General features: G+C 38.1%; 7 protein-coding genes across 8 annotated transcripts; 1 reads left to right on the top strand and 6 right to left on the bottom strand.

The window, feature by feature from the left end:
- The first annotated feature begins 18,924 nt into the window (after window positions 1–18,924).
- On the top strand, window positions 18,925–23,746 carry LOC131298924 (ferredoxin-thioredoxin reductase catalytic chain, chloroplastic). 2 transcript variants are annotated; one of them, XM_058324429.1, is made up of 6 exons: window positions 18,925–19,144; window positions 19,411–19,529; window positions 22,141–22,190; window positions 22,306–22,377; window positions 23,132–23,192; window positions 23,595–23,746. In XM_058324429.1, the coding sequence occupies exons 2-6, from the start codon at window positions 19,467–19,469 to the stop codon at window positions 23,637–23,639; spliced, it is 291 nt and encodes a 96-aa protein (XP_058180412.1). In that variant the 5' UTR covers window positions 18,925–19,144; window positions 19,411–19,466; the 3' UTR covers window positions 23,640–23,746. The 2 variants fall into 2 exon arrangements, 1 of the variants encoding a protein (XP_058180412.1); XR_009190574.1 differs by lacking the exons at window positions 18,925–19,144; window positions 19,411–19,529; window positions 23,132–23,192; window positions 23,595–23,746 and adding an exon at window positions 21,009–22,014 and having other exon boundaries at window positions 22,306–22,636.
- Window positions 23,747–24,414: 668 nt separating this feature from the next.
- On the bottom strand, window positions 24,415–25,635 carry LOC131298923 (zinc finger AN1 domain-containing stress-associated protein 12). The gene is made up of 2 exons (XM_058324428.1): window positions 25,308–25,635; window positions 24,415–25,022 (listed from the first exon to the last, which is right to left on the bottom strand). Exons 1-2 carry the CDS (start codon window positions 25,410–25,412, stop codon window positions 24,546–24,548), a joined length of 582 nt encoding a protein of 193 aa, XP_058180411.1. The 5' UTR covers window positions 25,413–25,635; the 3' UTR covers window positions 24,415–24,545.
- Window positions 25,636–29,043: 3,408 nt separating this feature from the next.
- Window positions 29,044–30,505, bottom strand: LOC131298922 (gibberellin-regulated protein 13-like). Its single transcript, XM_058324427.1, has 3 exons — window positions 30,433–30,505; window positions 29,751–29,952; window positions 29,044–29,478 (listed from the first exon to the last, which is right to left on the bottom strand). Exons 1-3 carry the CDS (start codon window positions 30,487–30,489, stop codon window positions 29,291–29,293), a joined length of 447 nt encoding a protein of 148 aa, XP_058180410.1. The 5' UTR covers window positions 30,490–30,505; the 3' UTR covers window positions 29,044–29,290.
- A 2,924-nt stretch (window positions 30,506–33,429) lies between these two features.
- Window positions 33,430–35,193, bottom strand: LOC131298921 (gibberellin-regulated protein 7-like). The gene is made up of 3 exons (XM_058324426.1): window positions 34,908–35,193; window positions 34,750–34,816; window positions 33,430–34,011 (listed from the first exon to the last, which is right to left on the bottom strand). The coding sequence occupies exons 1-3, from the start codon at window positions 34,968–34,970 to the stop codon at window positions 33,830–33,832; spliced, it is 312 nt and encodes a 103-aa protein (XP_058180409.1). The 5' UTR covers window positions 34,971–35,193; the 3' UTR covers window positions 33,430–33,829.
- Window positions 35,194–39,334: 4,141 nt separating this feature from the next.
- On the bottom strand, window positions 39,335–42,208 carry LOC131298920 (beta-glucuronosyltransferase GlcAT14A-like). Its single transcript, XM_058324425.1, has 2 exons — window positions 42,008–42,208; window positions 39,335–40,437 (listed from the first exon to the last, which is right to left on the bottom strand). Exons 1-2 carry the CDS (start codon window positions 42,129–42,131, stop codon window positions 39,941–39,943), a joined length of 621 nt encoding a protein of 206 aa, XP_058180408.1. The 5' UTR covers window positions 42,132–42,208; the 3' UTR covers window positions 39,335–39,940.
- Window positions 42,209–55,399: 13,191 nt separating this feature from the next.
- Window positions 55,400–58,215, bottom strand: LOC131298919 (uncharacterized). Its single transcript, XM_058324424.1, has 4 exons — window positions 57,909–58,215; window positions 57,532–57,564; window positions 56,892–57,363; window positions 55,400–55,951 (listed from the first exon to the last, which is right to left on the bottom strand). The coding sequence occupies exons 1-4, from the start codon at window positions 57,951–57,953 to the stop codon at window positions 55,680–55,682; spliced, it is 822 nt and encodes a 273-aa protein (XP_058180407.1). The 5' UTR covers window positions 57,954–58,215; the 3' UTR covers window positions 55,400–55,679.
- Window positions 58,216–64,728: 6,513 nt separating this feature from the next.
- LOC131298918 (uncharacterized) lies at window positions 64,729–66,023 on the bottom strand. The gene is made up of 3 exons (XM_058324423.1): window positions 65,920–66,023; window positions 65,543–65,575; window positions 64,729–65,374 (listed from the first exon to the last, which is right to left on the bottom strand). The coding sequence occupies exons 1-3, from the start codon at window positions 65,962–65,964 to the stop codon at window positions 64,925–64,927; spliced, it is 528 nt and encodes a 175-aa protein (XP_058180406.1). The 5' UTR covers window positions 65,965–66,023; the 3' UTR covers window positions 64,729–64,924.
- Window positions 66,024–68,239: the final 2,216 nt, after the last annotated feature.

The following is a 68,239-nucleotide window of genomic DNA, read 5'->3' as shown; positions in this document are numbered from 1 at the left end:
TGGGCCCCACATGATATGTGAAAGGAGAAAGTATACCGTTAATATACAATGGGAGTATTGAATAATTTTCAAAATAATCAGTTGTACGCATCTCAATTAAAATTTTGTAATTTTCTTTTCTTTTGTCAACGGAAGAAGTATACCCATTTATAAAAGTCATATGACATATACAGATTATTATCGCAATACAGATCAAGTAATATGGTAGTACCAAATTCCCACCCCAGTACAGAGTCACAGCCAAATCCTAAAGCTAATGATATACAGGAAAAGCAAAACAACAAAATTGATGTCTAGCGTCTAAGTAAGAGTCATCGTTCATTTCACACCGTTATCAACAAGGATCGGCATAAGTGGAGCTATGTACCCAGACACCAAACGCCTCAGACAACATAAAAAACTGATGGAAATCAATAATCCACAGGATTAAATCCGGACAGAAGCCGGACTAAATTAGGACAGAAACCGGGCTGAATCCAGACAAAAACAAAATAAAATAAAACACACACTCCCCTCCGTCATTGAGTAGCCTTTCTTTTGTCTAACCTCCTACCGATCAAAGATCTGAAGCAGACGATTCAAGAAGCCACAGGCGGCGATCGGACCGGTAACGAACGACAAGCAGTTTTGGTAGAGAAGGGGAAGGGGAAAACAAAATTTTGTAATTTGGAGAAGTTGTTAGTTTGAGAATTTAATTGGAGGTGCAAAATCCTACACGGCTGTTGAAAGCACTTGAATAAAAGGGTTTCAACGTTTTAGTTGATAAGGTCGCTTGAGCCTTTGCATAAGCAGTGAGAGGAAACATTCTTTACTACTGAAAGTTCTGAGTTTCTCTCTCGAAAATCCTTAGGAAGAGAGCCCAATTTGGTGCTCCCGTGAGCCGGTTTGCCAGTGATTATTTTAACCTTTGTAACCCTTTTTCAAAGATTTAAAAAATCTTCCTTTTTGCCGATTAAAATAAAAAAAAAATTCGGTGCTCCCCTTGTGCCGGCTCAGATCTGGGCCATGGCGCAATAAAATCCTGGACTTTTTAGCAGTGACGGTGAAGATGTAGATTTTAAAATGACAACACTGGGTTCTAGTTTGACATAAATAATAATTTCTTAACTCATCTTCACTAGCAGATCGATGGGTTCCAATACTAATAGTTGATTTTTTTTGTAGCTACTCTTTTTTTGTTTTCATTTTATTTCTTGTAGGAGAGTGATTTTGACACTCCTAAAATTAATAACCGCACTCCCAATGGAGAGTGCTAAAATTAATTCGGAGAGTATCAAAATCATTCCCTATGTAAAATTAATTTTCAATTTGAAAAGTACTAAGGCCTTGTTTCGGAACGTAAAAAAAGCTCTTATTTTTTAAGAAGGCAATTTCAAGTTAAAAAATTATGATTTTATTGAAATTTAAAAATATGCAATATGGATCTTGTTTGAAAGATCTCATCGAGATCTTTTATACAATGCAAAAAAAATTTTAAATTTTTTTTATTTATATTATTTTTAAATTTAAAAATATAAAATAAACTAGGGGTGTACACGGTCCGGATTGGTCCGGTTCTCTAGAAAACCAGTAACCGGACCATTTCAAACGGTTCTAGAAAATTCGGTTCTCTAGAAAACCAGTAACCGGACCATTTCAAACGGTTCTAGAAAATTGAGAACCAAAACCTAACCAATATATGCATAGAACCTAACCAGAACCAAACCGCAAGGCCGGTTCGGTTTTGGTTCGGCTCCGGTTCTATCCAATAAGCATCAAACACTTATTTACAAAATATGAACTCATAAAATTAAAGAAATAGAAAGATAATTTCGTGGAATAGGAAAGGATGGAAAAAAATAAAAGCTTTCCTAATAAATGAAATTTCATCTCTAAATAAATTAAGTTTAGCAATGAAAAGATTAACCTACCAAATTCGAGTACATATTTAATTACACACACATAAGTATATCTATATTTATCTTAGTTTTAAACGGTCCGGTTCGGTTCTAACCACGGTTCATTAATTGAGAACCAGTAACCGAACCAAAATTAACGGTTCTTATTTTTTTGGAACCATAACCTGACCATAGAACCACAGAACCGGACCAAATTGGACGGTTCTGTCCGGATCGGACCGATTTTACGGTTCGGGCGATTTTCTTGAACACCCCTAAAATAAACTGTTTATTTTTTAAGAAAATTTCTGGAACAGAGCCTAAAATCAATTTTCTTCTTGTATCAGTAGTTGTGTCATCATTTTATCTACAATTTCCTTCCATAAAAACAAGGAGCGAAAGGAATTTCAACCTGTCCATCAATCACTTTTTCAGATAGCAAAGGTGTGTCAAAAAAAGGTGTGGTAATTAGCGGAGCTCTCTGTAGGGAATGGGTGGGGCCAGGACACCCACTTTGGATATTTTTATTTTTATTTTTTTTAAGTTTCACATGCGAAGTTTTTTTTTTTTTTTTTTGGACTAGCAATATGCGGTGGCTTAAATTTCCCATCAACTTTTCCCAGTTTTCTTAGGCCCCGTTCCGGAAACCTTCTTAAAAAATAAGTACTTATTTTGCCACTTCTCCTTAAAAAATAAGAAGGGTCATTCCACAAAACCCAAATAAAAAGTTCCTTTCACATTTTCAAACTCAAAAATCATGTAAATGAAAAAAAAAATTCAATTTTTTTTGCATCGTATTAAAGATCTCAATGAGATCTATCAAACAAGATCCATAGTGATAGGAAAATTATTTGCGTAAACGCATGATTTTTTAGCTTGAAGTTGCCTTATACAAAAAATAAGACTGTTGCTATGATAATGGGCGCCGGCGGAGGGAAATCGTACCGGACGGCCGATCCAAGCCGTCCAAAAATTCAAAAAAAAAAAACCGAGGGGGCTTGCGCGGGAATCAACTGCATCCGAGGTGTGTAGGGTGCTTGATCCGAGCACCCATTTTTCTTGTATATGTGATGATCATATATACACGGAAAAGGGGTGCTCGGATCATGCACCCTACACACCTCGGATGCCGTTGATTCCCGCGATGGCCCCCTCGGTTTTTTTTTTATAATTTTTGGACGGCTCGGATCGGCCGTCCGGTGGCCGGAGATGACCCGACGCGGCCGCTGATACGATTTCCCTCTCCGGCACCCATTGGTTCCTATATAAATTCTGAAAAATAAGCACCTCCTTCTTATTTTTTGGGAACAAGCCTTCTTATTCAACAAAAAATAAGTTCTTATTTGGGTTGTGGAACACAGCCTTAACCTTTTTCTAGCTAGCTTCATCTTCTTAACTTCTTATCAAGAAAGCCATATATTAAAAAAAGAAGAATAAGAAGGTCAAAAAAAAGCTTGACTTTTTATGCATTCCTATGCACTTTTTTTATAATCAAGAGAAATGTTTTTCTTCATTTTGGAAACACGAAAAGGTAATTGTACCTTCGTTAGTAAAGGTTTAAAAATTTGTGACCGTTGTAACTTTTTTACCAATGAAAAGGTAATTGCATCAATGGGTTTCGGAGCAATTGTCAAACATATACTGGTGAGACAAATCTCAAAAACAAAAAAAAAGACTTTTGTAGCTGCGAAATAACGGTTTTGCTATTGTCAATCCACTGGGTTGATGATAAATACACTAAAAAATAAAAAAAACACGTATTTCTGTGTACTTTTTACATCCTTTAATACATATTTACACACCTACTATCGTCAATCCATTGGGCTGATTTTAGAATTTTCCTTTTTATAATTTTTAAAACTTTGTCTAATATAATCTATTGAGATCTATCAAACAAGATTTATATTAAATATTAAAAAAATAATATAGTTTAGAAAATTATAAATAATTTTTTAAAAGGTCGTGAATAGTAAATTATTTACACATGCAACGTAAACATGGCGGTTTATGCATATATCCAATAATCAAGTGACATATCACCATTGATTGAGAAAATTAAGGAATAAATTCCCAAAGACTATCTTTAACCATTTCTAGATTTGAGGGCGATAAGTATCTTCTGCTTTTTTTTGGTAAGTGCATGATACAATTATAAAGCTCCACCAAAGGATACTATTATAATAAGGGTATACACAAGGCTATTGATAAGCACCCAATAATGCATATTCTTGGTGCTTAAGTCCTCTAGTATGTTGTGTTTGTACATATATATTGTCGTTTTTATGCGATATTGCACGTAAGGTACGTTTTTGTGTATTTCAGGTAAAACGTGCTAATAAGGCAGTTTTGATGCCACTAAACGTTCCGGGATGAACCAAGTGTCCAAATGCCCGCCGGTACTCATCTCATTGTCACTAAAGCCTAACGGTGTCACAAGAAGCCTCGGAGATTGGCCGGAGGTCAAGGCTGGCAAGGAACGTGCCAAAGTGTTTCAAGCGAGCCTAATGCATCGAAGATAGTCCTCGAGGGCATCCAAGAGTACAAGGCCATAAGGCATACCTCCGCCAAGTCCCGTTGATCATGTAATGAAGCATCGGAAGGCCGTCGGGGCACGACAAGGCATGATGGCCCAAGCTGACCCTGTTCTGCTGTTTTCACACAGAGGTACCAATACCTCATTTTTTAGGTATTGGTACCATCATGCCGAATTAGAAGACAGTTGGATTGGTACCAATACCTTATTTTTTAGGTATTGGTACCAATGCCCTTCGGCCAGCACCTTTTTTGCTGAATATTTCAACCTTCCATAAATAGAAAGTTTCTACTTCTAGTATGTTTTTGGGATATTTTGGGGGCCTTTTTGTCCATTGTAAGGCTGATTTTGTAAGGCCTATAAATAGTCTTGTATGCCATTTATGGAAGAGAAAAGGCCATTAGTTAGTTTTTTTAGGCCTAAGTCTTTTCTTTCTTCCTAGGACTCCATTGTTAGTCTTTCAAGCTTTTGTTTGTGTTTCCTTCAAGAACTCCTTAAGGTAATTGTCTTATGTTAAATTCTCGTTTATTAATGTTGTAGCTACTTGTTAGATCTTCTTATAAATCAAGTTTATTTTTGTTTTCATCGGTTAATCATGTTTACCTTTCTTAACATGCTTTCTCGTCTTTTTATTATGAGTGAGTAGATAATCGGTTCGGTCATGGGGTGAGGTTCACCCTATGGATTAGTCCATTAAATGGTTTCTCTTAACTTTAGCTTAATCTCAAGGTTTTGAATGAATTAAACCCATGATTTCTAGCTTTGATCATGGGGATTGGTGGCTTCTTTGATCAATGAAGTCTATCGCCTTGTGCTACGTGCTTGATAATCCTACGCGTGCGAACGATCTTTTTTCGTCTCTCACTTGCGTTAAATGAGTTCAATTTGAATTAGAGCTTTGAATTAAGTTATAAGTAGTCTTCAGCTTTTAATTCGTCTAGTGGATCCGGACGGTTTCGGTTCACTCATGAGTTAGATGAAGGAACCGTTTGATGGCTAAGTCGTGGGTAAATCAATCCCTTTGACTCGACCATCTTAACCTAGTTTATTTCCAAGTTTAATTTCGTCAATCGAATCAAAACTCCAAAGTTGGCCGCTTGAATGCCGCAATCTATAAGCAACTTCTATTCCAAATTCGCTAAAGAAGATTTCTCTGTGGGAACGATTCCGGTCTTACCGGTTATTATGCTTTCAACGACCTAGCCCTACGCTTGGGGTGTGAACCTTTCTAAGAGGTTAGGTTGCGACGAGAAGCAATTTTTGGTGCCGTTGCCGGGGAAGTCTTATTATAGCTTATTTGGAGGTTCGACAAACCACTGTAAGTACTCCGTTTATTTTTCCTTTGTGCATTTTGAACTTGATTTAGCGGATACCTCTAACCGAGCCACCAATTCGACTTGAGGTGTAACGAAGCTAGATTGAGCATCAATTGCCTTTTCTTTTGTTGTGTATATATGTGGCGGTGGCTTAACCCCACGGAACTGTTTTGAGAAAGAGGTGGCGGCATAGCCCCTCTAGTCTGTTTACTTTATGTCTTATCTATCTAATAGAATGGCGGCGGCAAATGAGGAAATAGTCCCCAAGACTATGCGGGAGTACCTTTATCCCAATCAAATTTTTACACCCTCTTGCATAGTCACCCCTTCTGCCAATGTTTTAAATGTTAAGTCGGGCATTCTTCAAGTGTTACCCCATTTTCATGGCTTAGCCTCTGACAATCCATGTGCACACATCATAGAACTCGAGGAGCTTTGCATGAACGATAAAGAGGTCTTATTAAAGATATTTCCATCATCTTTGAAAGACATGGCTAAAAGTTGGTTTTATTCCTTGAACTCAAGATCAATACTTACATGGCAAGATATGGAAGAACAATTTTTCAAAGAGTTTTCCCCAATGTATGAGACTCATATGCTACTATGTGAAATCGTAAATTTTTATCAATTTGATGAAGAGTCTTTTGCATGTTGTTGGTGGCGCTTTAGATCTCTCATGCTTTATTGGTCGCAACATAGCTATGAAACAAGACACCTTATGCTCATTTTCTATAAGAGTTTAAATTCTACAACGCGTCAGCTTGTAGAAAGGATGTTTGATGGTGCCTTTTTGGATAGAACCGCTAATGAGAGTTGGGATTACTTTGATAAATTAGCTGAAAATTCAGAATCTTGTCTTTATGATGTCAATGTTGAAGATGCCACCTTAAATGTTGGGGAAAAGAAAATAGAGCCACATATCTTTGTTGAAAATGTTAGTTTAGCTTATGAAAGCTCTGCAGAGTCAGCATGGAGTGATGTGCCTGCTGATGAGCCTGATATCCAGTGTTCTCCCCCTGTTGATCCCCCTTTGTATGACAATTCGGGGGAGAAATTTCTCATTTTTGAGGAAACGAATGCGGAGGTAGACTTCTTGAATGCTCTGCTGAATGAGCAGGATGGGAAGAATGTGTCTAGACCTGAGAGTTTGTCTCCTTCCTTTGAGGAGATACCTTCCATAGAAATTTTGAATCATCCAATACTCTCAGCTCTAGACGATGCCACCTCTCCTATCGAGTCTCCACCAGTGCAAGAGCTTTTAAAAGTCGAATTGATTGATTTTGTAGGTGTTGATAAATTTGATTTCGTTTACCATCCTTATATTGTGGATTTTGTCAACTCGTTGAAAATCAATCTAGTTTGGAATGCGCACTTGGTTGAACTTAAATGTCTTAAGCAAATTCGGCAATTGCGGTACTCAAAGTATTTATTTTTGTGGCATGGTCGAATTCAATTCTTGACAAAGAGTTTAGAGTTGGGTGGTATGTTCATTGTGATAACTTTTGATGATGTGATATATGTTCGAAGCCCACGTGTGGCTGAACACTCTTTCTTTCTCTCCCTCTCTTTATCTCTTTTCTTTTGCTCTTTTGATGGTCCGGTATAGCCACCCATTTCTAGCTTAAAGTTGTTGCATGACTTACTCTACGATGCTTTGAGTGAGAAATGGGGAGAAAAGTAGTACCCGTTCAATCACGTGACGATTTGGTGGATTTAATTTTACTTGTCAGTTGTTAGGGCCGGATAACATGAGCCGGGTAGTTCTAATGTCATTTGCTTCTTAGTAGGTAGTTGGTTCTTAAGTCTTTTGCAGGGTAAGCATGCTACCACACCAGCCTTGGTGGTTTAGGTCTAAAAGCTATGGTGAGTGAGGCATTCAGGAGCCCTAAGCATGGGTGCGATTACGTGTCGCGGTTGTAAGACCAAGAAAGCCCCAGCGATGACCTTGTGTGACTAGCTGTGGTTCCGATGGAGGAGCCGAAAGAGTGAGCCTTGGAAGCAGTTCCAATGATGAAGGGAAGCTATGACAAGAAAGCCTCCAACTTGGTCGAGGTATAGGGGGGTTGACATTCCCTCCAGAGGTACAATCTTTTGTTCTCTTCTCTAATTACTGTTGTTCTTCATACTATGAGGACATAGCATCGTTTAAGTTGGGGGGAGATATATATATGTTATATATATGTTCATGAGACTTGTCTCATTTTTCTATTTTTGGTAAAATTTTCAAATTTTTTGTGCAATCTTCCCTTGTTAGTAGTGATTTCGTATGTTAGATACTTTAAATATGCTCAATTGTGTCAATATGGCAAGAGTCGTGTATCCCGTAGAATTTGGTTATATGTTTGAATTCATGTCACATGCATATACATGAACGTTGATGAACAAGTTGAGCCTAAAAGTCAAGTCAAGTGTTATGCATCACTAGAGTAGAGATTCGTTTATTAAGCATCCCATGCTTTTTGCTTTCATTTTCCGCACTTGCGTAAATAATACCATTTGTTCATGCTTAAGTAGTGTTTATATCTTTCATGCATCTTATTGGAGTTGCTAGCGTACTTAGGAAATGATTCAAGGCATTTTTGTTTGATTAAACCACATAAGAGTCTCATCGTCCTTGTTTTGAACCACAGTCCGAGTCTCTTCCATTGTTCAAACCTAGGTAACCGGATGTTTGGAGGATTTTGTGTTTATAGTTTTCAATGATTCAAGGAGGTTTGGAGTGGTGTGAATATGATAGAAGTGGTTGGGGTACAAAAAGGCGGAGAAGTTGTACGTGATTCCTTTTCTCTCCTTTCCCATTACAAAAGGTAAAATCCCAAATTTTCATCTCCTTCTCCAAAGCCCTCAAAATTGGCTCCTCAATCTCTCTCACTACAAATTTCATTTCAAATGACCCTATTCCTCAAAGAAAAATCAAAGAAATGCTATTAAAGAGTAAAATCATATTCGAAAGAGGGTTGAATACTATGATGAGAGGATTGGTGTGACCTCCGGGTTAGCTTACATTCTGGATGAGGAAGAGTCCAATGGAAAGGGGGAGCTCGAGGCTCAATACCATGAGGAGTCGGATAAGGATGACGACTATGTGTTGTGGAGTCGGTGGTGGTAGTAGTTTTTCTTTATTTCTTTTTCGTAACTTTGTTTGGTGTTTGGCCGATATGTGGCCATGCCTTGGGTAGTTTAGGGTTGGTAGTGGCCAAGGGTAGATGAATCATGCAAGTATATGGCCACTACATTTTTGTAGTCCCTTTTTCTTTGTATCCAAGGTCGTTATAAGCTAATAAAGTCCTCCGTTGATCTTTTGTACGCTAATTAACTCCGTTTGTTGCACGGTCGATATCTATTATTACTTAAGTTTTGATATTCCTAGTCTTTCCATACTTGTCAATCGTTAGCTTTCCTTTCATTCTTAGCGCTTCTTTGATAGCATGCGTAGCTTTTTGTCTCTGGCTATTGCATTTACTCGCTAGCGCTTGTCATGGGATGTATCATGTATCTCACTGTGTGAAAAGTCGAATAAGAGCGTTATCCTTGTGAGTTTTGGAGTTGAAACTCATTGTGGTGCATGCATGCTTGACTACTTTAATATGGCATAGCTTGTTCGTCCTAGTTCATGGCATGTTTGTGCGTGGATTGCATATGGTCAGATTTGAAGGGGTGCTTTGGACTCTTGCCTAGTTGTAGTTATTGAGCATAGTTTTTGTATCTTGAATCTCGGGAAGATTGCATAGTTTAGTTAAATACATTTTGTTTTAGTTTGCTAGGGACTAGCAAAGTTCAAGTTGGGGGGTGTGATAAGCACCCAATAATGCATATTCTTGGTGCTTAAGTCCTCTAGTATGTTGTGTTTGTACATATATATTGTCGTTTTTATGCGATATTGCACGTAAGGTACGTTTTTGTGTATTTCAGGTAAAACGTGCTAATAAGGCAGTTTTGATGCCAATAAACGTTCCGGGATGAACCAAGTGTCCAAATGCCCGCCGGTACTCATCTCATTGTCACTAAAGCCTAACGGTGTCACAAGAAGCCTCGGAGATTGGCCGGAGGTCAAGGCTGGCAAGGAACGTGCCAAAGTGTTTCAAGCGAGCCTAATGCATCGAAGATAGTCCTCGAGGGCATCCAAGAGTACAAGGCCATAAGGCATACCTCCGCCAAGTCCCGTTGATCATGTAATGAAGCATCGGAAGGCCGTCGGGGCACGACAAGGCATGATGGCCCAAGCTGACCCTGTTCTGCTGTTTTCACACAGAGGTACCAATACCTCATTTTTTAGGTATTGGTACCATCATGCCGAATTAGAAGACAGTTGGATTGGTACCAATACCTTATTTTTTAGGTATTGGTACCAATGCCCTTCGGCCAGCACCTTTTTTGCTGAATATTTCAACCTTCCATAAATAGAAAGTTTCTACTTCTAGTATGTTTTTGGGATATTTTGGGGGCCTTTTTGTCCATTGTAAGGCTGATTTTGTAAGGCCTATAAATAGTCTTGTATGCCATTTATGGAAGAGAAAAGGCCATTAGTTAGTTTTTTTAGGCCTAAGTCTTTTCTTTCTTCCTAGGACTCCATTGTTAGTCTTTCAAGCTTTTGTTTGTGTTTCCTTCAAGAACTCCTTAAGGTAATTGTCTTATGTTAAATTCTCGTTTATTAATGTTGTAGCTACTTGTTAGATCTTCTTATAAATCAAGTTTATTTTTGTTTTCATCGGTTAATCATGTTTACCTTTCTTAACATGCTTTCTCGTCTTTTTATTATGAGTGAGTAGATAATCGGTTCGGTCATGGGGTGAGGTTCACCCTATGGATTAGTCCATTAAATGGTTTCTCTTAACTTTAGCTTAATCTCAAGGTTTTGAATGAATTAAACCCATGATTTCTAGCTTTGATCATGGGGATTGGTGGCTTCTTTGATCAATGAAGTCTATCGCCTTGTGCTACGTGCTTGATAATCCTACGCGTGCGAACGATCTTTTTTCGTCTCTCACTTGCGTTAAATGAGTTCAATTTGAATTAGAGCTTTGAATTAAGTTATAAGTAGTCTTCAGCTTTTAATTCGTCTAGTGGATCCGGACGGTTTCGGTTCACTCATGAGTTAGATGAAGGAACCGTTTGATGGCTAAGTCGTGGGTAAATCAATCCCTTTGACTCGACCATCTTAACCTAGTTTATTTCCAAGTTTAATTTCGTCAATCGAATCAAAACTCCAAAGTTGGCCGCTTGAATGCCGCAATCTATAAGCAACTTCTATTCCAAATTCGCTAAAGAAGATTTCTCTGTGGGAACGATTCCGGTCTTACCGGTTATTATGCTTTCAACGACCTAGCCCTACGCTTGGGGTGTGAACCTTTCTAAGAGGTTAGGTTGCGAAGAAGCAGCTATAATCAAAAAAATGATAACCAAAAGTTACCATATTAATTTTTGATTATTCATTTAGGATATTGTTGAGGTTAGTATTGTAGATGTCTACAATAGCATAATCAAAATTAGATAACCAAAACTTGTCATATCATCTTTTCAAACTACAACAAACTAAAAATTGTGAACAGTAGAAAATAGTTTTTCTAAAACTAGTTTTGAAACTAATAAAAACTATTTACTAGAAATAGAAAATAAGTTTTGAAACTTGTTTTTGGAAAAAAAAAACTATTTCTAAAAAATTGTTTTCTAAAACAAAACAATTTTTTCCAAAAATATTGTTTGAAAAGAAAGAGGTAGAGAGAGATAGAACATTTTTGTATAATGATTGATATATTTGATTGAGAATATGTAGGGTCTATTAAATTTGATTATTGTCAAAAGGTTGCTAGTTTTGGTTATCCAAAGCTCAAAATTTGATTATTTTTAAGAAAGTTGTTAAGTTTGATTTGTGAGCCATATTTTGTACCAACATTATTAACTTTTAAAAAACTTTATACTTTTGATTATTACATTGTGGATACTTTAAGTATCCTTTGGATATTGCGGTATTGATTCAAGACTGTCTAGCTCTCAAGTCTTTGTTTTTATCGTGTGATTTTAATTATGTTAAACGTGATTGTACGTAATCGGGCTGCACATGTTTGTGTAAAAAAAGCCCTACATGTCTAGTGGTTCATCCGGCTTGTGGATGACTACTCTGCCCTCGTGGGGCTCAGTGCTCTCTGACGTTTAGGCGTTTTCCACCTTTCAGATTAACAAAATTTCTCCATTTTGAGGGGAAAAAAAAGAATAAAGAATCAAGGTCCAGGGATAAAATCCCTTACGTACCAAAACAAGAATACAATGAGCAAGAGACAAAACAGCTTTTAAGAAGCAAAACAGAACCTAACTATACAGTTTCCAAAATCCTACTATCAGAAAGCCTCCAATCTTCACGAAGGTTCCTATTCCAGTTAAGGAAATCTCTTATTCCAACCATAATTTCAGCAGTCACTTCTTGATCATGCCTCTCATGGCCACACCTCCGAAGATGCATTAATTATTCCTTTCACGCCACAAACCATAAAACAGTTGCTGCAAGGCTACATTTAAGAGCAGTACTACACATTTGAACAGCTAGCACCAACGAATTGAAGCACCTCCGGCCCCTAAGTTGTAAGATCGACATCCCCGACTGACACCCTGGTTTTAGTGATCACCAATTAAGGTCTGCCAAACAACTGTTGAGAATTGAAGGAGCAATCAAAAAATATGTGGTGATGTGATTCATCTTCACAATTACTACCACAAAGACTACAGACACCATCAAGCTGCATGCCCCCGGCCAGCTCCTCAACCTATCCTTGGTGCTCAAACGTTGAAGAAACAGCCAGCCATAAAATGAAAGACCATCTAGGCCAAGGTTGAATTGGGTGGCCTCTTCCTTATAGCATTCCCAATCTTGTGCCAAGGTTGAATTGCATGGGTACCTCTTCCTTGTATTGGGTACTTCTTCCTTGTATCATTCCAAGCAGATTTAATTGTGAAAGAGCCACTAGGGTGCAGGGCCGGCCCAAACTAATTGGGGATCCTAGCCCAAATTATCAAGTGGGCCTTAAATTTTTAAACAATTACTACTATATAATAAGACATAATTTCTATATGTATATATATGTGCCCACAATTTTTGTAAAACATGCTTTGGTTCAATGGTTTGGGTGTTTCCTTGTGTTTACATTTGATACAAGTTTGAAAACTGAGCATCAATTTTCTCAGAAGGCTTGTTTTTTGACAAAGAAAAACTCAAAAAACTAGTTCTGGGCGAGGATCGAACCTGAGCACAACATTTGGAATGGTACAAGTCTTACAAAGCGCCAAGAATACTCATTCTGTTTTAGTAGCAAACAAATTATATATATATATATAACAACTCTAACGGGGGCCCCTCTTTTCGGGCTAACAGGCTCAGGCCCTGGTCTCTCAGACCTTGCCCTTGAGCCGGCCCTGCTAGGGTTAGGTCAACATCAGGATTAGGTCTAAGACTGGGAGGATTTTGAGCAATGATGGCTTGAACACAGGGGTTTCTTAATCTAGGCCATCTCCAATCACAATGTGCAATAATAGAAGCAACCTTGGCCCTTAGTGATCTGCCCACATTGGATACCACTCTCTCACCAAACCTGTCATCTAATGGTCCAAGAGGATGTCAGTTCTTTAACCATAAAAAAATGTTTTCCCCATTGCCAACATACTGAATTAGAGGCTTACCTAAGTGGCTAAGGCCAATGAGCTTCCTCATGGTCCAAGATACTACATCACAAGGGATCTCCATGGTCCATAAACATTGCTTGGTTTATAATATAGGTATGCACCCATTTAATCCAGAGTGTATCAACTTTTTTTGCAGAGAGCCCACAAATGTATAAGCATGGCTACTCTATTCCATTCTTTAATTCTTTTGAACCCCAAACCTCCTTCCTCTTCAAAACAAAGGAGTTGATCCCACTTTACCTTTGCTCTTGAATGTTGAAAACTCTTACCGGTAAGAGTATAGTTTGACAAATCTGAATCCTTAAAATTACTCTGCGGTGGCTGCAATCACTTAAACTGCGCCTCTTCAGTCCACAGCCAAATCCTGGACTACAGATAAGACATTTCCTTGAATTAAACTAATTTTGTGCACTTCTTGAGGGGCAAAAAGTTTTGCAAGATTATGTTATAATTGTTTTTGTTTTTAATTTAACCGCAACTAAAAATACTTAAGTTATTTGAAATATATACATAATAAAGGAGAACAATTTTTGAATCTTACAAAATAAGGGAGAACAGTTTTTGAATCTTATGTCCTACATAAATCCTAAACATTAATTTGCCCCATAAATCTTACGGCTCTCCCTCTCTCTCTCTCTCTCTCTCTCTCTCTCTATCAAATAGTGGTAATTGCACAATTGCCACTAATCAGATTTTGCATTCAAAATTGAGATCTCTCTCACTCTCTCTCTCTCTCTCTCTCTCTCTCTAGCTCTCCACTCCCAAAGCCGACACCCCTCCTCAGCCCTGTAATTTTCTTCGAAAATGAATACTCTCTTAGATCAATTTTGGTCACAAATCTAAGGGTAGATTAATGACTCCTCCTTCTCTCTACACACACACACTCTCAATCACAGCCGATTTGAAATTAGGTTGACTCCATTTTTTTTCTCAATTTAAATGGCTATTTCTATTTGCAAAGCTCCCACCATTGTCCAATATAATCTATCACGGGATTGTTTAACTTTGGGTCAAGGTTTGATTTTGCAATTTTGCATTAATTTTAGATTCATTTACATTGTAGTCCTCTGTGATTCTCCCCCCACCCCCAAAAAAAAAAAAAAACAAACAAACAAAAAGAAAACCAACCTTCCACATTCTCAGTGCTATTTTTAAATTTTGAACATTACAAAGAGAAACTAAATCAAAGATTTTCAAGTTTCTACCTTGACTTATATCCAATGGGTACATTTTCATTTAATGGTTTTTTGTAATCTCTTCTCATATGCGGTGAGAGATACATATACACAGAATTCACCCATATGAGATGGAGTTAAAACAACTATTTGTATCCAAAAAATTCAAAAATGTGGTTTTTTTTTTTTTTGAAACAAAAACAATCGGTGTTTAATATCCCACCCCCTCCTTCCCCTCCCCCCCATTTTCCGGTGGCAGGAGGGGAGGGATCTACTCCTTTCCTTTTCTTGTTCTCTTCCTCTTCCTCTGTTTCGTTTTCTCTTTTTGCAGGTTCCAATCGATGGAGGCTAGGGCCGTCGTCTCCTTCCCGGGTTTCGCCGCCTAGGGTCTTCTCTTGCCGCTGTCGTCTTCCCGTTTTTCTGCCATCTCCCTCCATGCTCTGTCTCCCTCATTGGTCGCTGATTTTGGGCTGCTGGTTGCTACATCTGGGAGCATCTGGTTCGTCTAACGGCGTGGTCCGATTGGCGGCAGGAGGTGGCTAGGTTTGTGTGGCCACTCACCGGTTCTCATCCTTGGGTGGTTTTGGTCGGGCCTAACGGCAGTGGTGGTTCCACGGCAAGCGTTTTTTGGGTTAGTTGTGTTAGGGTATTGCCTGTTGGTGATGCCAGAGCTTTTTTGGGTGGATCGAGACGGATGATCACGGAGGCTTTCGGATCGCTGCCTTGGCAGTGGTCTTTCGTCCAATTTGGTCTCTGTCTCGTAGCCTGGTAGATGGGTTTTCTGCTGGTTGTGGTGTGCGGCTTGATGGGGGTAGTGTTGGTGGTTTTCGGATGGCTGGTAGTGGCTAGGATCCTGGTGGTGGTCGGTGTTAGATTTGGTTTCCTTTCATATTTTAAAAAATGATCGGTGAAGATGGCGGTGGTGATCGGTGATGATTTCAATTTGGTGTTGGCGAGGTGGATGCAGCCCCCATGGCTGGGATCTCTTGTCGTCTTTGTGTGCCGAAGTCCGGCCGGCGGCTGTTCGGAGTTCTCAATCGGGCGAGGGGCTGTCAGTCCGTCGTGTTGGATTGCTGCTGCTGGTGATGATCATGGCTGCTGGAAATTTGGGTTTGGCAGATTCGGTGGTGGTTTTGGTGTCCCTTGACCCTAATTGTTTTGGTTCTCATTTTCATAGGTCAGATCTAGCCGCCGGCCTCTACATCTGAGAGAGGTTGGCTCGACTTAATGGCGAGGTTGTTTTTCTGGTATTTTGTACGGCAATTGTGGCTGGTGTAGTTAGGGTGGTGTAGTTAGGGTTTGGGGATTGGTTTGGGTGGACCGGCCCAGGTTTGGGTGTTTGGGGCTTTCATTGTTTATTTTGGGTATGGGTTGGGCTTTATTGTTCCTTTTTTCGTTGAGGACCCAGTAGACCCTCAGGTGTTTTGGGCTTTTGACCTTGTGATGTTCATCCAATTTTTTGTTGGATTCCCTTCCCCCTTTCCCCATTTTTAATAAAATTTCATCTTTTGCCAATCAAAAAAAAAAAAAATCATTTAGATTGTGTTTAGAAAGCGTTGCGCCGTCCCTTCAGACACGGACATGTGTTGCACCGTGCTTTCAGGCATAGACATGCACTAGCACTAGTAAACTTATAAAACTAACCAAGTTTCGTTCAAATTAGCAGGTTTAGTTCACAATATTGTTACGAGAACCTGTATAATTGGAAGGTAGGTTCAGCTCAAAATAGCGCCTGTAATAAATTTTCTTCATTTTCTCAATTAATGGTGATGTGTCACTTTTTAATTGGACATGCGCAAGCACCTAGTTTTAAGCTGTACGTGTATAGAATTTAGTCCCATTCAGATAAACAAACCCAAACTCCGCACCATTCTTATAAAATTTGTAAATTCCAAGTTAATGACCTTTTTAACTTTGTGAAAACTCCCATTTTGCCCTTACGCGAATAAATTTCTTCGGTCCCAAAAAATTAAAGTTACAATCAAATCAATTTACTCCCCAACTAATTTAGTCCCAAAAGTCATTAGGAACAGCCAAAGGCAACTAAGCTGCCTTTGGCTGTTTAGCCCGAGATAGCGGTGGAGTGATGCAATACTATAGAGCAGGCAGAATTGTGGCATCTTCAGCGTTGGTAACAGAAGCTTGGGCTTTGCGTATAGCCTGTGGGATGGCTAAGGATTTGGGAATTGTTAAAGCAGTGTTTGAATCGGATTGTCAAGTGCTGATTAATTGTCTCAATAGCAAGGTGGAGCATTGCCCATGGGAGATAATAGCTATGGTGGAAGACATCAAGATCTGGGCTTATCATTTGAGTTGGATTTTGGTTTGGGTTCCTAGGGAGCAAAACAGTGTGGCTAATTGTATAGATAGACCTTATAGTGTCATTTCAGGTTGTATTCCGCCTGGACTCGAATCCCTCCTTATGAAGGATAAACCTGTTTGATCTCTTGTAATCAATTTCGACTTGTCAAAAAAAAAAAAAAAAAGGGAACTACACAATTTTTTTTTAAGGTCGTTAACTTAGAATCCGTAAAGCTAACGAAAGACTAAAGGAGTGGATATAACTGATCAACGAAAGACTAAAGGAGTGAATATGACTGATCAACATTATTCCATAGTTCTGAATACCGTTTCGGACAGGGTATCGGTTTTCCTACTGGTACGGTACGTACCGGTACCGATCAGGTACCGGGTACCGTTTCGGATTTACCGCAACTACAATATATATAATAATTATATGTAATTATAATTCAAAAAAATCCCCCATATCATACAATTCATCATGAAATATCTCTACTAGAGATTCTCTAGTCCCACATTGCTTAGTTACAAAACTCTTTTCCACTTTAAATGACTTTGCTCACTAGTGAACTTGTGAATGAGAACCCAATAAGAGGTCTCGCGCGCTCGGAAAAATGTGCCGTGGCCGAAGGCAATTTGGAAAAACTGATTCGGAAACCAATTAACCGGGTGCTCGTCACGGGTTATTCGTGCGCAGGGGGATGCAAATCCGGTACCGGCCGGTATTGAGACCGGAACGAAACGGTATCCATAACTATGCGTTATTCGCATTCAAGGGAAACTGCTGTATTACTTGAATGGTTGGGGGGGCCAGTGTAGTGTACTTATAAGAAACCTTAAGGAAGGTTGATGTGGATTACCATCTTTTCTTTAATCAAAGTCCAATCCTGTTCGTAATACTCCCCCTTCGGCTATTCTTACGTAAATGTCCGGTCCGAAAATTTAGACCTTTAAATATATTTATTTTTTTGGTTCAAAAAATTTGAAAAAAATGCCTTCAGGCAAAGGTTCAAATTTTTTGAAAAAAAGAGAGCATATTTCTGAAGGCCTAAATTTTTAGTCCGGACATTTATATAGAGACGGAGAGAATATTACTGAATCCAGGAATAAGAGAGCAATTTTGTTTATTCTCGGCGAGGGCATACTCATTTCGTATATCACTTTGCCGATCAAAATTGTTCAGTTTCTCTAGATTCATTTTCTAGGTGGCCGTAACAAAATCCAGTTCAATCTGATCTCGATCAGTCCTTCATCTAGGATTTTATTTACTTTCTTTAAAATTCTTAAACAAAAAATTGAACTTTTAAATTAAACGCTTACCAATATCTCCTATTTAAGTTAAACTTTTGCAGGATCTCCTAACAAAACAATTAACGAAATGAATAAACGCTTACTACCCCGAGGAATAGTGGTTCTGTATTTTCTTCTTCTCACCGTCGGCCGTTATTTTTCCAAACGAGTGGCGGGCACCGCCTCACAAAAATTTCGTCTTCACCCAAAAATACCGTAAACACCATAAATACCGCGTATCGAATTTGGTACTAATATCGAATCGCCACCATGAGCTCACTTCAGGCTTCAACCTCTTGCGGCGGCGCTGCCATTTCCTCCGTCGTTCCCCCTCCTCGCCTCCGCCACCGCCGCATAATATTAGCAAAAGGTATAGCCCCCGACATTACGACAAACCCTCTCCATTTCAAAAATTCGATTTTACCATCCAACTAGCCCTACGTTAACCCGTGGGGTTAGCGTAGTGATCAAGGATTGGGACTTAAGGTTTGGTTCCTCCTAACTCCTTAGGTCTCAAGTTCGAAACCGAAACCTCTTGGGCGCTAATAACTGGTTTGGGGTGAGTCGCTCTGATCCCGCAAGTGGAAGGTGAGGTTGGTCATAATGAGGTGCGCCAAAGCCAAAGCAAAAGTGCTATGGGTACACCGGTGGTGTACACCATATGTACACCACCTATGTAGCAACTGACATGGTGCAGCAATGGGCCTCACCTCTTCTATTTTCCAATTCAAAATTTCACCATCTTGCCGGAAATTTTGACCCAATTTTACTAACTCAGTTCCAAACCCAACACCCTCCTGAGTTGACTCACTTTTACTCCCATCATCGATCCCATTTTCACCTCCCACCGTCGACACCGCCGACCACCATCACCACTGACGCCGGGGACCACTGTCTGCGACTCCCATCTCTCTCAGTCTCTCTACAAAATTGAATCCGATTGTTGCACTTGTCCAACAAAATTGAATGAAACTTGAAGAGGTAAAAAACGCTTGATCCGAAACATGTGAAATCACTTATTTTTTCCAACTAATCTTCCCCATTTTCTATTTCTTCCTTACATTTCTGTATTTTAATACAAAACAGTTTGCTATAATTTTCCAAAAACATCCTCTGTTATGAAATTAGGGTTACTCTAAAGTTAGGGCTTTTCTAAACTTAGGGGTTTGAAGAACTGGACCTGGACAAAATTATCATTTCAGAAGAATTTTTTTTTTTTTTGGGTTATTTCAAACTTTGCTTTTCAGTGGAACCGTCGGAGAAGTCTGTTGCACCGTAATAATGAGGAAGTTCTCGGAGCAGTATGCTCGTAAAGTCGGGAACGTACTTTTGTGTCGACAAAGGAGTCACTTCTGTTGTTATCAAGGTATGTTGGATTGTCGGTACTTTACTTTTTATTTTAATCTACGCAACCGATACTTCAACATTTGGGCAATTGAGAATCAGAGTAAGTAATAGCAATTTACTTGCAATGTTCTAAAAGCCGCTAGGCGCTAGTCGGACGGTCGGTCACCTTCGAGCGATTAATCGGATTAATTGGTGCATGTTAATTAGTAATCAGCGATTAATTGTTAGTCGGACCTAATCGGATAGGCCCCCCAGCAATTAATCGCCAATTAATCCTTGTTTTAGAACACTGTTTACTTGTGTATTTCACTGGTAGCAAGTGATGTATACCACAAAGACGCCGGTTGATTTATATTGCTGATTGTATTATATGACGCTTGACAGTCATGCGCCAACTGTTCATGCGGAAATTTGGACTTTATTAGGGATCCTAAGATCCCGCAGCACCTTCCTGAGTGTTTCAATGGCAGAATCATTGGAAGTGGAAGCGCTGCTATTTTTGTGTTGTTGAATGCCAATAGGTAGATGGTAGGCAGAACAGACGAAGGAAAGCCACTTACGGAAAAATAGTTGACTAGGCTATCAGCAGGCAGTGCAATCTGAAGCTCAATGAGTTCACTCACCTTAAAGTATAATACAAAAGGAGACGAGATTAATCGAAAGTCATAGACTCAAAGGCCGCAGAATCCATCTGTCCTGATTGATCCTGACCCTTTCCCCATTACAGTACGTTATATGCTATTGCTAGGGCTTGTAACATATGTTTCCCACGTAGATTTCAAAGCTTAAAGGCTTAAGCACGCGAATCAGCTTCCAGAAAACTTGAACAGGTGTTGTACTTAGCTTTCACAACTCCAGCAACAAATGAGTTGGGCGCTTAATCGATAACTGATCTCTTGCATTCCATTTATTTACACTGCCCCTATTTCTTTTGCCAGGATGTCCTTCATTAGCCAGCGCCTTCAAGAGCCATTCAGTCCTTGAACGCTCTGTCTCGAGCCTTTCTTTATTTAGCTTCGTCCTCTTCAGTTGTCCCTTTGCTTCTCAACTGTGTAAGCCTAAATCTAGCCACGGCACATATTTGAGCCGATGATCCTCTCTCTCTCTCTCTCTCTCTCTCTCTCTCTCTCTCTCTCTCTCTCCCCTTGCTTTTCCCCCTCGAATTTTTTTCTATGCTTCTACAGCAATTGGTCAGGGGCAACAGCGGCAGGGTTTTAGCCCAAATTTGCCAAAAGACTGACCTAGTGAAAAACCCTAAATCCTCCAAGTCAGAATTCCGGAAAACACCAAGAAGTCCCCATTCTTAACACAAAGAAACCTCTGGCTTTTAGAAAATCTTTCCTCGTCAATTATGCACAATTTGCTGGGGTTGTCTGTCTTCCTTTCTTGGAATTTGGGATTTAAGCGAGGAGTTGGGTAAGCTTTCTTAGGGTATGGCTTCTCTGGGTAACCCACCCTTGCGTGACTGTTGTTGGAATTTGGTAGTTAAGACTTAAGAGAGGAGTTGGCTAAGCTATCTTAGGGTATGACTTCTCTGGGTAACCCACCCTTGCGTGACTATTGTGCTAAATTGAAAGCTTCAAAATCTTCAAGCCCTATCTCTCTGAGCCTCTTTGGCAAACACCAAATATCAAACATAGTTAGTTAGTCTTCAATTCTTTGGTAGAGTTACTGACCAATATTCACAGATCAAAAAGCATAATTCCTTGTAGTAGTATGGGGCATAAGGCATTGCAGAGCCAGAGATGCCATGTGCAGGAATTAGGATTAGTTCAGGCTACTGTACACAAACTGATATCTTTGCTACAGGAACTAGCTTGGTAGCTTTATAAGGTGCTTTGTATCTGTACATAGGTTTGTGCAGCGTCATCAATGTTCTAGCAAGCTGTTGAAAGTGGGTAAACAATCTAATGTAATTGGATATGGTTCATTTTCTTCTAATTCTCCTCCTAAGCTGATGCTCTTGAAAGCCAAAGATGTAATCTTGGCACCTACTGCATTGAACTTAATCAAGTTTTCAGTAGGGAAATGCAAGTGCGAGTTGTAAATGAATCAGAATTTGAAATTATACGAGCATCAGTTTTGGGAGGGTTTTGGACCTTATAGTTCTATCTTTACTCTTGATAAAGCTGGAGCAGTTAATGGTCTGACTGTCTGAGGTTTCAATGAACTAGTGAATAGTTGTGATCAAGGAGTGATAGATTACATGGGTAAATGTCAATTCTCGTCAGTTTAATTGGACAACAATTGCGGTAATTTGATGTAGTTGGTAGTTGTTCTATGTAGTCTAATAAAATCTGCAGAATTTTTTTGTAATATTTTGGATATGTGTGCATCGAATTAGATTTAATGCAAAGTCTATTATGCTGGATGGTGCAATGACATCTCAAGCAAATCAGGATTCAGAGCTGATGAATTCATACATGTGTGACATCATGTGTTAAGAGCCATTGTTCTTCCTTTGTACTATGATTTGTGGATCTCATCTGTCAGATTCTTGATCGGTAAATTAATAGAAAGAAATTGAAAATCATTTATTTTCTTTCCTCCAATATATCTTTGAAAACATCACATCACTTTCTTAAACCCAAGTAGTTATTTGAAAGATACTCAACTTGGTAAACAAACAGGGACTTGCTGACCATAAAGATTCATTGGGAGCACCACTTTGCCCTTGTAGGTAAACAACACTGACCTTTTTATCATCTTTCGTGGAAGAATTTCTTCCAAATATCAAAGGTAGTCTTTTCTTCTTCTCATTTAGAATTTCCTACACTAAGTTCTTTTTGTTTCAGGCACTATGATGATAAAGCTGCTGAGGCTGGGCAAGGATTTTGGAACTGTCCATGTGTTCCCATGAGAGAGAGGTTGATATAATTAGTCTAAAATATGTCACCTTCTGATAGTACGTATTCCTTCTTGCATGGCAGGCATGTAACGTAATTTCATCAGAAACTTTTATTTTTGGAAGGTGGAATCTGCTTCTTGTGTGGTAGGCATGTAACGTTATTTCATCAGAAACTTTTATCTTTCTGGAAGGTGGAATCTGTGACATAATGATTTGCGAGGACCTCTTTTGGTCTTCTTAGTTTGGCTTTCTCAATGAAGTGCTTCCACTTGGCAAAATATATGAGTTGGGATTAGTGGTGTGGAAATAGTTTTATGATGTCGTAGAGGTAGCGAGTACTCTCATCATGGTTTTTTCCTTGTCAGTCTTTGGTGCTTTGGCTGCCAACTATTGCATTCCGCCGTAGTCTGACTGAATTTGGAGCTCGATTATTTCTTCTCTTTAGAAAAGAGGAATCTTATTGCCAGGCTTTTGTTATAGAGAATTAAGATGGTTCTTATTGTGATGACGATTATTATTCTCAGTAATAACTACAGAGAGTTTTGTGATGTGGAAAACGAACTTTTGGTGGACTTGAATATGGTCCTCAATTCGCAGGAATTTATGAAGCCATTATTCTCTTTTACATGTGGAATTTTGGTTTCTACATGTTTCTTTAAACAGTTTTCATAGTATCCTCACTGATTGAAAGGTCGACTTAATAATCCCTGTCGTCGCTTGATTCTTTAACCTGTCACTTGTGTTCTAATTGTGTGAGTTCCTTGGCACGGCAGGAAGGAGTGTCACTGTATGCTATTCCTCACCCCTGAAAATGACTTTGCTGGCCAGGAACAGGTCACAACTTGTCCTTGCCTTTGATTTCCTCTTTCCTTTGTTTTCTTTTTGTTCCTTACATAGAGACATGAAGTCCGGTTTAAAATTTTCTCTTGAGTACAATGCCAAACAAGCTGCTGCTTCTTCTTTTTCGGTCAAATGGAAATTCGTCAAACAAGCTATTATTATGTTCTAAGATGTGACAATAGCCCTTGTACATCTACATACTCCTCATTAGGAAGGCTGATGACTCAGGGAAGAAGATTTGAATAGATTTCTTCAGCCTTATAATAGATGCATTCATGTTAAGCTTCGATGTGCTGGAGAGAAGGGAGAGAGACGGATCTTGCTTCCGAACTTGATTTTTCTTTGCGTTATATCTTGATTGCATTGTTACCGGTCATCTCTGTTTTCATGGTGCAGACCATTTCCTTGGAAGGCGTCAGAGAATCCACAGCAAATATGTAGTGCTCTGGTGTAATGAATTCACTTATTTAATCATCACTTGTATGTATTCTGATATGGGTCTTCCCTATACCTAAGAACTGGGTTCTTGCTAGCGGGTTCTTGTTTGTAAATCCTTGTCAACACTCGGTCTGAAGGAGGGTACAGAAAGGATCTTTGTATCGGCTCTGTCTTTCGGACCTGGGGACCCTGCCAAGCAGGTACCCGCTTGACAACGGTGCCGAGTGCATCTCGACCGTCTCTTTCTTGGAAAAGTTTGTTTTTAATCTGGATCCCTAAAAACATATTTGAACGGTCCAGATGCACTCAGCATAGCTCCCAAGCACCCTGGCAGCATCTCCCAATCCCCTACGAACCATGCGTGAAGGTTTCCCATCACACGGCTCACCAACTTGATCTTCCGCGGGAACTGTATGTTCGAACAGGCCTGGAAAAAGAGGTAAGGTCTCGCTTTCCTTTGCCACTCAAGTGTACCGCATCTGCTGTGCTTGGGCCCCTTCTTCCCTTCCCTACTGAAAGAGTCCACCGCCTGCAATAATAGGGCGTGCAGGCCTGCCCCTTTTTTTAGTAGGTGATTCACAATACCGAACCGAAGAAAAGGCTGGATCAAGAAAATGGGTACTACTTATTAAAAAAAAAGGAAAAAGAAAAGAAAAGGGGGTACTACAAGCTCTGCCCCACGCATCTAACCAGCTCTGGTTTACCGGTTCTACCGACTAGACCCTTAGAGTGATGTCTTTCTATCCTTACAATCAAGATTATGAGTCAATAAGAACAATTCATCAAAATGGTCACACATATTCGGTATCCGATTAAATTGGTCCAACATTCAATTATATATGAAATGAAAAAGAAAAAAAAACCAGCAGCAGCCACCGTTATCCATAACTACAAGCATAATAACGATGTTTAACAGGCTTTGACAGACGGAGTACTAGGCGGAGATGCTGCCACCCCCGTGCCGCCACGACCTTCCTTTGCGCAATCATTGCCACCGCCATTAACGTTTCTCTTTGCTAAAGCAATCAAAAACTTGCTATCAGAAGCGCTGGCAGTCACAGCGGAGGAATTCGGCTTGCAGCTGTGGTCAGCGGGGAAGCGGTGCTTCAAACAAACCTTGATTTGGCAACTCTTGCAGACACTCGTGTTCGAAAGGCTCAACACGTCCCTGCACCGCCTCACGGCGCATGTTGGCTTCTTCTTCTTCTTCGGGTCGCAGTCCCCTGATTTCTCGTGCCTGTCTAATAGTGCCTTCTCGTCGTCTTTGTAGCGGCCGGTTGTTTCGATCGACGTCGAACAGGTTTTGCAGACTTGTACTTTTCTGTTTCTGTGGTCGGATTTCGGGCAGTTGTGCGATTCGTATGATCTGTGGTCCAAACAAAATACCTGCGTTGCATATCGAATCAATTAAATCGAATTGAAATTCTATTGTGGATATGACCCAAACCAACTTACGGTTCCACGAAAAAAAAATTAAGCAAGAAAAAATACCGAACCATACATTCGTCATATCAACGAATTGGCTAATCAAAACGAATCATGCTTCAAAAACCCAATAAGTTGAACACAAAATTAACATGCGGAATTAGAGCGCATGATTTGAGAATTAAGTAGAATTGAAGAAACAGAATCGAATTATTTGAGGTTCTTTTTTTTAGTATTATTATTTACCTTTCGACATGAGTCGCACTTAAAGGGGAGGAAATCGAGTTGATTGCATTCAGGGTCTTGACAATGGGCTCCCAAATCCGGAAAAGCTTCTGTTCCGCCTTCCATCTCTCTCTCTCTCTCTCTCTCTCTCTCTCTCTCTCTCTCTCGGTTCCGCTGCTTCTCTTTCTCTCTCTCTCTCTCTCTCTCTGAAATCTCAGAATTTGTGATTCGCCAATTCCACCACAGCTCGCGTATGCGTGTATATATATATATGGTTTCTTCTTGGCTTGGGAAGGAAGACAAGTCTTTCCCAATTCCTACCTCTTTCCAGTTTTGGTTTTGCCGTTTCCAGTGGATGATTCTAGGCTTTTTTTTTGTTATCTAAACGCGGATTTTCTTTTGGAAGGAGTTATCAGTTACGTACGCCTTTTTATCAACAAAGCGCTTGTGGGTCCCAAACACAATAATACACTTGGGCCCTGTTTGGCTGGGGGATTAGATGTAGATTCAACTATCAAACCCGCCATCCATTTTAGTTGGTGCTTGTGTAAGTTTTTATATCCGGACTAATTATTCCAACCGGAATAGTAATCATTTTTGAGCGGATAATATAGTCCCATGGGGGCGTGGGATAGGAGTAATTATTCAAAAGTCTCATATTATCATGTGGCATGTACAAGTGGTATTCCAAACTAATCACGTAGCAGAAAAATTAAGGGGGCTCCGGACTAAAAGTTAAAATTACCAAAATAACCCCATAGTTGCCCTAAAAACTAAAAACAACATACCCAAGTAATTTCTTTGTGGAAAATGCTAACCTCCGCCCTGAGGACGGAAAATAATAGATAAAAGATGTATTGCTATCCGAGAAAGATAAATTGATAGTTGTGAAAATGTATTAATATCCATGATATGTGTAATGATATTTGAACTTCTTTGAAATTATTGGAATATTATCCTCCGCTTAATGGGCAAGACCCCTCCCCTGTTATTAGTCCCCTCCCCAAAGCTGTGGCGAGAGGAAGGCGATTCAAACCCTACCAGAGGAAAGGTCGCGGGAGCAGATCAGAAAGCTCTCTCTCTCTCTCTCTCTCTCTCTCTCTGTGGAAGAATTTTTCAGTATTAGGTGGGTAGCACGTGGTGCCCGCTCGGCATATCTACGCTATCCATTGCAGTTTTGGACGGCTCGAATTTGGAGAGAGAAAAATGAGAGAGAGAGAGAGAGAGAGAGAGAGAGAGAGAGAGTGGTGGGGTGAGAGGAGAAAAAGAGTTTCAATCTGGATCATCCAAAAGTGCATTGAATAGCCCGAATGTGTTGAACAGGCACCACATGAGATCTACCCACCCGGCACCGAAAAATTTCTCGTCTGTGTGTTAAATTACTTGAAATAATGTGGGAAGCAATGCACGAGTGTCTGTTTTCTGATTAAAAAATCTGAAAATTTTATGATCAGTTCATAGATTAGGAAGAGAACAAATAGGCAGCATCAATACCATTGGTCGCGACCGTACCCCGCACTAATTTTATACTTGTATGCATTCCGATATGGGTTTGTTTTAACTTGTACCTAAGAACTGGGTTCTAGCTAGCTTGTACTTATATGGGTTCTTGTTTGTAAATCCTTGTCTAACACTCGGTCTGAAGGAGGGTACAGAAAGGATCTTTGTATCAGCTTTGTAAAATATGCATGCATTTCTATCATATACATTATGACAGTCTTTCCGTCCTTAAAACAATCAAGATTATGAGTGTTGAAAGAACAACAATTCATCGCAATGGTCACAAGTTTTTGACAATTCAGAATCTAATTAAAAGGGAAAGTCTACAATACACCTTTTTTAAAAGGGTGTACTATATACACCTATTTTATGGTTTATTCATTATAGTTTAGTGTATTTTGTAACTTTTGTTCTAGAATTCGTTACCTTTAAACAGTACAATTCGTAATATTTCATTATGATTCATAACATTTTGGTATATCTAATAACTTTTATACGACTCATAACTTTTTAGTAATACGATTCGTAACATTTTCTCTATAATTCATAATATTTTGGGGGTGCATATGATACACACCCAAATAAAGAATGTGTATTCCCCTAATTAAATTGGTCTAACATTCGATTGTGTGTGAAATGAAAAAAAGCAACAGCAGCAGCCACGGTTATCCATAAGTATAAGCATAAGAGCATCTCCAGCGGCCTCCTCTCTTTCCCATTCTCGCTCGAAAGGCGAGCCAAATCCTAAAAAACCCTCAACCAGAAACCTAGCTTGGAACTCGGTAATTTGATGGGGAGCTACAGGACCTCGCTTAAACCAACGAGGTATGGTTCACTCGCTTCTCTCTCTCTCTTTGCTGCAGCCTAGACAACACCGATCGTGAGCAACTTTACCTCGTCGGCTCTCCGATCATTAACACCTCTACGTCAGCGGCGTCTCCAATCGTTGACTCCGGCACCGGATCTCCGTGGGTTTTCAATTTTTGGGTTTTCTGACATCTGGGTTTCCAGATTGGGTAACTGATTGGGTTTTGTTTTTTTGTTTTTTTTTTCCTATATCAAAGGAATTTTGGTGAAATTATTTAGTGGCTAGACAAAGGAAGGCTATTGGAGATGCTCTAATAACGATGTTTAACTGGCTTTGACAGACGGAATCCTTGACAGAGATATTGTTGCCGCCCCCACCGCTACGACCGACCTTCGCGCAATCATTTCCACCGCCAATAACATTTTTCTTTGTTAAGGCTCTGTTTGGAACTTATGGGAAATGGGAGAAAAGAAAGAAAATAAAAAAAAATTCCTTAAGAGTTATTTGGTTCCTATTTAAAGAAAAGGAAAAGAAAATATGAAGGAAATGAAAGTTCTGGAAGAGAAAATCCCCCACATAGTTATAAGGAAAGGATAATTAAATTTTTTTATTTTCTTTCCATTTTTCTCATGAAGCCAAACAAGAGAGATTAATTTTCCTCACAGTTTTTTTTCATTTTCTTTCTTCCACTACACAAGAGAAAATAATTAACTTTCTTCACATTTTCCTCTCTTTTCTTTCCTTTCATTTTCTTTCCACAAGTTCCAAACAGAGCTTAAAACAATTAAAAACTTGCTATCAAAACCGATGTTGATCACAGAGGAAGAATTCCGCTTGCAGCCGTGGTCAGCGGGGAAGCGGTGCTTCAAACAAACCTTGATTTGGCAATCCTTGCAGTACTTCAAGTAATTTCATTCTAGGGTTTGGATTACTTTGCAAATCTTGTTAAGTAAATATATTATTAAAGAAAATCACTTCACTAAACATTTCGTATTCATGGGATGCCACAGGGCCAATTATATTACTTATGTCATCTAACTGAGATTTTAGTTATTTACAACTCAATTATATATATATATGAAAGTACATAAGAGTTTGAGTATATCATGAACAGTACTAGTGGTAAATTATACTTGAAATGCCAAAGGCATCAATAAGCAGAAGCTTTAAGAACCAGATAGGGGAGAGCCGAGAGGGCCACCCTACTCAATCCTTCTCATGTCTTTTACGGATTAGATAAGTCTGCTCTTCGATAATGCGAATCCAGCTAATTATATGATCTTTCCGTTGTCTGATGACTAACCTGATGCAAAAGGATCGGTCCTTCACTTCAAGCCAATAAATAGGTTCTACCCGCTACCAGTTTCAACTTACAATTTCCTCAATTCTCTCTCCCGGAGTCGAGATGCATGAGTAAGTACTACACCACATAAATAAAAATCTCATCTCCAATATATACTTGCTTTTCCATTAATAGTTTCGCCAAGTCATAATAATCAAGGCCAAACAATTTGCATTTTTATCCCATCTGCAATTTTATTTCAGTTTATTTATTCAGCCGATGTGCCAACTTTTCACAGTACTTCATGTAGAAAAGTTCTTATACACGTGTATATATATGGTATATATATATATAAAGTAGTGGTGATTGTTTGACCGTTGATGATCGAGAGCGGCGGGGTAGACTTTCTGATGATCAAGGGCAGATGGGCCTGCCACGTCGGTTGGTCATACCGGTGTAGCACGTGCCACATATATTTCTCTTCCCATAAATTCCAGGGGGTACACAGTTGCATTTGTCACAGCACGCCATGCATGCCGAGAAGCATGAGTGTCTCCTCCTCAAATGCCACTTGCACCTCCCTCGGCATTTTGGTTCGCAGTCTGCAAATCCAAATTTATAAGAACATAACCAAAAACATCAGTTACTTTCTTTTTATTTTTTGCCATTTTAAAAGTTTTGTTAGTTAATTTGCCTCGAACTTTTGCTTTTCTGATTTGTCTTTGACGAGAGAAATTTTCAAAAGTAAAACATTAGGACCGAATATCAATAAAGAAACCCCTGAAGAGTTCAACACTTACGGTCTTTAAGAATAATTATTCCAAACTTACTCTTAAAAAATTATAGGGAATTGAACATGCGCCTACGTACGTACCTATTATTGGTACTGGTGACTCAGCTGGCAGCAGGGCCGGAGGATTGGGAAGAAACACTGGCTGTTTGACCAGTGCACCAGGGAGTACCGGTGGCTCGCCTGGAGTGGCAATTGTAGGCAACTCTGTGGGGAGAAGAGGGCCTGGTGGCGTGACCCAAACTTCAACTGGTGTCGATTCTGCCACCGTGCTAAGAGCAGGGGCCTGCAATATTGTTTACAGTACATTACAAGCGGGTAGGGGACAAGTATCAGCATTACATACCCAACTAATAGCTCAATGAAGGGAATAATAATCCCAGCAAATACAAGGGGAATAACACTCACACGCAGGTGAAGAGATTCAAACTCTATACCTGCTAGTGAGATTCAGGAATCGTGATCAACTGAGCTAACCCCCATTGGTTAGTTGGGGCATGTGTTGGAAACATATCTTGGAGTGGAAACCACATAGTGTAGGTCATTAGATACTAGAAAATTGTGGTAGAAATTTGCCAATTTTTATTAGCCATTGATTTAAGTTGTCATTAATTTCAATCAAGAAAAGGACAGTATATATATAGCTTCTTTTCTTATACATGTATTTTTTATTCCAAAGAGGAATTAACTCAACACTTCACAGAAACAAAATCAGGAAAGATTTTCATTAATTTCATATTGGGTAAAGAGCGAGGGAGAGACATACCCTTGTAGTGAGTAAAAGAAACGAAGCTAGCAAAAGCATGAGAAGTTTCCGGCCCATTGTGGGGCAAATTAAACCAAGAGCTACAATTTGGTGATCTTATGAATGAAAGTGTGGTATTTATAGTGGTGTTAGGTGGGGTGGTGTTACTCAAATTCAATGCCAAATCTCAAAGGATTTTTTTTTTACAACCCTAAAGAATAGATATTTGTCAAGAAAATAAGCTTTGGTTTGTTACCAGGGCATTTTGTGGACAAGAATTAAATCTCAATTTTCTTTTCTTTTTCCTCTCACTTGGCAAATTGATGAGACAAACATATGGCCTAAAACTGAATTTTCGGCTAAAAGTTTGGGATTTAGGGCACTAGTCATGTTGATGAATTGAAATTTTCCATTTAAACTGTTGAATTATATTGCCCTTCTTTTTTTTGTTGGTTCACCAATTATATTGTTGAACATGGTACATGCAGAGAATATGGGTTGTTTGTGGCCCTAGGCTTCTGGATCTAGTAATTTTTAAGATTTGTTTCCCAAAAAAGGTTGCGTAGTGGTTGGCATAGGCTTGAAATTAATTAAGCCCAAATGCCTAGAATTGCAATTTGCCTATGGTACTATCAGTATTTAAGGATGGATTGAAATGTCTCTCACAGCCCACTCAGCTGTCCTTTTGGTGAAAATGATGTGCTGAAGTTTAGAAAAAAAAATAAAAAATAGAAGATATATAAATCCTATGAAATAATTCATCTATTAAATGTATTCACTTTTTAGTTTTATTTTTGGCATTATTTAAGCCTTGACCTGTCATTAAAATGATCGACAGCAAGGCCATGTTGACGTAAATATATAGGTAGAATAATTTTAAATGACCACATTTTACTATTATCTCATACTACTACATTTTCCAAGGGAAGGCGTAAATGACAAATGTTAATTGTGTTCGTTGGCCAAAATGTGTATTGATTTTCAATCTATGCAATAATCCTCCATAATTAACAAAGAAATTAAAAGGGGAGAATATAAAATTGAAGAAAGAGAAAACGTACAATAGAAGAAGCTAGTGGGAGAGGCGTGTACGCGTATCTAAATGATATGTTTAAACGAAAAAAATACTCCTATATGTAGTTATTTTTGTACATGGAAATCAATATTACACTTGATGAAGAGACTAAAAACGGGTCTTTAGTTTATTTTCTAGATTTGCAAAGGAATTAACCATCTATCTCAAATTTGTACGAACAATTCAAAGTGGTCTTTTGCGAGCTTTTTACTGAAACCTATTATTGCATTTACAAATAGTAGGAATGGATGGAAAAACAAATATGGTGGTCATAGGCTCATAGCATATCTACAATCAACAGTCCAAATTTTCAAAAGTATCTCACCCGGCCTATTGCATTTACTGTTTGTCGGGAGGGTAAGGGAGGGAGGGGGAGAAGGAAGGAAGGTGTTTGTCTGGGTGGAAAAAAAAAAAAAAAAACCAAATTACCCTTCAAAAAGCATTTTGTATTTTTGATAAAATGATTAAATGAGGACAACCGAGTAATTTATCACATTATCCATTCTTATCCATTCAATCTTATCCATCCATATCAATTGTTACCCAAATCAAGTTTTAGGTAATCCACCCTCCTTAAATAATCCCTCTTATAACATATTCACCTCTTATCCACTAAAAACTTTATTTCGTTCGACAAACGGACCATTAGTACAAGAGTGCACTACAACAGATCCCATTCCCAAATAACACCCCTCCTAAATTGGACTCAGATCTTGTCGATTTGCTTCGGACTAGTTTCATCCATTTGGGTGCATCGGGCCATCCAAAAGTGTTTTGGACGGTCCAGATTTAAAGAGAGTGTTTTTAAACTTTTTTATTTTAAAAACACCCTTTTAAATTTAGACCGTTTAAAATATTTTTGGACGACACGAATGCACCAAATGAACCGAACTAATCTGAAGTAAATGGACGGATACGCTCCCTCCTAAACTAGGAGTTAATTAATTGCAACCGGCCTAGAGTACTCTAATTAAACCCGCGACGGTCAAAACGTACATAAATAAATTTAAGATTGTTCAAAAACAAGGGTCTTTCTTTCTGTTAAGTATTTTACATGTGATATCACGTGTCATAAATCATAAATGGATGCTCTGCCAATGTTCTGTTTGATATCTCATGTGTCTGAGCCAAAACCTCGATCGGCTAATTTTTGATGGGTCAATTCCATCGTTCATTACCGAGTGACCTATTTAAAATCGGAGCAAATTAAGTTCTATGTGTACGTACTGACTCCGTAAGAATTAATACTTGATAACAACTAAAAAGCTTCGAACTAGCTAGAAAACTTAAGAGATAACAAATTTCTAAATTTCAGGTCGATCTTGACAACTTGTAGTTGAATAACTTAAATCCATCGTACAGAATGATTCAAACACAGCCTAATTGTGAAGTGCTCGAGTCGTTTACAATTGATGTTTCTAAATTCTACTTGCGCAGTACCTAATAAATTGCGAAAGTCCTCGATCGAGTCGTTTGAGGCAAAGAAAGGACCAGCTGCACCAGCAGTAAGCAACTTCACCCTTTCGTTGTACACGACTCTTTAATTTGTTTAGAAGTTAGCTAGATTTACAAGAGTTGAAGAAGCCCCATTCTCTCAAGTTTTGATTGTTTGATCGATTAAGGTCCTGGCACGCCTGTGTTAATTAATAGAATATATAGTCTCACATTGCTTGGGACTATATGTTATCGCAATTTATCCACTTGTTCACACTAATCCGCAGCTTCTTCCTTTTTTATTTTCTCGTCTATTTTTCTATTTAACACGCCCATAGACCATCTATAATTTATGGATTAGTGAAAATAACTTAATATTTTTGGACAACAACAGCTACTTATTGGTTAGGGAGACGCCCCTTAATAACATTTGAATATAAAGTTTTCACAGCCTGCACACTTCAATAGTACTATAACATTTTCCAGTAAAAATAGAAAATGAGAAATAATGGAACAAACGAAAAAATATATTTCAAATGTATGTAACTGATAATTACATACTACATAAAAGGGTTTCCGGAGAAACCATTTTATTTTCTTCCCACAGAGCAAGAGTTTTAAGCTTTATTACATGACAAGTAAATTTGAACTTTCACACACTGAATGAAAAAAAATAAAAAAAACCACGCGCACACACAAAAAAACCCCACCTCAACACAACGACGATGAAATTTCGGGAAGACAACTTTTGAGTAATGCTAGAAACACGACTTCTGAATACAACTCAAGATGCAACTATGTCCAGAACCGTTTAACAAATCTGGAGTCACATACATCGATTGGCTCTAGAAACAGTCGTCCGCAGGTGTGTTGAAAGTTATGTTCTGAGACTTTTTTGCAGATTAACTTCTAAGGACACTTGGCGATTTTATCCTCGTAGCAGGTCTCGGTCCAGCCGTAGCATGGGGCTTTTGGCCCCGGGACACATTTGGTATCGGTACAACAATTAGAGCAGATTCTCTGGCAATCCGTTTTCATCTTATAATGCGGCCCTTTTCCATCACAGTAATCCGTACACTTTTCTGAGCATCCTGTTTGTGTATATATATATATACCAAACATGAATTTTTCAGGGGAAAAAAAACTAGCATAAGATATATAGTCATTCCTAGCTAAGAGACGATTTGATTAAAAGGAATATTTAGATGGAAAGTCTTTTTGTTTGGTTAAAATGAAATTTGTTTGTTGATATCTTTCTCGAAATTCTTTGTGCCATTTAAATGAACGACCTTTGCGCGTGCGCGCACACACATACAAAATAAAACTTCATTCCCCTCGCATAAAAAATAGTAAGTATATGGGGATTGGCCATAAAATATGGTACGTATAATTCAAAAAATAAGAGATGACAGTTCTATACAAATAAACAAAGTTTACGGGAAAAAAATAACAAAATGTGTTGAGACAATCTCTACTCACATCTATAAATCGGAAATTTATCTCTCTTTTTTAAAACAATGATATTTGGCTTTGGGTTGGACAGTACACTATAAGGTGTTCAAATTTATTGCACCTGAGTGTTCAAAATTGATCAAGTAGGGTGTTCAAATAATAACGAGTTGAAGTTAAAATACATAAATTAAATTACCATGTACGTGAAAAATAATTAGGGTTTTCATTTGAGTACCCATGGCTCAAGGTGAAGCCGCCTCTGACCACACTCATTTTTACTTTATGGATGTATATTCGTTGGTTACGTAGCATGAATGATTGCTTTAAGATCGATCATTACTATCTATAATGCTATTTGAGTGAGTAGCTAGTTTTACCAGGATAATGATAGCGATTCTTCACACAGGTCTTCGCCAAATATCCCTGTTCTTCAACTGATGAAACCTACGAAAACAAATTAAACCCAACATCGAGATTAAATGACGATCGATATGAAACATCAAGAGAGTAACGAGCGTAATTAATCGTTTCGTACTGTTATGGCGACGAAAACAGAGCAGGCCAATAGAAAGAGAATGGCTTTCATAGCAGCAGCCATGGTTGATGAGGATGAAAAGAGCGGAAAGCTAACAATGGCGGGGGAATATGGAAGGGAAAGAACTAGCTAAAGAAGGGTTCAAGATTTGTGTGATGCTATGAATTAATCACACTATGAAAATGTGTATTTATATAGGGATCGGAAGTCGATCTCACGTTCTGTGGGAGAAGAGATTAACTTGCAAGCTGCCATATATAATTTTTAGTGTGTTTCAATTGTTAATGAGTCAATGACAGCTTCACCATATGAGAAAAAGGTACTAGTATTATTCAAGATATCTTACATGGACCTTTGTTTTTTTTTTTTTTTGTTTCTTTTCTTTTGGGTCAGAGGTGGCGGCATATATGATTGTCGGGAGTTTAGGGTGTCAACATAGTTGAGATGCTTTCTCTCGTTATATTGCATTTTCCTCCGATCCTTCTAATCTGTGGAACTTATTGCAAATAGCAATAAATGGTTCTCTTGTTTTTCCAGTTTACCAAAAAAAAAAAAAAATGGTTCTCTTGTTTCGCACTTCGAAATAAAAGTGGTGGTTACATTTACAAAATTAAAAGTGGTCATGAGAGGTTTTTTTTTAGGATCTAGAAGCCTCATGCAGTTGCATGTAGTTCATCTCGACGTCCAATGGTTCAGATTTAAAAAAAAAAAAAACATATTTGAGGATAACGTCCAAAAATTGAAAAAAAACTGAGTCTGTGGCTAGAACTTTCTGGGCTGGATGGAGCCTGCCTGCTAATGAAAAAAGGCATCACATGACATTAGGTGACGTGTTAGCAATATTTTATGGACCGTTAGTAGGTTTACGCCGGTAACAACGTAAATTAATTCAAGATTTGAAGATTCTATCACTAACCCCTTTGTCTTTCTTGGTTCCACCAGCTTGTCCCACTTGCTTAATTATCAAAAAATACTTTTCTTTTACACTTCAATATCAGCTTCTAACCTAGGATGGCTTTATTCACAAACTTTGGATGATTCAAGTGGTCCCCAGAAAAATCATCTCATTTCGATGAATAAAAGTGTTTGATCCAATACATCAATTTTTTCATCAGAATCTAAAATCCCGTATTCTGGATGAAACATTGGTACATTAGGCTAATCACTTTCGGTTATCAAATTGAGCTGATTTTTCATGAGGCCACCAACGATTTGGATCATTTGTGCGGGATGCATGTGCACGGTGCAAGGCAGTCGGTACCCATGGACGGGTTCGTTTGTTTGGTGATGATGATATGTTAGCAATAGTTTATGGACCGTCGTACGTGGTTTATGACGTACGCTAACAACCTTAATTAATGCAAGATTTGAGTATGCTTCGACCAGCCCCGTTGACCTGCTAGGTTACATCGGCTGTATGCATATGGTCCACTTGGTTATAAGAACATTTTTTCTTTTACAATTCTATATAAGAAAACTAATAATTCTTTCTTGATTTCGGCAAGTTTTAATCACCGACCTCTCAGTAAAAAGTGTACAATGGTGACCAACTGATGTTAATAGTATTGGGTTTGAACGGTATTGTTGTCGGCCCATAGTAATTGTTTTGGTTATCGATTTGGATGCTTGAGTAGGTGGATTATACTATTGGTAGTTCAAGGGGACTACCTATAATTATTTTGCAGTCCACTCTTACGGGTACGTAATGCAACGTGTGTGTTTGCGCGTATCTCAGATTAGTTCTTACGGTCCTTCCATAGTTTTTTTTATTTTAAAAATAGTCCAATTTCAGGTATTGAGAGGTATTTCATATATGATCATAATGCCCCTGACATACCTATTAATAATATATTCTTACCTTAATTAATTCACTAACTCCTCAACAAAAACAAATAAAGTTGGTAATTTCACGTGCTTTCTTCCCTAGATTGAGAACTAGGACTAGTAAGCACCTAGGGAGGTTTTTCCTACATTAACTTTTGCCTTTAGTATTTATAGTAAAGAAAAAAAAAAGAGTGTCAATAAATAAAATGGAAGTGTTAAAATCATTTTCCTTTAACAATTTGTGGGTACAACTAGGGATACTAATAGGGGGTGTTCCAGTTTACCTTCTTATTTAAAAAGTTTTTTTTTCAATTTTTTAACTCAAATATAATGAAAATAAAAAATAATTTTTTAATTTTTTTCACCGCATAAAAAATCTCAATGAGATCTATCAAACAAGATACATATTGGTAAAAAAATTATTTGTGTAAACACTTGATTTTTTAACTTGAAATTACCTTCTTCTTTTTTTTAAAAAAAGAATGGTAATAAATTAAACTCGGAACTAGTGTTTTGGGATTGCGAACATAGGCTTTGAGAGGAGGCGGGGCGGCCGGGGCAGAGAGCCTTTCCTGGCGGGAATGCAGGACTGTCTAGAAAATCATCAAATGCAAAATTAAAAAGTCTTTTAGTTTGATTTCTTACCATAATAGTAGTAAATTCGCAAATGAAAGTAGCTGGTCAATTGGGCTTAGCCATGTGATCTACACAAATCATGGAGGAGGGGATCGGACCTCGATGGAAACCTTACTGGGTTGGAATGCACCTCGATAGAAATCTTTGAGATTTAGTCATCGTGAAACCAACATGTTATTTTTAATTACAAGGTCAATGAAAACTTTGGTTAATCGGCTAGCTCAGTTGTTCAAAACTCTTGCATCTCATTAGGAGGTTAAAAATTCGAATCTTCCTATTGTAAGTGTTATTGTCTTTGTATTTGTTAGGTTTTTTTCTCCCCCAATAACGGCAGTTACGGCACCATGATGATGAAAGAGAAGCCGGGAGAGTTGAAAAAGAAGAAAGAACACAAAGAAACTCTGAAATCTGAGATCGAGAGGGAAAATATCCTCACTAGACAGAAGAGATTATTGTAAGCAAGAAAAAAGATCATCACTTGTGGGGAAGGAAAACACCAATGAAGGGAGTCCTATTTTGTTGGGGAGCAGAAGGGCTAGTAGTTGAGGACTCCTAAATTAGTCTCATCTCAATGATATCGACATTATCTTTCCAGCGACACCAAGTTTAAAAATAATTGACGTCATTATTAGAAGTCATTGGTATTTTACAAGTCTACAATACATAAGATGTACGTTCAAGTTATACGTTCAGCATTTAAATTTGGAACCAAGAACTCATGAGGACAAAAAAAGGGATTTTGAAAAGTACAAGGGGGCCTTTCCACTAAGTTAAAAGTTATGAACTACTTCTTATAATATTTTCTAGTCAAGTTGTTTTTACTAGTACTCCCTCCGTCCCCTAATGTTTATCCGGTCCACAAAACGAGGATGTAAAAATAATACAATTTTTGTAAGAAAAAATCAAATTTTTTTCAACAATTCACTAGATATCGATGAGTTCTTTTAATTTATGAAAAAAGTTTGAATTTTTTCTTGAAATAAGTGCATTATTTTTTAGTCCTCATTTTGCGGACCGGACAAACAATTTGGGATGGAGGGAGTATAACTTAAAGATGGTATAATGCATGAGAAAAAGAGAAGAGGTCAAAAGCATAATGGAGGCGAAAAAGGTTTTAGTGTAAGAGAAACAATTTTACTTTTGACAATAAGTTATAGATGAAAAAGATATCGAAAACTATTGTGCTGAACACGAATTTGAGAATATAAAAAACCAACAAGCGATAAACAAGAATACAAAGATATACGTGGTTCCGCTCAAGTACAAAACAAGAACGTACTATACGAAAAAAAGAGCAAAAAGATTCACTATAAATAGGGAGAGAATCAAAAAGCCGGCTATACCCGTAACTCTCAAAGAAGCACCAAACAGATATCTAGGAACAAATCTCTGGTGGAATACAAAAGGAACATTCAAATCCTTGGTGGAATCCTAAGAGATGAACAAAACCATAATATCTAAGTCTTTGAACAAAAGAACATACATAAGCAGCCTCCTAAACCTCCTATTTATAATAGGGGACCAAAACCTGGACAAAACCCTTAAATCTGCGCATAATAGTTGTCCCGACCACCCGGGCGGATTTGAGGACTGCCCGGGCGAAATGCCAAAACTGCCCAGGCCAAATTGATTTCCGCCCGAGCCAATTTTACTACAAGCTAAGTGACTGTCGAAACCGCCGGGCAAAAATTACCGAAATCCGTCGATTCTGGTTTCCGCTACTGCTATTGCTCTCGCGACGGAATTCAAGGCAAATTCCAACAAAAACGGGGCGTGAATATTGAAATAGAGAGGTGAGGTACTCAACGTTTGTGTCGGAAAATTAGTCCGTCCAGAGTACAAATTTGAATTTAATTAAACTAAACTGCAAATATATGAATAATACTCAACCAAGGATACCAAAAATACAGCATAATAGAAAGATAGTGAAAGTTCACTAGTTTGAGTTTGAGGCATATCGATCTGTAACGGACATCTGTGAGACTTCATAACTTTCTACACTCAAATTACAGAATTGTTAGCATTACTCCCGAGTGGTGGTTGAGGTTTCAAACAACTTCTCTTTACAGGATACAACGTTTTACACCGTTCAACGCGCGCCACACGATGAGATTGCCCAACGAACAGAATACAATTCATACTCTCTTTAGAAGAAATAAAGTTGGGACTATTCGAACGAACATCACATACTGACTTTATCTTAGCAGCAAACCAAAGCCACTTCATTGCCTCTAGCCCTTAGTTACATATTCCTTCAAAATGGTCTTCACTCCCGCACTCAATCCTTGATGTGAGCTGGCGCTTTCAACCATTGCACTCACTAATTTTAGTTGTTTGGGAGGCTTTTGATCAAAGACGTTTTCACTCTCCTACCTCCGCACCCGCCCATGACTTAGCTCTAGCCTACAAGTCGAATTGGTACTCTCTCAGCACTCCTTCCTTAACTGCACAAGTTCTACTTCTAATTACCTTATTGTGCCATCTTCCCCTGTATCATTGGTTCATTATGTGTATTGGCGTATTGAAATGAGAACTGCCTTTTGAATAGCTATTTGTTATTTGCACTGCCTCGGTCAGAATTTATCACTTGATAACAGCGAATTTATCAACATTTGCAGCCGTTTTGCACCAGCAGTAGGACGGATGAATGTGGTATCACCCACTACAGAGCAAGGATCGGTCCCATTTTCCCTGCTTCTCATGCACCACCCACCGGGGACCACCATGTCTTGACCGCGAAACAACAGTTCAGAATCGATCTTGTCGAGCACCGGATCATCCATGTGGAATTTTCTAGCAAACGGGGCATTACTGGCCACCATCTTTGCCATGTGCTTGACGGTGAGGTACTGGGGGTGCTGCTTGGGAGGGTTGTCCCAAGATACGAAGTGGAGGTCGCTATTCACAGTGGCGTTGCGGAATTCTTCCGCGTTACAAACGACTGTGTGGAAATAACCTTCTGGGGAGGATATGAAATTCGCATAGTACATGAGAACCGTTCGAGGTAAATTGTCCCATTCCCATATGCAGAAGTCGATGAATGGACGAGAAAGTGCCATCCAAGCAGAACCTGCAAAAATAAAGGAGAAATTTTGAGGTGAGTTAATGTGTTCGGACAAATAAGCCAAAATGGCTTATTTTTTGTCTTTATTCAAATTTTTTTCGTATCACTTGGCTTATTGTCATTTTTTTGAGAATTATTGCATCCTCACGACAAGAGGAATCTAAAAAGTAAAAAATTTTGACCGAAATCCAATTTTTTTTTTGAATAAAGACAAAAGTAAATCAATAAGTCAATTTTTTCGTCTTTATTCAAAAAAAATTGGATTTCGGTCAAAAAATTTTACTTTTTAGATTTCTCTTGTCGTGAGGATGCAATAATACCCAAAAAAATGACAATAAGCCAAGAGATATTAAAAAAAATTGAATAAGGACAAAAAATAAGCCACTAAGGCTTATTTGTCCGAACGGGCCCTTGCGTAGGCTTAAAACGGCCATTCGATTGAATGCAGGCACAAATGTTACAATAAAATGGCCCAAACAGGTTGAGACCTGGGCCCAGTAGTTTGTGGTCCACCTGGAGTCTCACAGGCTTTTCCAGCCAGTCCATTCTGGTAACCAATATGGGCTGGGAGCCCAAAGTTATGTTCTCTCTCTCTCTCTCTCTCTCTCTCTCTCTGTGGATAGCGATAATGCCAAAACTCCAGTGTATAAAAGTCTTACACATTACAAATGGTACAAGTCATTTGTACACTAGATTTTTGGCACCACCAAAAACGGTTTTGGCATTATTATTTCTCTTTTTTTTTTGCCAATGTTGTATACTCTTTCCATCCCAATTCTTTTGTCCCTCGTCCTATCCCAACCGGATAAAAAAATAATTATAAATTTTAATTGGTAAAAAATTTTATATGCAATATGAATCTTCTTTGATAAATCTCAATGAGCTCTTTTGAATGATATTTTCAAAATCACTTAAAAGATTATACTTTGCAAGATATAATCAATTGAAAAGTAGCACGGACTGCCAAAAGAGACTAAAGAATTGGGACGGAGGGAGTACATTAATGAAGGGTTAACGGAGAATTAGTGCGTTAACAACTAAAGGGGGTTTGATGTCTCCCCATAGACTGGAATCCAGACCTCCTCCTTGCAAGGCAAGAGGTACAACCAGGACCTGGAGAGCCTGCCAAGCACATCTCGGCCTTTCAAAAGTGTTTTGGACGGCCCAGATATAAAGGTACCGAATGGATTTTAAAAAAAGAAAGGAAAACGAAAAAAATGTTTCGATCCGGGCCGTTGATTCTGAGATGAAAGGCCGGATTGGCCGCTCGGCACCCGCTTAGCAAGGGTGCCGCTCGGTAGGGTCCCCGGGTCCGTACAACTAGGTAGACTAAGAGACCTCCACATTATTTATGTATTCTGTATAAATAGGATTTGGGGATCCTGCACGACACCTTATAGGACACAATCACAACCTTCCAAAAGTGCTTCTGACATTCGTTGACGGCTTGAATGTGCCTTGCAAGATACACCGTAAAAAGTACCTCGCAGGAAAGTAAAATAGTAGTATATAATTAAGGTGAATCAAGACCAATAAATTAAACTCCAAATGATTAGATAAAGAATAAAATTTGCACCTGTAACGAGCTCGAAGGCCGTCGGCACGCTTCTTTGCTGCGTAGTCGTTAAAATACCAGCTTTCTTTGCCATATCCAACCCTGAATCAACAATTAATGGTTTTGCCCTCATATTCCTGTACATATTTACAAGTACAAAAATTCAATTCATGCATGCACGTACACTATAATTACGCCTTGTTCTCTTTAGCTTTTTAAGACTTTTTTCTTGTTTTGATCTTATTCGATTTTTTTTTTTTTTTGCATTTGTTAGTTTTGTGCCAGACTTTTACTCCAAATTATTGATTCGTCTTGACGAACTTTTACCCACATTTTTTAAAATTTCCAAGATATTTTTGGGCTTTATTTTGAATAATTTGAAAAATATTTTAGATTAAATTAAAAAATATTTATTTTCAAATTCTTTTCATCGATACGAATCAATCCACTACATTTTTGCGCAAAATTAACAAATGCGAAAAAATTCAAAATAAGACAAAATAAGAAGGAAAAAAAAACCCTACATAGCTAAGGAAAACAATGCTGTGTTTAGATGAGTTTTATAGAAATTTTTGAAAAATTTTGTAGGGTTATGAATGGAAAGAAAAATGAGAGTAATGATTAGAAGTAGAGGTAATGATTGGAAAGAGATAGAGAGAAAAATGAAAATAATACTAATTAGAAATAAATATGAGTAATGATTGAAAGTATGAACAATAAATATTTTTTGAGTTGCAATTTTTTTTTCAAATCACTATCCACCCAAGATGACTGGTATGATGGATGAAATTAAGATCACGTGGCAGATACGAGAACGTGCGCAGCAAATCTAATCAAATCAATCAAAACGAAAACCAAATTATCCATGTTCTCAATAAACAAAAATTAATCAAACTTTTTAGAGATCTTGGATTATGAGAAAGAGTGATAAGGAAGGGAAAGGAATCGATCAAATATACTTATCATATTTAAACTGTCCTCTCCGTTTCTCACCAAATTACTCTATTCTTTTTTTTTTCCAATCGGTAATAGGTGATTATTCTTATTACTATATCAAAGAAACATCGAGGGAGGCTTTCCTATTAACCCAGCTTGGAAAATCCCAAAGCCAAGTGATAGGGGTCTCCTAAGATAGGGCATATTTGGCTAAAACATTAGCCACCCTATTACAATTACTCTATTTCAAATGGGTGAATTGGCGAAAAACTCGTGGTCCTTTCTTTTCTTATCAAATCCCCACTCATCAGTTGTCACTCCATGAAGGGGGCTGTTAAACATAATAAGTACTTCTTTCGTCCCAATTTAAATGTTCTCTACGGTAGACCGTGTAGTTTTGACCTCGAAAAATAAAATACTTTTAGAATTAATTTTTAACATTGTTTTGCATCGTTCAAAATATCTTGATGAGTACTCCTTCATTCCCAATTTACTTGTCATTTTTTGAAATTCGTGTCATTTTTCAATTAATTATATATTGTAATTTGTTATGTTTTAAGTGATTTCGAAAATATTGAATTATAGAATAAATCGATATCTATCAAACAAAATTCATATTGGATAGTATAAAATCCATTACCACTTCAAAGATATAACTAGTCTTTTAATCAAGTTAGAATAGAACTGGAACAAGTAAATTGAGACGGAGAGAGTACTTTAAGACGGTGCAAAAAGATTTTAAAAAAGATTATGAAAAATACAATTTTTTTTGAAAATCAAAATGATACGACTTTACGCAGAAAACATTTAAAATAGGACGGAGGGTCTAACAAAATTCGACAACCGAAAGGGAAAAAAACCCACCATCTTGAGTAACAAGAGGATAATCCTTAGCACTGAGATTAACAAACCAGTCCCACTCCCCACCCGCCCTCAACAAAACCGCCGCCGGGTGCCGCGTGTTCGACACCACCGTGGGCCCCCTGTACGTCACCAAATTCGCCTTCTTGATCATCCCTACGTATAAATGCTACAGGGACCGATTGTGGGGGGACCGAATTCGGACCGACGGCCGCCGGCGGGCCGTCTCCGGCCACCGGACGGCCGATCCGAGCCGTCCAAAAATTTTAAAAAAAAAAACCGAGGGGCCCTGCGCGGGAATCAACGTCATCCGAGGTGTGTAGGGTGCTTGATCGGAGCACCCCTTTTCGTGTGTATATGTATAAATATATACATATACACACGAAAAGGGGTGCTCCGATCAAGCACCCTACACACCTCGGATGACGTTGATTCCCGCTTAGGGCCCCTCGGTTTTTTTTTTTAAAATTTTTGGACGGCTCGGATCGGCCGTCCGGTGGCCGGAGACGGCCCGCCGGAGGCCGTCGGTCCGAATTCGGTCCCCCCAATCGGTCCCTGTAGCAACACTCCTACGATACTGAACTTAAAAAAAAATCTTCACAAAGTTTTCCAGGCCAAGCACATAGACCAATTTCCATAGGTATTCTTTCTTCTTTTTTTTTGTCAAATCGGAAATTGATCTCCATAGGTATTCTCTACCTCCTTTGTTTTTCTTAACAATGAAAAATGATTTTATTAATTTTTGAAAAAAAATTACAAAGATTAAAGAAACCCTAAGCATGAGGCATCACTACGGGGGCAAGAGTACGCCCCCAAATATGACACCGGCCCATAACTTCGAAAATTATGATGCTATATATGACTCAAAAGGAGGAAATTAAATAACAACAACCCGAGGTTGGCAAGTAGCCAACCATGACAAAACTCTCCACTTTCTTTCAACATGAAACTCTATCCCTAACATCCTTCTCAATAGAAGGAAACAGGAACTCAAAATCAATAGCCTTGTTACTCCGAATATTCTTGAAAGGATGCCAACCATGACAAAACTCTCCACTTTCTTTCAACATGAAACTCTATCCCTAACATCCTTCTCAATAGAAGGAAACAGGAACTCAAAATCAATAGCCTTGTTACTCCGAATATTCTTGATTCCTTTCTAGCCAAATACGATAACCAGTTGCAGCAAAATTCAATCTGCGAAAGGACATTCTTAAAGGCTGTATTCTGTAGGTTGAGTGGCCCAGTTCGGCCCATTAGACCAATACATATTTCATCTGTTTATAGTAATGGCCTGTGTCGGTGGTCTCACTGCAAACAGTAATGCTATACGCACAGCAACTGTGCACAGATTTTTTGTGGGGCCCACTACGGGTCCCACACAAATAATCAGATTCGAATGAAAAGTTAAATGATTGAATCAAACACTTATAGATATCGGATTGAGCTGATTTTTGGTGGGGGGCCTTGAAAAAATGTTTTACATTTAATGAACGGCTCGGATTATTTGTGTGGGACCCGTAGTGGGCCCCACAAAAAATCTGTGCACAGTTGCTGTGCGTGTAGCATTACTGCACTGCAAAATGGGTATTGAGCCAATAAATCAAACCAAGAGAACATACAGATATTACGTGGTTCGAACAAATTAGAGTTTTAGCCAAATTCGCCTACTCCACGGCAAGCAGCCTCATCCGTTTTCATTAGTAAATCTCAATAAGTACATATATCCACTTACATCAAGTAAATCATTGTGGATATTAAAGAATTATCCATAATCAATGGAATACAAAAATACCGTACTGAGGAGTGGATATCTCGCTGTCTTTAAGGAGATTCAAGCCCTCTGTGGCTGATTGAATCTTGAAGCACTATCTGATCCAGCAGAACTCCTTATATGGCATGTCTCCTCCAAGAACAGCCCAACTATAAATCGTATTGGTTCAAACAACCCTGCACAAGTCAGTTGGGCCAAAAACTCCACCACGGAAATACCCTTACATTTTCCTGATATAGGGAATGTAGAATAGGGAACAATATAAAGAACCTTGATCACTCTGCCTTAAGGCCTCTAACACCTCGGGCTTATGCTTCTCTGCCTTCTCAATGAAATAATGTGCATGCGTATATAGAAGAGTTCAACAGAAAACATTGAGAATATTTTTCTTAGCCTACACAACACATTAAATACCCCAAGTTGGGCCCCCCAACTATAACACTAGCTAGTTCTCTATTACTTTGGTATCATGCACATTTGATTGCTGTTATCCCTATCTTCTTCTTTTTTGTCTTCCATCGATTCTTTCATGTGAGGATTCTCATGGGATCCAGACCGTTCATCTCGACAATCAATGATCCGGATTAAAAATACACTTTTCTAGGAAAAAGTTAACATTTTCCTAACTAGCTCTTTCATGAAAAAGTTTATTTTCGATTCGGACCATTAATTGTCAAGATGGACGGTCTGGATGAAAATACTCACACGATCCTCGTAGAGGATCTTGATCCCTCTTTCCAACTCTAATGGAGTAACTGATATCACAAAATATCATGGTTTTTTTAGTTATGATTTTGAAACACTATGGTCTGACTTTTTCTTTTTCTTTTTTTTATCCGAACACTAGGGTAGGACTATTAGCACTTTTGTCTGTTTTTGCTTTTTTTTTGGTAGTTATTGCTTTTTACTTTTGGTCGTATGTTGGAACTTTTTAAATTGCTCTTATCATGAATAGCAAATAAACTAAAAAGATTATCCACAAACTAACAAGAATTTAGAAAAGAACAAAACAATCTGAATTAAATTAATTAAGCGGAGCCAATCTTGTTTAAAACCCATAACAACAATAGAAAAGAAAATTTTGAGAAAACAAATATTGAAAAATCACATGAAATCACTCCATACTCATCCTCCGACATAAAAAACATGAAATCACACCATAGCGCACAAAAGCTAGAGCACAGAGGTCCAGTATTTTTTTTTATCGACAATGGCAACATTTTATTAAAAGAAAACTTGACAAAATACATCAAGTTGAGAGGGAAAGAAAATCCAACCAAAGATTGAATGAAAACAAACAAAAAAAAACACCTAAAGGGAGACAAAATCCAAAACAAGCCCGAACCACCTAAAAAATCAAAGCCCATACAAAGTATGGGCCAAGCACAGAGGTCCAATATTAAGGGCATTCGACCTTTCTGCCCTTGATGTACACATAATCCCACTTCATGCATTTCTTTTCACCTTCAGGCACACATTTGCACTTGTCACAGCAAGCTGTGCATGCTTTCATGCATCGCCGCTTCTTGTGATGGTCTTTGTTGGCGTATTTGTCGTGGTCTTTGTCTCCGTATTCGCCATGGTCTTTGTCATCGTATTTGTCATGGTCTTTGTTGGCGTATTTGTCGTGGTCTTTGTCATCATATTTGTCATGGTCGTTGTCGCCGTATTTGCCATGGTCGTTGTCGCCGTATTTGCCATGGTCTTTTTCGCCGTATTTGCCATGGTCTTTGTTGCTGTATTTGCCATGGTCTTTGTTGCCGTATTTGCCTTGGTCTTTCTCGCAGTAGTGCTTACACTTGAATAGGCAAACTGTGTATATTACATTGAAATATTGTGAATTAATTCTCATATATATTAATATATAAATTTTACATGTGTATGATAAATAATTAGACACGCAATATCCAATCCAATATTTTTCTTGAAAGTGTGTCTTCAGAATTTCAAGCTAGTGGGGTAAAAAAAAAAAAAACCCAGAATCGTATTAGAGTTTGATTTCAGTTGAAAAAATATAGAGTTTGTTTTTTTTTCCCAACTACATAATCAAAAGAAAAATGAATTTGAGAATACTAGTTAAACTTAAGCATGTATTTTTGCTTTACGAAATTTAAGTTACAATCGATGACTTTCTATAAATTATAAAATACATGATACACTAGAGCATCAATACCGGGCTTGCCTCTTCCCCTAACCAAAAAAACCTCCCAGAATCAGGCTTACTTCCTCCCTCACTACTTCAAGAAAAATTGCATTTGCTACGGTGGCTCATTTTCTTTGCCTGGTCACTGTACACTTACTACATTATATATTATATTACTCCCTCTGTCCCTAAATAAATATTTGGCCAGCAAACTTTAATTAGGCCTTTAAAAACATGTATTTTTTTTGTTCAAAAAATTTTAAAAAAAATACCTTGGCCCCAAAGGTATTTTTCCCAAATTTTTTGAACGAAAAGAATGCATCTATTTAAAGGCCTAAGTTTGCGGCCTGGACATTTATAAAGGGACGACTGGAGTACTAGTTTTCTTTGGTACGTTAGGGTCTGTTTAGTACCAGACAAAAAATTACTAGTACCTGCTCTTTATTTGGGACCGTGTGGAGCATATACTTGATTATGGGAGCCTTGGAGACAAAATTTAATAATGATCCTTTAAAATAATATTATCAGAATTTCCACACCGGTTCAAACAGATTCAAAATTGGAGCAGTACTTAATTTTTTAACTAGATGTTTTTAAATATAAAAACAATAGTGGGATTCTAAAGCTATTGGAGTCAAGTGACAACCTTGCATTCACTCTTTTAGGGAAATCCCAGTAATCCTAAATTTTCAAGAATATCAGTAATCCTAAATCCCAGTAATCCTAAATTTTCACATGGTGGATCTAACGCAAAATGAATGTAATGAGGCTAATACAATAAGGTCTTGTTAACGAGTGGGCCACGTGTATGGAATATTATCCAAATTGCACTTCTTCAGCATATATCATCATAAAATAATATTTGTTAGTGTGTTAGTGGGACTAAAGGAGTTGAACCTAAAACTAGATGAACTTAGAATAAGCACCCGTCCTCTTGAGAGCAAGTTCTATTTTCATGTTGTATTTCCATTTTAAGCATGTTATATTAGGTAGCCTTAGAGGAATTGATAATTTACAAAAGCCAATACAATATTCTATATATGCTTTACTCCTAAAAAACAAGTGGGAGAAACAAAAAAGGAGGAGAGAGAGATTTTTTTCTGAACGGCGCAAGAGAGAGAGAGAGAGAGAGAGAGAGAGAGAGAGAGAGAGAGAGAGAGAGATTTTACCGTGCACATGAGCCATATATGGACTTGGTGCTCCGAGTTTGTGTTCGAAATGCATAGGGGGGATTCTTGGAGCATAAGCATGACTATGGTGATCATAAACATGATGATGATCATGAGCCTCTGGTGGATGCATCGGAGCATAAGAATGATGATTATGATCATATTGTTCATGGTGGTGATGTTCATCATTATGATGATGATCATGTTCTTCATGGTGGTGATGCTCTTCTTCATGATGATCATAAGCCTCTGGTGGATGCATCGGAGAATGAGGATGGTGTTTGTAATATTCATCACGATGATGGTGATCATAAGCCTTGGGTGGATGCATCGGAGCATGATGACGATGATCATGGTATTTATAATATTCATGGCCTGGAGCCTTCGCTGAGGGATAGCCATGCTACAAACAAAAAATACCAAACTTATTAATTATCATAATTGGATTAGTCTCTTCCCATACTTTTATTTCGATCAGAACTTAAAACACCTGAGGCACTATGGTATTGCTAGTAAATTCTGTCCATAAAAACGAAATGATTCTAACAAAATCCTCTGTATTTTTTTGACATTACCTCTTGGTCGTATGCCATAGCAAAAGATGAAACCTGCAAAAGCAAATTTCATTAGTTACCTTCAATCCAAATCCAAGATAAAATGAAACATCCAAACGAAACACAATGTGTCATATGATTTTGGCTCCCTTGTTTCGAAATCATAGAATCTGAAGAAAAAAGTCAGGAAAACACAATTCAACATATTTCAAAGTTTTGTCAAGGGAAAATTGTAAGGGAGAATAAAGATCGAAGAAGCAAATAAAGATGGGCAGGAAAATAAGTCGGTTCATAGAGCCAATATCGAATAGTAAATAAAAATGATAGATAGACCAGTTTAGTGTATCTCTTTCATGTGCCTGCAGTATGTATGATATATAAATTGAGAACACAAGACATACCCATGAGGAAACTACAAGCAGAAGAAGCATAGTTTTCATTGCCATTAGTGGTGTTGACCGTTGATATTTAGGAGGGAAAGAACCGAAGATGAGTGAGTGAATTGTTTCAAGTGATGAATGAGTTAGATGTAAGAGAGGTATATATATAGATACGTACACTATTCACAAAAGCCTAGAAAGAAACAAACAAAATTAAAGTGGAAAAAACTAAGGTAGAACCCATTTAGGGGTGTTGAATTGCTAGCTAGATTAATCTTCCCCGGCCAGCTTCGAGCAGTGGGATTTTTGCTTGGGGACTTCATCACCACGCCGGTTTTTTCTGTCTAGTTGTACTTATTTGTTTGGCATATCTTTCTGTTTTCGTTCAGGGACGAGGAGGGGAGATGCTTTATTTTATGTTTCAGTACCCCAAGCTCAGTTGGAGCCGATAACGAACAAGTTCGAACAAATATATCTCATTTGATAATTACTCGAGGTTCAAGTGTAATCAACTATTGGTATACATTTTCTTTTATAACCGGATGTTCATGCCAGATTGCACGAATCTCGTATAATTCCGAAGTCCTGATGCCGTTCATGACCAGACATACCATCCAGTGGCCGCAAAATTTAAAGTACTTGACATTCGTGAGATTCAAACTGTGACTTCATGGAGAATTTCTTCCGGATAGTCTTACTCAAAGAAATAGAGAAACAAGCATATTAGAGAAACACAATCACTATATATAGAAGCCTAACCTAGGCCCCGTTTTTGCTATACGGAAAAAATAAATACTAATGACCGAAAATACTCTCCGGTAGCTACAAAATGTTTTAGATGAGAGTTCACATCCACTGCCCTAGTCAATCCCCAAAGTCCATCGAAAATAATTTTTGTGGAACGACCGAACTAGCTAGTCAGTCGCAAATCCAATAACTGAGGCGTAATATATATTTTAGAGACATTGCGGAAATTAACACCTTTAATTTCAAATGACTCAGACATTGACCCCAAATCTTGTGGGAATCCAGCCTCGTCTGACCTCACTGGGAAAATCTTTGAGATGGGACTGATCTTGTTTACACTGCCTAAGCAAGTCATTGCCTAGAAACCCCACTTCTTCCTATTTTTTATTTTTATTTTTATTTTTAATAAGTCCATCAAAACTTCCTTTAACTTCGAAACCAGTCAAACAATCCAATAAGGTCATTAGAAAATAAACATATTACGTGGACCCAAATCTTGTGGGAATCACACCTCATCTCACCTCACCGGGAAAGAAACTGTGCCCGACCAACCCATGTGAGTTGTAGCCTGAAGCTGGGATATTTAGTGATAAAATGTTATATATAAACAATGTTACCTAAACAGGTTTATGTGCACCGATATAATGCAAATGCAAGCGCTAGAATCATCCGATACCCGTGAATTTCTTCGTATTCTGTGAGGCTTATGTTTAATGAACGGGATCGGACACATGTGTGTCTGTTTTTAATAAAGAACAAAAAATATGCGCCTAGGTACAAACTTTCCGGAATAATAGGAGGATAACTTTCTCCTTTGGCTTGGATAAAATTTATTTTCCATAATCAATCCATGCTTCAAGCTCTAGAAAAATTTTCGGGTAATCAATAACAGACTTAAATTTTATCAACTTCATTACAAGTGTCATATATACATAATGAACGGCAAAATTTTATTAAAACTCAACAAAAGTAAATTAGAGCGTCAAATAAAAGATTGGATGGAACATCCAAAGGGCAAAAGCCTATACGTGCACCCAAGAAACAAAGCCTGTAAAACACTTAGTGGGTCAAAGCCTAAACCCAAGACGCAGCACCCTAGCCGCCGTCCACTAGAGTCACCATCGCCCACACAGCCACCCGAATCGTGTGTGTGTATATATATATGGAATATATGGACATTACTTAAGCAACAAAGTGCAACAATACAGAAGTTGTGCTCTGCAAATTTTTAAACTGTGAGTCGTTATAGAAATATTTCATTATCAATGCAATTAAAAAACATCTGCAATATACGTAACCGAACATGGATCTTCCATTTAGTGCCTCTCTCTTTTTTAGCTAAGGATTTTTTTTTTCATTAATCTTGGATAAGATTATAAAGATTAAATCAAGGGGAAGGAAAACCGCATCACAACCAAAACCGACATCTCAACTAGATTGGCACCGCAGCTTGGACTGCGTAATGGGAATTGGACATCAACAAATGAATGTCTAACAGTCTAAGCTTCTTCTTCGTTTTTTTTATTAGTGTCTAAGCTTCTTTTTGGCTGACAATTTTATTCACAAAACACCCATTTTATATTCATGTTTATCGAGTTGTAATTGATTTTATATTCTCTTTTTTAGGAGTCTAGTGTTTTAGGAATGCGAAAATGAATCATTAAGATATAACATGTATCGAGTGTACTTAAAATTATATATATGTATCGAGTGGGTTGGTTTAAGTATGGGACATAGGAGAAATCGCTCAAGTGACCCTATCTGCTCGAGCGCATGTCAAGCTAACTATCAGGCAATAACTACTGGACTACATTTCGATCTTCAGCCGAGCGACTTCACCTTTGCTCGAGCGGTTTTTTTTTTTTTAACAGTAAAAAAGAGAATTTATTAATCAACTGTAAATATTATAAGAGATTAAAATGACAAGAACAACATTGGCCTCACAACGAGCTAAAGCACTATATTCCTGGCACCCTACCCATTCGACAATCATGATCGAGCCGCTAGAGGAAGGCTGACAATTAATCAACCAAAATAAAGAACAAGAAAGGCCTAAAAGAATATGCAGGCCAACCCTGGTAACAATTCAAGAAACAGAACGAGAACAGAGCTATATATCAATACAGTCCATCGAGCGAATTTATCAAGATACAGCACTACTAGTATAAATAAGACCCTTAGGTCAGAAATGCATGCATCGATCGCCATATTGCATTTTCTGATTTAATCTCTTGGAAGTGCAAGGCTTTGTGTATCTTAAGAACTGCGAAGATCTATGGATTCTAACAACTAATCTATCTCTCCAAGATTTTCTCTTCAACATCATTTCTGGACGTCGGAAGGCATTTTCGGAAGGCCTGAGAAGATTGATGTGGAGATCATACAAGGGTGTGATGTACGTAGAATCAGCAAGTAGATCTTAAGACAATGTAGCAAGGACTCACAGTACTACAGTGAGATTTTATTTATAAGTGAAAGTCAGTATTGTTTTTTTTTTTTTGCTCGGCAAAAGAAGATTTTATTAACTCGAAAGAGGTACATCGAGGAAAACTCGCTAAGCACTCAAGCTTAGAACAAGGAGAAAACAAAGAAACTGTCCAACAGAAAGTTGAACCGCAACACCCACACAAAATCAATTACACTTTGACCTTCCTCATACCATCAAGATAACCCTTAAAATCCTTCACCGAGTATACCTTAATATCAAACTTCACCTTAACCTACATTGCTACCGTGGTTTTAATTAACTCCCCAAGATCCTCCACCTGCCATGACGCATTGTTGAATACAATACCATTCCTTACCAACCATAACGACCAAGTCGTGGCATGGGAGGTTGTTTCCCATAAAAACTTCTCTAGATTTTTAAAACCCATACCGAGCCACCAAGTAAACAAATCTAATAGGGAGGCAGGGCACACCCACTGGACATGCCACCAATCCAAAATCAAAGACCAAACGTCCCAAGAAAATTGGCAATGTAAGAATAGGTGCTCCGGCGATTCCAAGTGTAATGAGCAGCGAGGGCACATAGCCGATTGCCCCTCAGGAATCAAGTTTCTATAGAGAAGTACCGTTCTCGAAGCCACTCTATCCTGAAGAGCCAACCACGAGAAAATTTCCACCTTTGGGGGGCTAATATTCTTCCAAATCGATCCCAAAACCCAGTTGCTAGTGAAGCCCAATTGCTCCCATTTATGATAGACTGATTTTACTGAAAAACAATTGTCAGAAGCCCATTTCCAACTTAACTCATCCCGTTTTGATTGATCCAACTGCACTGCCTGTAATTTCAGAAGCAAGTCTTCAAATTGTTGATCTTCCCAGGGCCGGAGCCTTCTCTGGAAAAGAATATTCCACCTTCCATCACCACTTGCATCTTTTAATTCACTCATCCCGTGAAAGTCAATATTGTTAAAATAGTTAGATTTTTAACACCTTGAAGGAGAAGTTGAATTCTTGACCTTCTTTCTCCTGGTACTTAAGTACACCCTTAGCTTGATGTCTTTGGGCGAAAGGTCTCTTCAGCAATGGTTCCTTAGACTGTTAGACATGCATTATCCTAACTTGGCAGGCTATCAAGCTAAGGGACTAGGTTCTTGGAAGGGCCATGTTGTCCCAGATTTGTTTTAGTGGCATAATAAACCCCTCCCAACCTGCTTCCACCAAATTATTCATTGATTTGACAGAAAATTGGCAACAAGCAGGAGCTAACAACAAAATCTCATACCAAGCATACATGCATGCATGCATGTAATTAATCTCCAACTCCCATTCAAATAAATTCCCTCTAAACCAAATCAAACCGAGCCTTAAGTCTCAATCAATTGGGGTTGACTACATGAATCTGTGATTTCCATTGAGCTCTGTCGAGGGCATTGTGTTCCTTAATGTCCAGTAAGCCTAGATCCTTGTGCATGCACTACCGCTTCTAAGATCAATTTCGGTCTACCTCTCCCCTTAGTGTTATCATCTACCGTAACCATATCACTCCTCCTAACTACTGCATCGACAGGTCTACGGTATGACCAAACCACGTTAGTCTAAGTTCTCTCATCTTAGCTGAGACCATTAATTTTCATCTTTTTCCACCTCCACATTGAACATTCTTGGAAATCAAATACCTCCACATTGATCCAAAAATCAACACACCTCCCATCCCCCACTCCAATGACAGAGTTGGCCTTAAATGGATTGAAAGTTACTGGACTCCTCAGCTGCATTGGATCCTCTGGTATTTGATTCCTCACATAGCAACCAAGAATCCCTTGTCTAGACTATATACTTCTCACAGATAACTCTTCTAGCTCCACAAAGAATCCTTCTCATAAGCAAATCTCCACCACCATTTTTTTAGCAAAGGAACGTTCATTTCCTCTAATCTGCTGATTCGAAGCCCACAAGCCATAAGTAATGCTTTGTTTGTTATACCAAGTAGACACTTGCTAGCCCCAAAGTCCAAGGTGCGGCAGCTTTAGGCCCCTCCTACTTTTAGGCCCATCATAAAGGCCCAAAGAAAAACTATACACAGTGAGATACATTTAATTTATGCTTTGAAAATTTATGTTTGATGTGTGTATGTGATAAATTGTACAAGCAATGAATCTTTTCATGAAGATGTACTAGCCAAGCTAAGAAAGGCATTGACACAAGCAGGGGCTTTCCCATAATTTCTACTTTTGCTACTAAAATTACAGTAATGTTTAGTTCTGATTCTAAAATATTGTGCTCCGGATATTAATTAATAAAGTTTCCTCTTTTGGCTAATTTTTGTTTTTAGTTACTGCTCTTAAATTTTTGGTGGTATGTTGTAACTTTTTCAATTGCTCTTATCAAGAAGAATAAATAAGCTAAAAGGATTATCCCAAAACTAACAAGAATTTGGAAAATAACAAAATAATCTGAATTAAATAAATTAAGCCAACCTAGTTTACAACCCATAACAACAATAGAAAAGAAAATGTAGTCACAAACAGGCTTCTATATATAAGCCATTTATTAATGTAACACGATAAAACGAACACCAAGAAAAAAAAAATCAAAAATCACATGAGATCACAGCATATTCATCCCCTCCGAAAAAACATGAAATCACACCGTAGCGAAAGCTAGAGCGCAGACGTCCAATTTTAAGGGCAGTAGACCTTTCTGCCCTTGATGTACACATTGTCCCACTTCATGCATTTCTTTTCATCTTCAGGCACACATTTGCTCTTGTCACAGCAAGCAGTGCATGCCTTGATGCATCGCCAATTTTTGTGATGGTATTTGTCATGGTCTTTGTCGTCATACTTGTTCTGGTCGTTGTCGTCGTACTTGTTCTGGTCTTTGTTGTCGTATTTGTCCTGGTACTTGTCGTGGACGTCTTTCTCGCAGTAGTGCTTACACTTGAATAGGCAAACTGTGTATTACATTGAAATAATGTGAGTTAATTGTCGTATCAATTAATAAATTTTCCATGTGATATATGGTTAACTATTAGAATATTGCAGCATCCAATCTAATACTCCATTTCTCTAGGAAAGTTTCTTCACAATTTCAACCTAGCAAGGTTTAAAACCCAGAATCAAATAGAGTTCGAAATTTTTTTCACCACTTGATCATCAAATGAAATTCGAATTGAGAATACTGATTAATGTTAAGCATGTATTTTTATTGTGCGAAATTTAAGTTACAACTGGTCCGATGACTTTTTTATTGATTATAAAAGCATGATATATATACCCTCATTGGGGGCAATTTGGGGTTAAGGGCCTTGACTTTGGGATAGCTTTAGTATTTTAGTGGGTTCAATTTAAAGTTCTGCATCACGTATACAAAATTCGTACAAATTTTATGAAATCATAAAGCCATTGGATCGAGTCAAGTGACAGCACACACTCATTTCTTTAGAGAAAATTCTGTAATCTTAAATGTTCAAGAATATAAAGTAACAACATTATATTCGCTTCGTCGACCTCATCCAAAACATGATCCAATGAGGCTAACAGAAGGTCAACTGTTTTTTTTTTTCAAATCGGAAGTGGTTTTTTTTACCATTGGACTGCAAGCCCTTTGGTTAATCGGAAGTGGCTAAGTGTGTTGAATAACAACATTATACTGCTTTTGAATTTCATGCTATATACACACTTTCTTATTTTTTCAGGTAAGGCAAGATTAGACGAACTTAGAACAAGCACCCACCTACTTGAACTAGCTTGCAAGATCGACTTTCATGCTGAACATACTATCATTTTCCTATTATGCAGGCTTAGAGAGGACGTGATAAATGATAATTTACAAAAGGCAATATGATATTATATTGCTTTTCTGGTAAACAAAGGGGAATAGTGAGATTTTACCGTGCATATGAGCCATGTACGGACTTGGCGCTCCAAGCTTGAATTTGGAATGCATAGGGGCGATTCCTGGAGCATAAGCACGATGAGGGTGACTGTAATAATCATGACGATCATGAGCCTCTGGCGGATGCGTCGGGGCATGAGAATGATGTTTGTAATCTTCGTCATGATGTTTGTAATGTTCATCATGATGACGATCATGTTCATCAAGGTGGTGATATTCTTCTTCATCATCATGATGATCATAAGCCTTTGGTGCATGCATCGGAGCATAAGAATGAAGTTTGTAATGTTCATCATGTTCATAATGATGATCATGAGCCTCTGGTGCATGCATCGGAGCATGAGGATGATGTTTGTCATGTTCATCATGATGGTCATAAGCCTCTGGTGCATGCATCGGAGCATAATGACGATGATCATGGTATTTATTATATTCATGGCCGGGAGCCTTCGTTTGGGGATAGCCATGCTACAAACAAAAAACACCAAATTATTAATGATCATAATTGGATTAGTTTCTTGCCAGACATTTATTTCAGAAATTTAAAACACCTGCGGCACCATGACATTGCTAGTAAATTCTATCCATAAAAATGAAACAATTCTAACAAAATCCTCTGTATTTTTTTGAGATTACCTCTTGGTCGTATGCCATAACGAAGGATGAAACCTGCAAAAGCAAATTTCGTTGGTTACCTTCAATGCAAATCCATGATAAAATGAAACATCCAAATAAAACATAATGTGTCATATGATTTTGGCTCCCTTGTTTTGAAATCATCAAATCTGAAGAAAAAAGTCAGAAAAACACAATTCAACATATTTAAAAGTTTTGTCATAGAAAATTTTAAAGAAGAATGAAGAAAAAGCAAACAAAGATGGCCAGGGAAATAGGTCGGTCCACAGAGCCCGTATCGAATAAATACTAAATAAAAAATATAGACGCTAGACGTTAGTTTAGTGTATATCTTTCATTTGCCTATATGTATGATTAATTGAAAATACAAGACATACCCAGGAGGAAACTACAAGTAGAAGAAGCATAGCTTTCATTGCCATTGGTGGTGTTGACTGTTGAATTAGGAGGCCAGGAAAGAACCAAAGATGAGTGAGAGAACTGCTTCAAGCGATGAACGAGGTAGTAGATGTAAAGAGAGGTATATATAGATACACTATTCCCAAAAGCCTAGAAAGAATCAAAATGAAAGAGGAAAACAGAAGGTACGTACGTAGAACCCATTTAATTAGGGGTGTTGAATTGCCAGATTTACCTCCCCAGCTTAGAGCTAGCAGTGGGATGTTTGCTTGGGTTCATCGCCACACCGGGTTTTCCTGTCTAGAATTCTACTTTTATGTTTGGCACATGGACCTTTCTGTTGTCGTATGGGACGAGGGGAAAAAAAAAATTGAAATGTTAACAAAAAAAGAGGGTTTGAGATGCTTTATTCTATGTTTCTTTGCTTTGACTTTCAAAAATAAAATTTCACCCTAAGCTCAGTTAGACCCGATAACGAACTAAGTTCGAACAACGATATCACATTTCATTACTATTGGTGGACATTTTTATTATAACCGAATATCCGGGTCAGATTGTGTGAACCTCATATAATGTACGTAGAAGTTACTAATTAATATGGGTATTTGGAAGAATGAAGTGGCTTTACAGAATAATTTATCATTTTGACTTTCAATACCAAGACATTACCGCATAAAAAAATTAGTGGCATTGGATTATTTTTCTCCTAATGCTATTTTGCGTTGGAATCAGATCCTCTCCATTTCGTAAAAAAGGACGGGAGGTTTTTATCAGGCCCATTTCGGCTTTTTTTTGAACTCTATTCAATGATACGGACCATTCACTCTTTAAAACTTATCGATAACATTTGTCGAGTTAAAAATCATATTAATTGGATATCGTTTGATATATTCTCGAAACACATTTAATTTGAGAAATACTCCGTAATATATTACAAAACAGGCCATCAAAGCTCATCAATCTTACGATAAATGTGATCTGAAAACTTATCAAAGGTTATCAGATAAACATGGTCTGTGGTATGTCTAATGTTCTCAACAATATCTAAAAACATACATATTTCAATACTTGCATTTGAATCCGTAAATAGCCCACATATGATATGGATCCAACTACCTTTTAGAAACAGTTAGGGCGGCAAACAAATCGAGGCTCGAGCAGCTCTCGACTCGATTCGTTTAGTAATCGAGCGTCCTCAACCTCGAGTTTTAGACTCGTGTAGTAAATAAGTCGAGCTTAATATATTAAACCTCAACACATTTATAGAGATTCGTTTAGTAAATTAATGATCCGACTAAACGAGCCATGATTGAGCTTGAATGTTGAGCTCGTTTGTCGGTTCAACTTGTTCGCACATTAGGGAATCCATTTCCTTTTGCCTTTTGACGGGTTCCATCGGAAAGGCGTTGGCTTCAAATTCTGACACCCATTCCAAAGTCTGCCAGCTCTCTATTGCATTGATTCGTATGATTAAAAAAGTAGTAGTAGTAAGTTGATATTGATGTATGTAGTGTAGCATTCTGCCAAGGGGGGCCAAACAAGCATAAAACTTAGTTTATTTTTTATAACTAGGTGTTCGAGTCAGCATAAAATTTGGAGTTCGATCAAATTATACGCTATGCCTAACCGACATGCAGTTTCCCCTATCGATCATTAATTATATTTCCCTCTGATATCATCTAGCTAATTATACTATAACTGAAAAGAAGAGTTTTCGTTGGGGACTGCAGTTAAGATAAGTCATCCTCTAATAACACCTCAAACAGTGCTCTTGGGATTCTTCCAATCTCTTAAAAAAGAATGAAGGACACGATATTCATATTTATATGGGACAATTGGTGATTTTCTGAATAGTTACCAGGGAAGAAGTATCACCTGTGTACCTGAAAAACGCGTCCGTACACAAGTGGACATACATGTGTCATTGAATTACGATTCTAAATTCAATCAATTCACATTCACGCAGAATTATATATTATATTCTAAATTTTTCAATAATTAATTAGCCACTAGTTGGATTCTTCTTCCCTTCTTGTATAGTTTCCCTCTGATATTATCGATCTTAAACAATTGGAGTACCAGCCTGAAAAGAAGAGTTGTAGAGCATCCACACCTGTGTTTGCCCATTTAACCTTGCAATTTTTCATTTTTGGCCAATGAATAGTGTCATTCGCCAAAAATATGTAAAAGAGGCTACACCCTTGTATGCCACTTTGTCATTCTCATTTCTCTCTCTCTCTCTCTCTCTCTCTCAATAAAAAATTGCAACTTTAACATATATTTTCTCAAATTTGACAAATAAAATGGCATTTGCCATATTTGAGAAAGTTTTTTAGTATGTGGGTGTGGGTGTGGATTGGTAGTTGCCATTTCTTTTTCCATTTTTGAGAAATGAGAACAAATTTTCTCAAAAATAATAATCAGTGTGGTTGCTCTTAATTAGTTGTGCATGTTTTGGACACATCTGTATTCGGACACTGAGTTTGCGGGAATTTATATGGGGAGAACTTTCTTGTTCCCCTTCTTGTATAGTTTCCATCTGATGTCATCATAAACTATTACTGATCTGAAAAGTATTTCTTTCTTGTATAGTTTCCCTCTCATATCATATTATCTTAAACTATTACTAATCTGACAAGAATGAGTTTTAGTTGGGGATTCTAGTTAATTAAGATAAGTTATCCTCTAATAACACCTGAAACTGCGCTCTCTCATCGATCGCATCACTGCGTGCATATGCCACGATGGTAATACGCCACGTCTCGAAAACAGAAACAAAAAAAAACAAAAAACAAAAAAAAAAAAAAACCTTGACTACCGTGCAATTCTGTACAACAAAATAAGACTAATATATATATATATATCTTCGTTTGGTAAGTTGTTCATTGAAAACTAAATTAAAATAGTAGACAACAAGGTGTAGTCTAATTTGTTGAGAGTTTAGAAAAAGACGCAGTACTCACACCAAGGCAGGGCAAGCCTGCCCCACAAGCATGAAATCCCAGAAAACTAAGTAACCAATACATCATTAAAAGTGTTAAGGAAATAGAATCTCACATTGTTTGGGAGTAGAATGAGTAATCACTTAATAACATCTGGGATCTCTCCACTCATTGCCAATTGATTTTGAGATGGATATAAAGTTTTCACATGGTATCAGAGCGGGGCCCGTTCCACCCTACATTTTAAAAATTAACAATCCACACCCCATGATGACAGACCAGCAAAAAGGCTGCACGATGATAGGACCCAGAAGTGGCCACACGTGACAGACCTCAAATGCGGCTGCACGTGAGGAGGGATGTTAAGGAAATAGAATCCAACATTGCTTGGGAGTGGAATGGATGATCACTTAATAACATCTGGGACCTCTTCACTCATTGCCAAATAATTTTGAGATTGATATAAAATTTTCACAAAAAGAAGTCGAAACCTACCTACCAGGATAGTTGTCTACCAGGATAGTTGTCAAAGTGATTGAATCGAATCGGGAATCAGAATTATTCTTATGTGATTCAGGCATAATTCGTAGAATGTGTTGAAATATACATATGTGCGTATGGCGTAAGGTTAGAAATATACAGTACTAGTAACTCAAAAGTGCTTAACTTTAGGCTAATTTAAATCAAAAGTTGCTTGTCTAATTAAGGACCCGTTCCAGAACCGAAATAAGAACTTATTTTTTGTCTAATAAGAAGCCTTGTTCCGGAAAATAAAAAGGTTGGTACTTATTTTGGAAGAATTTATATAGGTACCGATCGGCCGGGGAGGGAAATCGTACCGACGGCGGCACCGGGCCATCTCCGGCCACCGGACGGCCGATCCGAGCCGTCCAAAAATTCTATAAAAAAAAAACCGAGGAGGCTTGCGCAGGAATTAACAGCATCCGAGGTGTGTAGGGTACTTGATCCGAGAACCCCTTTTTCGTGTGAAATCATATACACGAAAAAGGGGTGCTCGGATCAAGTACCCTATACACCTCGGATGCTGTTAATTCTCGCGAAGGCCCCCTTGGTTTTTTTTTTACAGAATTTTTGGTCGGATCGGCCGTCCGGTAGCCGGAGAAGGCCCGACGCGGCTGTCGGTATGATTTTCCTCCGCCGGCGCCCATTCTCATAGCAACAGTTTTATTTTTTGTATAAGGCAACTTTAAGCTCAAAAATCATGTGTTTACGCAAATAATTTTCTTATCACTATGGATTTTGTTTGATAGATCTCATTGAGATCTTTAATACGGTGCAAAAAAATTTGAATTTTTTTTTTCATTTACATTATTTTTGAGTTTGAAAATGTGAAAGGAACTTTTTATTTGGGTTTTGTGGAATGACCCTTCTTATTTTTGAATGAAAAGTTCTAAAATAAGTACTTATTTTTTAAGAAGGTTTCCGGAACGGAGCCTAAGTGATAATAGATATGTTCACGTGGTCGAACAAGAAAGATCCTTGCTTGTAATGCCAAAATAAGTGCGTTCAATAAATTCGATCTTTGCAGTCCATGCACTCCTAATAGTCATGATCCGCATACATATAATACTCCTAGTACTCGCCTCATAAGACCTTCAACACTTAATCGCCACCCTTATTAAAACATCTCTCCCGCTTGATAACTTCAAATACTTTCTTCTTTTTTATCAACAAAAAAATTTATTAACTAAATAAATGAGTCAAGTAGAATGATTAAAAGGACTACGAGAGCGGAGGACTTTGTTCGCGCATATGTCAAGGACATTCAAAAGCCTCTTATAATCTCAAAGGAAGAAAGATAGCAAGAATAAACAAAAAAACTTACAATCCTAGAAACATATGCCAGAGTCAACACTGAGATACAAAAGCATAAATAATAGCAGCAGCTAGATAAGAGGATGGCCTAAGCCTGCATGATCATTAGCAGTAGCATACAAGGATGGCCTAACAACAGAAGCAAGAGCAATTCTTGACATCATCACCAAGGCTGAGTTCATCAGTATCTACGCCTCCCATTGCCCAATCTCTGATACAGACTCGGCTTTCTTTGATCAATCTGCATTTGCGAACTCTCCAAAACTTGAGAAGCATTACAATCCTTAGCATTAATAAAGAAGATCAGTCCCCATCATCCAGTCCCACGACGTAATTGAGTGTATATCAATTACTCCTGGAAACAACTTTATTTGTAGCAGATCTAGAACATTGATCTATAGAGCCAAACTGATAACCCAATTTAGCTTAGTTAATGTAATCTTGAGGTAACTCCACTTACAATTAATTGGTATTAGGTTAAAACTCTCCAAAAAATCTAACGTGGTATTAGATTGAGTTAGGACTTGGGTAGCCTCTCGCATTAAATGGTTGAGTCTCTGCCCAAGTCCATTTACTCACCTTGTCAATCCATACCTTCACGTAGGGCTGCAAACGAGCCGAGCCGAGCCGAGTTTTAGAGTGTTCGAGCTCGGCTCGGCAAAAATTTAGTTGGCTCGAGCTCGGCTCGAGCTCGTGACGAGCTGCAGGACTCGAGCTTGAGCTCGGCTCGATAGGTATTTACGGAGCTCGAGCTCGGCTCGTTCGGCTCGTTTATGAAACAAATATATATAAATATATATATAAATAAATATAAATATGTAAAAATATATATATATAAATATATTATATAATTGAGCTCGCGAGCCAATTCGAGCCGAGTTTCGACTAGCTCTCGAGCTCGAGCTCGGCTCGTTTTTGTCTTGAACCGAGCCGAGCCGAGCCGTTATCGAGCCGAGCTCCGAGCCGCTCGCGAGCGGCTCGGATCGTTTGCAGCCCTAGCCTTCACGTGCTACCAGGCTGCACATGAGAGAGACTGTTAGATACTATTCCACACCGCTTATAGCCAATTGGTTATAGGTTAGAATCCTCCAAAACATCCAATATGATGACACTTTATGCAGCAAAAGATGTGTCACCAGGCAAATGAGAATTTATATTATGGACAATATTCATAAAAAGTGCAATGAATTTATCATGAAAGGAATTATGAAACATTTACTATCATTCAAAGAAAGTCCACACATAAGACCACACGTACTAGCCCACTTATATACGGAGAGAAAGTTATCATGATAAGTGGCTGCCATGGGGGATTCTTGGGCTGCTCGCCATACGCAACCACGAGAGAGAGAGAAAGAGAGACAAATAAATATACAAAGGACAGGCTTTTGAAATGCGGAATGTCTGTTGAGCCTCTCTGTGTACTATATATGTCATGGTGATGAGGTAGAGTCCCACAATCACATTTTCTTTGTTTGCCCTTATTCTAGCTTTGTTTGGTCTCAGTTTCTTCAGAACAATGGGGTGAATCGATCGGTTACCTCTGCCTCTGGATAAGGAAATACTATAATGGGTCTGTGCCCATAGAGCTGACAATCCGTGTACCCATGTTGTGTTTAAACTGTCTCTAGCTTGCTGCCTGCATTTACGGTCCGTGAAAGGAAAGGTAAACTCGGGCCTTTCGGTCCGAGTTTATTCCTTCTTTTTCTTTGCTAGCTCATTCAGATTGAAGAGGAAGTACGCGCTTGAATCTGCTCTTGGAAAAGAGTTAAGAAATCTGATGATTCAAATAGGTGTTTGGAGGGTTCCTCAAACAGTAACCAAACATGTGACTAAGCCTCGTAAAAAACTTGAAAAAGACAATAATAAGCAAAAAGCTGCAGATGATTTGCTAATTTTCGTCATTGGTAGACTTTTTAGACTTTCGTTGGTGTTTTTTTTTCTCTTTTTCAAAGATGAATAAAGAGTCTTTAAAAATTGGTCCAAAACTAACAAAATTTCAGAAACATCAAAAATAAAGTAAATTTAATAACTTAAACAAATCCCGTCTTAAACCCATAACAAGAATAAACAAAAAGATAGTCACAATAGGCTTCTACAAGCCATTTATTACATGCAATATAAATATGATTCAACAACAATGAGAAAACCAATATCGAAAAATAACTGAAAATCACGCAATGATTGAGAAATCTAGAGCAAATCGGCGTCCAATTTTAAGGATGGTCATAAAAACGATGATGATCATGAGCTTCTGGTGGATGCATCGGAGCATGTGAATGATGTTTGTAATTTTTATCATGATGTTGATCATGTTCGTCATGGCGGTGATGTTCTTCATCATGATGATAATGATCATAAGCCTCTGGTGCACGTATCGGAGCATGAGGGTGATGTTTGAAATGTTCATCATGATCATGATGATGATCATAAGCCTCTGGTGCATGCATCGGAGCATGAGGATGATATTTGAAATGTTTGTCATGAAGATCATGATGACGATCATGAGCCTCTGGTGCATGCATCGGAGCTTGAGGATGATGTTTGTTATGTTTATCATGATCATAATGATGATCATGAGCCTCTGGTGGATGCATTGGAGCATGAAGATGACGACGGTATTTATAATATTCATGGCCCGGAGCCTTTGCTGAGGGATAGCCATGCTACAAACAAAAAACACCGATCTATTAATTATCATAATCGGATTAGTAACTTGCCAGACTTTTATTTCAGAAACTTAAAACACCTTAAGCAACATGTTATTGCTAGTAAATTCTGTCCATAAAAACGAAACGATTGTAACAAAATCCTATGTATTTTTTTGAGATTACCTCTTGGTCATATGCCATAACGAAGGATGACACCTGCAAAAGCAAATTTCGTTGGTTACCTTCAATGCAAATCCAGGATAAAATAAAACATCCAAACGAAACATAATGTGTCATATTATTTTGGCTCCCCTGTTTCGAAATCATAGAAGCTGAACAAAAAAGTCAGGAAAGCACAATTCAACATATTCCAAAGTTATGTTAAAGAAAAATTGAAGGGAGAATAAAGAAAAAAGTAAATAAAGATGGCCAAGGAAATAAGTTGATCCACATGGCCGATACCAAATATAGTTAATGAAAAAGATAGACACTAGAGGTGATCAGTTTAGTGTATCTTTCAAGTGTCTGTATGTATGATAATCTGATAATACAAGACATACCCATGAGGATACTACAAGAAGAAGAAGCACAGCTTTCATTGCCATTTGTGGTGTTGAATGTTGAATTAGGAGGGAATTAAAGAACCAAAGAAGGGTGAGATCGAGAACTGTTTCAAAGTGATGAATGAGGTAGTAGATGTAAAGAGAGGTATATATAGATACACTATTCACAAATGCCTAGAAAGAAATAAACAAAATTAAAGTGGAAAACAGAAGGTAGAGCCCAATTAGCTAGGGGTCTTGAATTGCTAGATTAATCTTCCCCAGCTTTGAGCAGAGGAATGTTTGCTCGGGTTTATCGCCACACCGGGTTTTCCTGTCCAGTTGTGTCTTAATTTGTTTGGCAAATCCGCCTTTCTGTTCGAAAAAAAATTTAAAATGTTAAACAAAAAATAGGGTATGAAATGCTTTATTGTATGTTTCTTTGCTTTGACTTTCAAAAAGAAAATTTCTCCCTAAGCTCAGTTGGAGCAAGTTCGAACAACTATATCACATTTCATTATTAAAGGTGCGAATCTCATATAATCCCGAAGTCCTGAAATACATGATCTGTCAAATCTTTAAGTGACTTCAAGGTTTGGAATACTTAGCTTCCATAGAGTTGAACTGCAGCTTCATGGAGCATTTCTCCAAGATAGTCTTACTCCAAGAAATAGAGAAACAATCCAAGATAGTCTTACTCAAAATTGACACAATCACTATAGAAGCTAACCTAGGCCCCATTTTTCCTGTACGGAAAAAATAAATACCAATGACCGAAATTACTCTCCAATGGCTACAAAATGTTTTACATGAGAGTTCACATGCACTATACCCTAATCAATGCCCAAAGTCGATCGAAAATATATATTTTTTGTTGGACGGCTGAACTAGTCAGTCACAAATCCAATAACTGAGGCCTCATATTTCAATCAATGCCCAAAGTCGATCGAAAATATATATTTTTTGTTGGACGGCTGAACTAGGCAGTCACAAATCCAATAACTGAGGCCTACACCTTTCTAAATGACTCAGACATTGACCCCAAATCATAGGGTATTTGGAAGAATGAAAGGGCTTTACAGGATAATTTATCACTTTGACTTTCAATACGAATACATTAAAATGTTCATTGCTTAATCATAGGGTAGTCAATATGTGTGTGTGTGTGTCGAATATTGGATTGTTTTTCTCCTAATGCTATTTTGCATTGGGATCAGATCCTCTCCATTTCCTCCAAAAGGACGGGACGGTTTTATCAGGACCATTTCGACTTTTCACTCTTTAGATCTTATCGAGAACATTCATCAAGTTAAAAATCATATTGATTGAATATCGTTTGATATATCCTCGAAACACATTTAATTTGAGAAATACAATATTACAAAACTGGATCAAATTTCATTTTTCTTACGATAAATGTGTTCCGAAAAACTTATGAAAGGTTATTAGATGAACATGGTCTACGACATGTCTAATGTTCTCATTTGAGTCGGCAAATAGCCCACATATGAGATGGATTCCACTCTCTTTTAGAAACAGTTAGGGCTGCAAACTAATCACAACTCGAGTCTTAGCTCGGCTCGTTTGGTAATCGAGCGTGCTCGATCTCAAATTTTAGACTCGTATAATAAACAAGTCGAGCTCAATACTCTGAAGCTCGACTCATTTATAAAAATTCATTTAGTAAATGAACCGACTAAACGAGTCATGATTGAGCTTTAATATTAAGCTCGTTGTCGGCTCGACTTGTTTGCACCACTGGGCATCCATTCCCTTTTGCCTTTGAGGGCGTTGAAATAGCACAAGCTAGCAAGAGCCGCCACCGGTTCCAACGGAATGGCTTTGACTTCAAGGCAGGGCAAGCCTACCCCACAAGCATGAAAACCCAGAAAACTAACCAAAACAACACTAAAAGAAGTCGGGCATAATTTGTCAAAGTGAATCGAATCGGGAATCAAATTATTCTTTTGGGATTCAGGCCTAACTTGTAGAATGTGTTGAAATATATGTGTTTTCAATCATGCTACAGACACGTCTTTCGGCCACTTCCCAGATACACCTCTCTCTCAAGCAGTGGAACCAGTGGCGGAGGGACATATAGACAAGGGTGGGCAGCCGACTCCATTGGCTGCCAAGTTTTCATAGAAATAGGTATAATTTTTACCCCATTTTTATTAATTTAACCCCATTTTAAAATTTATTTTTGCCTCAGTCCATATAAAAGTTTTGTACTTGAGGAAAAAAAAAAGAGACAAAATAGAAACTACCCACAAAATTTCCAAACGTAGCACTAATTTGTTCGTTCCTCAAAACAAATCAAGGGTTTCGTTCATGAATT

Source organism: Rhododendron vialii, chromosome 8a, assembly GCF_030253575.1.
Source record: "Rhododendron vialii isolate Sample 1 chromosome 8a, ASM3025357v1".
NCBI classification, from domain to species: Eukaryota; Viridiplantae; Streptophyta; class Magnoliopsida; order Ericales; family Ericaceae; genus Rhododendron; species Rhododendron vialii.
This window is presented reverse-complemented; position numbering and strand designations above follow the sequence as displayed.

Bases quoted from the DNA above. Each gene is read 5' to 3' on its own strand.
- LOC131298920 (XM_058324425.1), bottom strand. From the start codon at position 42,131: ATGTACAGGAATATGAGGGCAAAACCATTAATTGTTGATTCAGGGTTG. The intron at 40,438-42,007 runs GTGCAAATTTTA...TTATTTTTGCAG, and splicing joins GGCCTTCGAGCTCGTTACAG to GTTCTGCTTGGATGGCACTT.
- LOC131298918 (XM_058324423.1), bottom strand. From the start codon at position 65,964: ATGGCAATGAAAGCTGTGCTTCTTCTTCTTGTAGTATCCTCATGG. The intron at 65,576-65,919 runs GTATGTCTTGTA...TTGCTTTTGCAG, and splicing joins TTCTTGTAGTATCCTCATGG to GTGTCATCCTTCGTTATGGC. The intron at 65,375-65,542 runs GTAATCTCAAAA...TTTTGTTTGTAG, and splicing joins TTATGGCATATGACCAAGAG to CATGGCTATCCCTCAGCAAA.
- LOC131298924 (XM_058324429.1), top strand. From the start codon at position 19,467: ATGCTCGTAAAGTCGGGAACGTACTTTTGTGTCGACAAAGGAGTCACT. The intron at 22,191-22,305 runs GTAAACAACACT...TTTTTGTTTCAG, and splicing joins GCACCACTTTGCCCTTGTAG to GCACTATGATGATAAAGCTG. The intron at 23,193-23,594 runs GTCACAACTTGT...TTCATGGTGCAG, and splicing joins ACTTTGCTGGCCAGGAACAG to ACCATTTCCTTGGAAGGCGT.
- LOC131298922 (XM_058324427.1), bottom strand. From the start codon at position 30,489: ATGGGCCGGAAACTTCTCATGCTTTTGCTAGCTTCGTTTCTTTTACTC. The intron at 29,953-30,432 runs GTATGTCTCTCC...ACAATATTGCAG, and splicing joins TTCTTTTACTCACTACAAGG to GCCCCTGCTCTTAGCACGGT. The intron at 29,479-29,750 runs GTACGTACGTAG...TTGGATTTGCAG, and splicing joins GTCACCAGTACCAATAATAG to ACTGCGAACCAAAATGCCGA.
- LOC131298921 (XM_058324426.1), bottom strand. From the start codon at position 34,970: ATGGCTGCTGCTATGAAAGCCATTCTCTTTCTATTGGCCTGCTCTGTT. The intron at 34,817-34,907 runs GTACGAAACGAT...TTGTTTTCGTAG, and splicing joins CTGTTTTCGTCGCCATAACA to GTTTCATCAGTTGAAGAACA. The intron at 34,012-34,749 runs GTAAAACTAGCT...ATACACAAACAG, and splicing joins GAATCGCTATCATTATCCTG to GATGCTCAGAAAAGTGTACG.
- LOC131298919 (XM_058324424.1), bottom strand. From the start codon at position 57,953: ATGGCAATGAAAGCTATGCTTCTTCTACTTGTAGTTTCCTCCTGG. The intron at 57,565-57,908 runs GTATGTCTTGTA...TTGCTTTTGCAG, and splicing joins TACTTGTAGTTTCCTCCTGG to GTTTCATCCTTCGTTATGGC. The intron at 57,364-57,531 runs GTAATCTCAAAA...TTTTGTTTGTAG, and splicing joins TTATGGCATACGACCAAGAG to CATGGCTATCCCCAAACGAA.
- LOC131298923 (XM_058324428.1), bottom strand. From the start codon at position 25,412: ATGGAAGGCGGAACAGAAGCTTTTCCGGATTTGGGAGCCCATTGTCAA. The intron at 25,023-25,307 runs GTAAATAATAAT...TATGCAACGCAG, and splicing joins AGTGCGACTCATGTCGAAAG to GTATTTTGTTTGGACCACAG.